We start from the raw sequence: 54,965 nt of genomic DNA, 5'->3' as shown, positions 1-54,965 counted from the left end.
CAACTGAACATGTTTACCAATACTCAAGATGCCCAAAAATGGACGAAAATACCACTCCGATTGACATCCTCCTAGTAACTTACCTGTTCACAACGTGGACAGCAAAAGTGCAGTTCAATCAGGAGTGAGCATTCACATGGGCATACACCCCTAGTACCCTTTAAAACTATAAATTCGAGTGAACACGTAGCTCGCCAGTTATTTGTTGTTGAGACTTGTCCATACTGAGTTGTTTCAAAAGCTTTGTCCGTTTTCATGAATCTACTTTGAACTTTAATATCCAACCAAATGTCTGGTTGATTTAACGGGCTGTTTTGGCAGTGTTATGAGTCAATGGTATAGTAATGAGCTGAAAAAGGGCAGAAAAACTGAATTTGGAAAAAGTATAGAGTATACAAGTATATATCGATTAGTATATAAAAAAATACTAATACCAGGCCACCAAATGCGGACTACGATTAAAAGAATTGCATTTACCGGATACCCTGCGAGTGCGGAGAATCATACATCGGTGAAACTAAGAGGCCATTGAAAATTCGCATTACCGAGCACAAGAAACACACACAGCGAGGGGAAACCAGTAAATCAGGAATAGCAGACCATGTTTGGAGTCATCAACATAACACTGGTTTAGGAGAAAATTCAAAGAAGCCGCATGTATGTTGTCCAACAAGGCAATTATTCAAGCTATGCAACATAGGGAAACCTCTAATCAAGCGGAACATGACCACTTCCCGCCAAACGGTGAGCTTCCGCTAAAACCGATGAAGCTTAGAGAGGGAGGAGGGGATAGGTGAAAGCACTTCAGTGACTCATAATAGTCAGACCTCTGAGAAATAAGTCCAGTTATCACCTGAAGACGATTGTGAATACTAACAATGGTGAATTAACTTGGTTTGGAATTTTTTAATTTGTAATTTTACTTTTTTGTTAATAATTTTTTTAATTTCAATTTCGTGTTAATATTTCATTTGTTGATTTTTTGGTTGTTACTTGTATTTCACTTCTGATTTCTGTTCTTTGGCCTAATATAATTGTTATTTTCTCAGCCAACCTTTTTATTTTTTATTTTTTTACAGATTCTTTCAGGGATTTCAAATCAATTCATATCATACTAGACAATAGAAGTCCGAACTAATGAAATGCAACATCCTAATAGTTTGAATATATTATGAAATTTGGATTTGACATGATTTTACAATTTAACAAAAAGAGTAGAATTACAATCTAAAATGAATCCTACAACGCTTTCATTACCAAAATTAAACTGAACATAAATAAAAGCGTCGTTGAATGTAACCCTAATGCTGCATTCTTCGGTTTGCATTGGCTGTCCACAAGCAGGAAGTCCACAATATCCACTAAATTATTTTTAGAGATTCTGTTGAGAGTCTCAATGTATTCATTATCAAATGTTACTGTCGGAACGCCCGTTAATTTTGGTTTCAAAGAATGAGTTCTATTTCCATAATCAACTAGCAGTTGATCACCTTTTCCTGATTCCATGCATTTTTGTATTTCATCCCAACTAATGGAATTATTAGCTGCACACTGAAAAATACAGTTATTATATGTTTATTCAGTAGAAAACAATTCTAATAATAATAATAGCTTCATTGTCCAATAGTTACCCATTTACGGAACGATAAACAGAACTATACTCATAATGAAAAAAAGATCCAGAAACAAGTGAATGAAAAACTATTGATTGTTTGAATATAGGTCATTCAGATTCATGGAGAATATATCATACTCGGGTGAGGATGAGTATTATCTGTTTTAAACGTATATGTGTATATAATACAATATAATGATAATAATAATGAAAGAACTGAAGAATAGTTGGACCAATTTTAATAATTTTTGTATTTTTGGATTTGTTTTCTTCGGGAATGGACTAATGAGTATTGAAATATGATATAATAATAATAAAAGAACCTAAAAACGGCTGGACATATTTTTATGATTTTTGTCTTCTTGGATTTGTCTTCGTCGAGAATACGATGATATAAGTATTCAAATAGGTATAATATTTCATCAATAAAAATTGTAATACTAATAAAAAAAGAACTCAAGAACAGCTGGACCAATTTTTATGATTCTTGTATTTTTGTATTTGTCTTTGTCAGGAATAAAAAATAAGTATTGAAAATTATATTCTATCAATAAAAATAATAATACTAATACTAATAATAATAAAATAACTTCAATTAAATTAATGAAAAAACTTTTGTCTAATTACCACTAGCTGATTTTATTTATACAACCGGTTTCGGGTTTGGTCCCATTATCAAGTATAGAACTCAGTTTTATACTTGATATACATTCTACTTGATACACAGTTATATACATTATCAAGTATAAAACTCAAACCCGAAACCGGTCGTATAAATAAAATCAGCTAGTGGTAATTAAACAAAAGTGTTTTTATTCATTTCATTAAAGTGATCATGAATTACCACAAAATAAACAAGTCATCAATCACATAATAATATCACTCAAGAACGGCTGGACCAATTTTTATAATTTTTGTGTTTCTGGATTTGTCTTCTTCGAGAATAGAATAATACAGTATTGCAATATTATATTTCATCAGTAGAACTAATAATATTAACAGAGGCAAAACATCAATGATAATAGTGACGTGTTGTAATAAAACGCAACTGATAGTTCACAAGTAAATCACAAGGTGCTTTACTGAAGAAAGCACTCCTACTACTGATTCCCATTTATTTTATTATATACTATAACCGTTCAGTACATTATACCCAATAATTTTCGTATCAAATTTAAAATCCTAAATTTGCTCATTCATTGACTGTTAAACGAAACGACGTTCGCCGGGTCCGCTAGTCTTCATATAAATACTGAAGGATGAAATCACGTTCTACTTTTTGTGGATTGATGTGAACCAATTTCTAATTTGATAATTTTAGGAAGCAATTTCTTCCTCTTTTATGATTATCGTCATATCAGTTTTGCTTCATGAAGATGTTACGTTGACTAAACCTTCTTTTTCAATTCGATTATAGATCCCAAAAGTAAATACTCTCATAGTTGACCTACTTTTGTCAGATATTTGTCATCAGTAGCATCAGGAGATGCCATAGCACACATCGCAAATTTTATACCATAGTCACCAAGAGCCAAATTCAAAGCACAGGCATGCACTTTATTTCCATAACATTCAGCTTCTTGATGCTGACAAGTGAAAATATATTTATCACCTTCCTTCGTAATCTGGAAAAAAGACATTCAGTTAAGAAAAAAATTGTTCATTGGAATATTTCTATTCATATTCTCTAAACAACATTTTTTATAGAGGACTCGATATTTCATACTGTTTTTTGGGTTTATAACCTTCCACAATCTGAAAAAATTAATCATAAATCAATGGAGAATCTGTCGAAGTGTAGTAAAGGGCAAACTGAAAAGTTAACACCGAAAAGTTACTGCGCGATATAAACTACAGGACGGTCCAATTAGTCAGTAACTTGTCAATTTCATAAATTTTACCTACAAATAGAAATTAATCAACTGAAAAAATTAAAGGTGGATACTTAGCTTTTTTGAGTGGTGAACGTTTCGGAAAACAAGCCTTTTCCGTTTTCAAAACCTGTATTCACTGTTTGAGGAGAGATTCCCCTAGTGAATACAGATTTTGAAAACGTAAAATACTAAAGATAATCCCGAAGAAGCCATTGTATGGCGAAACACGTGTTGCGTTTTTGTGATATCGTTTAGTGAAAATCTCACAATAAAGTGTTATTTAAATATGTTTGGAAAAGAATTGTTTTCCGGAACGTTAACATCTCGAAAAAGCTAAGTATAAATAATAAATTTTTTCAATTGACTTTTTTCAATTTGTAGGCGAAATTTATGAATATGACAAGTTGCTAACTAACTGGATTTTCCAGTAGTTTATCTTTTGCAGTATCTTTTCGGGGTTCTCTATTGATACATCTTTAATTTTTTCAGATTGTGGAAGGTTATAAACCCAAGAAACAGTACAAAATATTTTTTTTTATATTTTTCCAAGGTCGAAACAATTATAACAATACTCTGAAAGTGACAAAAACATTCAGATTTCCACTTCAATATCATTGTATAGAAAGTGCCTTTATAAATGTCTACTTCATTCTATATGATGAAGGAGAATTGAAAAACCAGAAGGTTTCTTTGATAAAATTCATCTTTTCTGAAAAAAAAATTGTTTTCGATTAATATTAAATGTAAGTTACAAAAAGGATTTGAAGCTTTATAACTTCTAAGTATTTAATTATCTGCGAGCGATTTCGACAGCTGGTCGTACTGTCATCATCTACGCTATACTCAAATTCAAGTTTTGAGTATAGCGTAGATGATGACAGTACGACCTGCTATCGAAAGTACTCACATATGTTTAAATAGAAGTTAATATATATATTTAAAAAGGGATAAATTGTAAAGATCGACAATTGGTTACCAAAAATGAAAAAACATCACATTTGCACGGTGTCACCAACTGGAGCGAACCGCACATTAGTGGTTTTAATTAGGGACCTAGCATTTCCAGGCATCATCTAACATCACCAATTGGCTGCACCGCGCTGATGAGGCTAATAGCCAGAAACACGAATCCGCGGTTTGCCCCCATTTTCTGAGTGTTCTGTCCACGAATTTATCCCTTTTGATTCATATCATATCATATTCATATATATATATATATATATATATATATATATATATATATATATATATATATATATATATATATATATATATATATATATATATATATATATATATATATATATATATATATATATATATATATATATATATATGAAATCTAGAAAGGTTACTGCAGTCAAGCTGCTGGAAAATAATTCCATGAAAATCAAAAAATAAATAGATAAGTACTCTTTGATCATTCCCATATTGATTTCAATTTAAGAGCCACCGGTATACAGCTGTTTCAGCCTATTGGGCATTGACTGCATTGACCTTTCTAGATTTCATATCATTTCTAGAAACATGTGGATTCGTTTTCCGATGGCATTTCAGGTTAGCTTCCCAAATTTCTGCTACCGCAGTTGTCGGTTGATTGGTCAAACCACCAACACTGACATAAAAACTTGGCAAGTTGACTTGGGTGTCACACCAATAGGTGGTTCCACTTATGTTTCGTTTGCGTTTACGCAGCTATTTTTATCAAGTACTTTCTTGGTTTTTTCTCATTTTGTCTTCAATCGAGGACCGCCTGCCCGGTACTGACGATGCCCAATAGGCTGAAACAGCTGTATACCGGTGGCTCTTAAATTGAAATCAATATGGGAATGATCAAAGAGTACTTATCTATTTATATATATATATATATATATATATATATATATATATATATATATATATATATATATATATATATATATATATATATATACATTTATATCTCTGTATATATATATATATATATCTCTGTATATATATATATATATATATATATATATATATATATATATATATATATCCCACAAGGAGAGAAGTTTGAAGAGTGCCTAGAAGATGACAGTACTACCAACTGTCGAAAGCGCTCGCAGATAATTAATAGGAGATATAAAGCTTCAAATCCTTTTTGTAAAATTTATTATTGAAATACTGAAAATAAAGAAAAATTAGTTGCATCATTCAAAATTGACAATCTTAGCGACTGGAGAAATGTACAGGAAAATGGATTAACGGGGTCTCTCAGTCAAAAAATCAAAACTCTGCCATGCTTTCGCTTCTAATGGGAAGCTTTTTCAGGGCAGTAAAAATGAGTAAAACACAACGAATTGAATATATAAATCGACGAAAGGAAGTTAAGCATCAATGGATTTTTTTTCGTCGATTTAATTCATTCAATTCATTGTTTTTTAATGCCCTGAAGAAGCTTCCCATTAGAAGCGAAAGCATGGCAAAGTTGAGCAGAGTTTTGATTTTTGATTTTCTGACTGAGACACCCCGTTAATATGTATATATGTATGTATGCGAAGAACAGTATTTTGGGGTTGCAGCCAGGTTTTGAGGGCGATTCAAAGGAAACTCTTTGTTTTTTGTCAAGCTTTCGGTAATGCTTACCACCTTCCTCAGTACAACTGTAATACATTCATTAACAATATGTTTTATATCACAAACAGAACTACATACTAACGCGAGATCGAGAAAGAAAATTAGTATCTCTACAAAACATGAAACATTTCTTTTTTGATGGAAGTGACTGCAACTCCAAAATACTGTTCTTCATATAGTATATTGTCACGAATTATCCTGAATATGTATATATGTATGTATGTCTTTTGGGTAGCAAGGAAGGAGGGGAGCAGGACATTACTACTCACATTTGCTTTTCCAAAAGGTATCAAGTCCACTTTCACCTTATCTTTCAGTACCTTATAACCTGGGGAGAGCTGATCTTTGAAGAAATCTACAGAATGCGGACAGAGACATTCATAGTAGACTGAGACGGTCAAATTTTTTGCCTAGAAAAACGTAAAAAATTTCAAATAGAAATTATATATTAGAAAATATCGTCGAAGTGGTCAATGCTTGGTGGTTGTCGATACGTGATTGAAATGATGTTTTTTGAATAAGCAATCATCATGACGAACAGTTGGAAATGATCAAATTAGTCATCGCTGTTATGTTACATGAGGTGATGTAATAATCGTTGAACATACTTTGTGTCCGTTCTCAAACTTATCACGGATCATTATAACCTCAACCCTCCCATAAAATAAGTATTGAATCAAGATATACTATTTTATCTCATTAATTGAAATTTTATCATATGAAAGGGTCGATATATGACTCATTCTGTTCAATACAGACGTATACACTGCACACAGATCGAAACATTATGTTCAGATCTGTTCTGACTGACAAAAAATCAACTAGCTGTATGGATGTTTTCAAATGGTTGCCTCTTTCTACAATACAAGATTAATTACAGTTGAAAATCACACATTCATATGCAAAAAAGTACAATGAATAAATGCAGAGGTTGCCTTAGATATTGAGTAATGAAGATTGTGAGAGGTTATTGTAAACCTAAGATCTTTCACACGGGGAGCTTCACGTCTCGCGCCTCCGAGAGAGAGGAAGGCTTTCAGGGTCAAAGTGCAACGAGTCCAATGGAGCTTTCAGACGAATAGCGGGAGCCGCCACGTCTCGGGAGACGTGGCTCTCATGTGTCTTGCACCTCGAGCTAGGGAGCCACGTCTCCTCCTCAAAATGCAAATTTGAGTGGAGCTTTCACAAGTTGAGTGAAAACGCATCTCCCTAGTTGACGCTTTAGACTAGTCATCCTGGCAGATTACGATGTGGAGCTATCAATCAGTGCTGTTTGCAACCGACCCACTCTGCGATGAAAGTCTCGACATGTATAAGGACCTCAAGAAGTTGTAAAAAGTTGGATGGAAGTCTGCAAGGTGGTCAACGTAGGTTTTGCAACTTTATCCATCCCCGTTTTTAGTTATTTGGAAGTATACAAAACATTCCTGATCGTTGGCGTTTCTGTTGATGGTAGAGAATATATTTGGCACCAACTCGCGTGCGATCCATTATACAACTGAGCTCAAGCAGCCAGGAACTGAAAAAGGATTCCGGTGTGGATGGGCGAAAGGTAAGAGTGATAAATGCTCTCGTATAGGAGTGAGAGACGTGAAGCTTCCCGTGTGACAAAGTCCTAAGACTTCTTTCACACGGGGGCTCCACGTCTCTCCCTCTCAAAAGAGGAGAAGGCTCTTAGCGCCAAAATGCACCGAGTCCAGTGGGGCTTTCAGAGAGCGGGAGTCGCTATGTCTTGGGAGATGAGAGCTCTCACGTCTCTTGCACCTCGAGCCGGGGAGCCACGTCTCCTCCTCCTCAAAATGCAAAAGGATGAGTGGGGAGCTATTAATTAATGCTGTCTGCAACCAACCCACTCTGTAATAAAAGTCTCGACATGTTTAAGGAACTGAATGAGGTCGTAAAAAGTTGTGTGTGAGTCTGCAAGATAACCAACGTAGGTTTCGCCACTTCATCCATTCCCGTTTTTGGTTGATTGGACGTATCCAAAATATTTCTGATCGTTGGCGTTTCTGTCTTCGAAGTTTGTATCGACGGTAGAGAAGGCATTTGGCAACAGCTATCCATTCTACGACTGAGCTCAAGGAGTCAGGAAACGAAAAAGGATTTCGGTGTGAATAGACGGTAGGTAGAAGTGATGAACGTTTCCGTATAGGAGCGAGAGACATAAAGCTCCACGTGTGAAAGATCCCTAAGACTTCTTTCACACGGGAGCTTCACATCTCTCGCTCCCAAAGAAGGGGAATACTCTTGGCGCCAAAATGCAATACCACCAATGGAGTTTTCAGACGGAATTCGAGAGCCGCCACGTCTTTTTCACCTTGAGCCTTGAAGCCCCATCTCCTCCTCAAAATACAGAAGAATGAGTGAGGGCTTCCACAAGAGAAGTGGAAACGGCTCTCCCTAGTTCATGCATACTAGTTATCAAAGCAGATTACGATGTGGAGCTATCTATCAGTGATCGTTGACATTTCTGTCGTTGAGGTTTGTGTCGACGGTAGAAAAGGTATATGGCAAGAGCTCCACTGAGCTCAAGGAGCCAGGAACTTGAAAGACTTCCGGTGTGAATGGGCGTTAAGTAGGAGTGATAAAAGCTTCCGTATAGGAGCAAAAGACGTGAAGCTCTTCGTGTGAAATAGATCTAAGGTTGTGCATGAAAGTTTTCTTGTCGTTTCATTAACACGAACCTTTGTAAATTATTTCTTTCATGGGTGTTTATAATAGAATAAGAATGCATTCGTGTAGTTTGTATTAATAAGAAGAAAAAAGCGACCAGGGTATTTGATGAAACACATATATTCATTCTCTTTGAACCGTTACATCAGTAATGGTTTATCAAACAAATAAAAAAAAATTCCAGTTTTCCATTGACAAACTTTTGAAGGATACTTCCAGAAAAGCAAATCATTCCAGGCTTATGTAATTTTTACGTAAACCATCTACTTGGATTAACACTTCGTACTGGGTCAAATTTTGCAACTAAATTTCTTAGGAGATATTCCCAATCAATCAAACTGAAATTTTGCATATACGTTTGTTCATTTAATAATGCTTTAATTATAATTGTTGAATGATACCATTCTATACTCAAACATGGCGGATCGCCCAAGATGGCACACAAATATTTCATACACTCTCATGACATCACTGTCGAATAAAAGGGTTTTCTGAAAATGATACAAAAAATAACTCTGAATCCAGTATGGCAGACTACTCGAGATGGCGGATTAGTCATTTATGCAGCCCTATGATGTGGGTATCAAATGAAAGGGTTTGTTGTAACAAATACGAAAAATAATATGTACATACAGAAATAAAAAATTGATATTAATAAAAAAAAAATTTGATATTGAAATTATATTTTTAAGTACCATCTTTTTTACAAGAACTGAAGAAAAGGAACATTGAATCGAATCGAACCTATCAATCCATAGTATTACAGAATTCAGATGATTCAAAAGGTCATCGGATAGAAACAAGGATACAATATGTAACTTGATTTTGACATAGGTTATTCTAAGAACACAGTCATGTTTTTATGTAGATAAATCTCGCGACAGCTCGTGTAATGTAATAAACCGATTGAGTTTTTAAAGTTGGCAATTTTGTTTATTATATCATTTGCTCAACAATATTCTTTCCTCGTTTCCGTTCAACTGAATGGTGAATTACTCTGAATGAAATCAAACAACTGAAGGATCAAGTTTCCTTTTACGCTCATCATGATCTGCTATAGATTTATTTTCATCAACAAATAAATGAGTCGTCAATTGATCAAGTTATTGCTCTTCACAGAATTTAGACTTTTCTCTTTCAAAGATTACGTAACAGTGCCAAAGTCTATGACCTAACCTCTTCCGAATATATGAATCGAAATCAGTATTGAAGAAGGATTTATTGAAATTGAAATAATTAGATTCTTTTCGAATTATATTTTCTGAATTTGCATATAGTGCATATTCTATAACATTATATGTACACGGAATGGCCTCAGGCCCATTTTCATGGGATCGAAATCCGTAAAATACTCACATGATTCTCAAAAACAAGCAGTGCCGACAATAATGATACAAACCACCACTTCATTTCAACACTTCAATTTTTCAAACCGTAAATTGATGGACACCACAGCTGATAAAAGTACTTTCATCTCAATCGACGTCTTTTATAGGTTTATCTAATCGTATAAATAAATCAGAATGAATCAACCGTTTTGAGCACTTCAAAACAAGGTTAAATCATATCAAATATCGAGAGGTGTAATATTATTTGGGAAACGGGCGAGTTACGTCACTGTATCTTTTGAAAATACTTACGCAACACCAGAACAAAAATTACGAGCTCACAACATGCGTTTTGCTAACCAAGTTAACGTCTTCAGAAGATCATTATGACATATAGCTTATGACTTATAGAACCTGTTTTCAATGGATTCATTTTACGCGTCACTTACGTAACTGTCCTTGATATCGACATCACGTACAATTATATACATTGTGTCCTCCTTCTAATATGACCACGCCCATATCTCTGCCATATTTTTTGAATAATATTCGAATTGAACTGATTTTCAAATAACGTAACTTATATCATACTCAATTTCAACAAAGAAGTTTCAAAATTCAATTACGCATCACAAGAAGAAACCAATAAATTTGTTATCGTCGTCACCTCATGTAGAAGATGCAGTTAGATGAAAATCTAAATGAACTGAGGCACATGTTCAATTCAAGGTTTATGAGAATTTCCACGTTTTCTAGATGTATTCGTTGAAAGGCGTGGCACAAGATTGACACACAAAGTGTACCGAAAACCGACACATACGGACAGATATCTGCATGTACTTTCGAACCACCATCTGAGTCAAAAGCAGGGAATTATCAACACCCTGACAGAACGTGCCCGTAGAATATATGAACCGATACATCTACAAGAAGAATAGGAGCATCTTGATGTGGCTTTAAGATCGAATGGATGTAACCAAGATCAACAAGGCCATGAAACTGAAGACTTCCACAAGTCGAAATATGGAGGAAACTCAAACGGTTTCTACCATACATCTCTAGGGTTAGAATCGTAGAATTTTCACACTAAAAACTTTTCAAAATTAATGTGAATTGAATCAACAACTGAGATATGAGAGATTGAAATTAGGATACACAATATTGAACTATATTTGATTCAGGTATATCATCTAAGGATATATTTGATGTTTGATAGTTCGTATTGGAACATCTGGCGTGAAATGAATCTATTGAAAAGACTTTACCAACACCAGAACATAATTACAGCCTCTCGACGCTCACCAAGTTAGCGTCCTTAAGAGATCATCATGACTGAGTTTCACTACTATTTTGGTGTTTTTATATGCTAGTGGCCTAGCTACTACCTGTTAGTAGTACCTAACCACTAACAAAAGCCTGAACTCGGAAAGTAAAAACGAGTGTGCCCCACAAGAAATATGTAATGTGATGAAGAAATTGATATTTTTCAAAACATTGTTAGCTAATTACAAAATGGAAGTAGATAAAATTTCGAATATTAGTAAGTATGTCAGGAGCTACGTGGAGTAACAAATCGTATCGACTGTATCTTTTCACAGTTTCCATCCATCCTGTTTTCAAACTATTCAAAATTGGATGAAATAATAACACATGAATATTACTACAGTTTATTCCAACACCAAACTTTTATTTTAACACCTCGATCACCAAGTGATAATCTTCAAAAGGAATCTCTTCCTCTTCCTCTTGAACATATATTTGAATGGTTTCCATCAGGTTGCTTGTTGTTATCAAATTGATGATATTACTTCTTATTCCCTTCGTGTGTCGAAATTACTAATTTTCTTCAGCTACAACAGGAGAAATTATTGAGACCAAAGAAAACAAACCTTTGGAGATAACTGTATGAGATGAAGAAATGTTTAGTTGCAGATTCAAGGCACATCTTGTTAGTCTTGCATATTGGTAATCTAACTTGTTGAAGCGTTGATCATCTCTGTTTCTTAGTAGATCCATTCAATGCAGGAGGAGTCATGAAGAATAAATGAGTTTTTTCAAGGTAATATGTCACTCAGATACACCCTATTTATCAGTGATATTTTTTCTGTTAAATGTGTGATATGGTCAAATAATGATGTCAAAAGTCTCCATATAACAAGTCCTAGTTTTTTTCGTCAAATAAGTGCCGTATCATCATCCTAACAAATTATAGGACCCTTAAAATTTCCCATCAGCGATAGACATGACGTACAATGATATTCCATACATCGTGACCTTTTATATTCGGCAAGATAAATAATTCGATAACAGTGGTAAGACCTATCCTCAGTCATCACTGCTAGGCATTAATTTACTCGATCTTGTCTTCTATAGTTCGACAGATAAAGTCATTATTCGCGTTCTCTAGCTGAGATACAAGTGAACTGTTGGTCTAGAGCTAGAGAGTCAATTTTTGAGTGACGGCTTGAAGATTTTTGCGAACTTGTTCATAACTGATATTGTACAGTAAGCTCAGGTTACATGATCTGAAAAATCACTATAATGATCAGAATGAATCAATTAAAAAAATAACTTGTAAAAAAGGGTGTAAAAATTAAATTTTATGGCTCCAATCTGGCAAACAGCTCCTAACCAAGTATTTATAACGATGAATATTCAGCACCCCACACTTTTTTTACAACAAAATGATTTTTTTTGTAAATGGATTCATTCTGATTTCAGATTTACTGAAAGTCATTAGTTAGATCAAGCCATAGGACCTATTATTATCGCTGTTGAACACAATCTTGAATCAGTTTCGAATTATTTTTTGATTTGTGTTGCTATTGAAGCGTGTTTTTCAGTTTTTTAAACCATTATTTGTTTTCCACTTTTCAGTTTGGCTTGCTATTTCAAGCCCATTTGTTTTAATATATATAAAATATATACGCATGCGCAGACAGTGTGCGTCTCACACAGAGACTGTGTGAGGAAACGATTTAATCCTGGCGAAGCTCTGTTTCGTCAGCGAAGCAAAGTACGAAAATCGCATTTACAAAATGCCAAAATTAGGTACTTTTCAGGTGCTTTTTAGGTACCGAAGTCAAAAATTAGATGCACTATAACTTACACCGCAACTCAATACTCAAAGTTGCGTCGCTAGCATTATGTAATGCTAGCAACGCAATGAAAATACTAATGGAAGAATGAATGTTGAGGAAACACTATTAGGTGCTTTTTAAATGCTAAACGGTGAGAATCGTGAAATTTTGTAATTAATGAACAAAAGCTTCCAATTTCGCTAAACAACAGATCTAAGAATCAGGTCTCTCGGAAACGAGGACGAATAAACTAAGCGTGGTAATAGAGTGCTAATCAGGTGCTTGCAAGAATTTAAGATGAGAACGACTGTAAATAAGCGGAAAAAAAATTCGGGATACCTGATTTAAGCAAAAAAAAAATAACAATATGCAATAAAGTCTTGGAATGCTCATAAACTTGTACCAAACTTTCACTCAAAAGGGAAATTTTCAAAAATTTATCTAAATGGTACAATGCAGACGGCAGCTCTTCGTCGGTAGGCACTATAGGTTCGTTGGCACTATGGGTTCGAGCAAAATTTCAGTAATTTAAAGGTCAAAGGAAAATGAGAGGGGGCCACTACAACTTTTTATAATATCTAGTCGAAGAGTACTTACTTGGAAAGTTGAGCAACTTAGATGGTATACCCAGAACTATTAGAGACTTGACCATAAGATGTTCGTAAGTTGATGAGTGTGAATCGACAAATAAATGAAACATAAACACATACAATTTTAATAAAATTTGGCTCTTCACTGGTTCAGGAACAGTTTTTCAAAAAAAATCAAAAATTATGTTTCTGTTAGTGGATACTCAAATTATACTCAATTATCAGGTGGATTGTGTGCCATTTTTAGCCACACAGTACTGTGGTGGTTTTACATATGGTTGAGATACATAGTTATACCTGAGTATCAAAATCAGATTTCACAAATTACATGGTTCTTAATATTAATAAAAGCTGTTCACTGGAGCCGTGGTAGGAGTCAACGGTGAAATTCTCCTGGATGAATTTTCAGCGGGGTCCAAAACTTCCACAATTCAAAAGGGTTTCATCAAAAATCATACGAAGCGTATCCCGATGATGGTTTGTCTTTCTTTCCAAAATAATCCGTTTCAAAAACGGTTCCTCAAAAATTTGTCTCTCCTTCAATTTACATTCCTCCGAAATAACGAAAAAAACTATTTTTCCAAGAACGATCCTTCCATAAAAACTATTCTTCCAACAAAAAAATCTATCCTCTCTAAAAACTTTCTCTTGGCTAAAGTTATTTTTTATTTACCAAAAGTCGTGGGGAGGCTATGGACTTGATCTCAACGGCGTAACCCTGTTCGGGAAGCGCGTCAGGGTGATCGTCCGATGGAGTCTTGTGGGTCTAAATAAAACTTTGGAAGAAGGAAGCCAAAACCAGACAAATTCTGCCCTTCTTCCGTAACGACCACTGCTCTCCACCATCAATCAACTCACCTCCTCACCTACTGAGTGACTCGGAGTGACTAACTTCCAGTCAGAGAATTCTTCCCCTTCCCATCTCTCTACTCGTGAAGATGGTGCAAACTGCCATTGTTGACACGTTCCACGCCACTCATCCAGACTGAATGGGTAAAAATTCCAACGCGTTCAGCTACATTCGGTCAGAAACCGAGGTGTCTACACTGCCTCTTGGCATCGTTAGCCATCTAGGACCACGCCAACACGAAAACAAACGAACGAACTTGGGTCGCCCCGAAAATTGGACCACAGCTTACTTACTATACAGCTAAAACACTCTCTTGGCGGGAACGGTTTGCGTCGATCCCCTCGCGCAGGCTTTATGCCCCGCCTCTTAGGGGAAAAGACGTCTATGGCGTGCAGTCGGGAGATCAGTATTACTTATTATACGTTTAGCCGTCATAGGCGGGTGTATAATTTTGTGCATTTTGTTTGTGATTCTTTTGAACATAGTGTTTTATTTTTGAATTTTTAACTGTAGTAAAATGAGTGACAAAAAACCATCAGGACATCATCATGTTTGTGCAGTGCGAAACTGTTATATTAAAGGTTATAACTCGAAGAAGAAATTCTATCTTTTTCCTAAGGATGCGAATCGGTAAGTTCTTACATCATATTTTTTTGCATATTTAAGTAAATAAAAAGTAAACTTTTGATTATACCGTGTTGTCGTAAAATTGTTTGGGAATATATAAGATAAATTACCGTCAAAGCTGGTCAAAGCGTCAACTTCCAAAACCTTAAATATCACCCAGCTCTCGAAATAAGTACCTGCCTCTTCTTAAAATAGATCCACGTTCAAGTGGTCGAAAGATGCCCTTATATCCAAGAAAAAGTGGTATGCATTTCTTATGCGGGGACACATTATGCAGTATGTATATTTTTTCTGGGGAATTTACAGTATGCAAAAGCGTAGTGTTCTTTTAATGGGGTATTTTTTTGTTTTTTTTTTCGGGGGGTTTTTGTATGATATTTTTTCTATGGTGTTTTCCTTGTTTTCCTACATTACTATTTTTATATATATATCAACGACTATTAATTGTAATGAAGCAAATAGGAATACAGGTTGTCCCTGACAAGAATGAACTCTACAGGGATCTCGTAAACCATTAGGGCTACAAAGTTGTTTAAGTTAGGAAAAAGTTGGGCCCCACTAAACCCTGCAGTATGATTTCGAATACTTCCGAAAATATTTTGGGAAAAACCGAATATTTGATGATGACTGCGGAGGAAGAAAACGTTGGGTTAAAAAGTGGCTATGAAACGTGAAATTTATTTTGTTTTATTGTTTTAAATTATCAGAAAAAGATAATAATGAAATTGGAATTTTCGGTTTTTCCCAAATATCTTCGGTAGTAATGAGAATTTTCCAAATTTTAAAACATCATCCGGCAGGGTTCAGTGAGGCGCAACTTTTCCTAATTTGAACATCTCTTTAGCTCTAATCGTTTATGAGATCCCTGTAGAGTTCATTCTTATCTGGGACACCCTAAATAGAGGTGTTGTTTAAAAATGTTTTTATTTATTTACAGAGCCAGAATATGGGCAATGAAAGCCAATCGCGAGGACCTGTTCGGAAAACTAATCGACTTACATCGAAGTTACTCGATATGTGAAATCCATTTTGAAGAGAGGATGTTCACTAGTCACTTTCATATACGATTAGTAACCACTGCAATTCCTACCCTATTCCCGTCTCTCGAGGGTACTTCCAGAACTGATCATTCGTATAGTGCACCGCCCTTGCAACTTCCTGCAAAAATACTACTTCTAGATGACAATGTTATAGTTCCAGGCGGGGTTCCACCTCCACTATTTGATTCAGGTATTAAAAATAGTTTCTTAATTTAAAATAAAGCTTAATGTTTTGTATACAAGGCGAAACGAAGGGTGAACCAAAAACAACTGTACAGTGCTTTCATTTTAATTGTCCCACTATTAAAAGACTAAAACCTTTTGATTTTTTAACCTTTTAAAATGAGCTAAAAATCGCATGATATCTGTACATGTCAAGTTTTGTTAAAGTTTTTGTTCCGCCCTGTATAAAAAAATCTACGAAATAAATTGTTCCTTGCTTAAGAGTACATATTCCCCTAAGTTGTTTTTTATTTGTTAAATAAAATGTATTTTTGCAGCTAACCAGACAAATGTAGTTGAAACCGAACTAAAAACCGAGGTTCAACATGAAATCGCCGTGAGTCCAATCACAGTTACTCCTCCTTTGACATCTCCAAATTCTAGCCAAACGTCAGCCAATTTATCCTTCGATACCCCAAGGAAGGTTAAATACAGACAGCACATCAAGTCCATAACTGCCGAAAACAAATATTTACGAGAAAGAGTTCAGGTACTTGAGAGTCAAAAAATTAATGACTTAGACAATATATCTTTGGAGGAATATATGTCCCTAACATTCAAATTTTGCAATCCAGACACTGCAAAATGTGTTAATATGCAAGTATCACAGGCGAATAAACATCCAAAGGGTAGACGTTATAGCAAAGAGTTAAAAATTGAATGTCTGTCAATATATTTTGCTGGTCCCCGAGTGTATAAAAAATACTTGATGGCTAAATATAGCCTTCCCTCGCCTAACAGTTTGCTAAAAGAAATCAGAGCAGTTAGGATAGGACCAGGGTTAGATAATCCCGAGTTCTTCATTTTATTAAAAAAAAAGATTGACAGTTTTCAGGCCCAAAGCAAATATTGCTTATTGTGCTTCGATGAAATGTCCATAAAAGCCAATTTATTTTATGAGCGTAATCAAGATTATATCATTGGGCTAGCAATGGGTGATACAGGGGAGAAAATTTTCAAACCAACTTTAACTGCCAGTGTATTTATGGTCAGAGGAATTTATTCCGAATGGAAACAGCCAATAGCATATTTTTTATGTAATACTTCTTGTCCTGCTAACCTATTACATAACCTATTAAATGAAGCTGTGCAAAAATTAAAAAATGTGGGATTAAATGTTTGTGCAGTTACTTGTGATATGGGTTCCAACAATATCAAATTGTCAAATATTTTAAAAATATCTCCAGAAAATACTGGTTTTTATTTAGAAAACCAGTATCTCTTTTTCATCTTTGATGTGTCACATATTATAGAAGCTATGAGAAATATGTTGATGGCATATGACTTCTATGTTAATGGTAAAAAAATTTCGTGGCAATATATTAAAGACTTCTATGAGTTAGATAAAAAATTACCTGTTGAAGCAGCACCTAAATTAACCGATTCTCATATTTATCCCACTAGTTTCCAAAAAATGAAGGTAAAACTTGCCACCCAAGTATTTAGTTACTCAGTTCATGTAGGTATGAGTTTTTATATTAGATTTGGTTCCCTTCCTGCAGAAGCAGAAATGCAAAATTGTAAGTACTCTGTCGAACATTAAAATTCAGACGCGAAAATCTTAATTATTTTGCTAGCTGAGAAAGGATCTTAATAATGACCTAGCATTCAAGAAGAATAGCTAAAGCTAAATCCTTAGGAACAACATTATTGCACAATCAACGACTTTCATAAATCACTCTTCTTTTCGTAAAGTTACAGATAACAACTCTAATATCGTAATTATTCTGACCATAATTTTATAAATCGCTCCTTGTCGGCCCACACCAGATCTTTTAATCTATAACAACGAAATTTTATTATTTTCCAAATCAGTTTGAGTAATGTATTTTTTAATAATCCTTATTAACTCCAAATACAAACCTAGTTTTATCGTAATATTAAAATTAAGATTCAAAAAATCATAATCCGATCCTGTCAGGCAGAAATTAAAAATTTTACTTAAATAAATAATCATTTTAATCAGGCCCTGACTTTTCCCCTCTGTGCGACAGAGAAAGCAATACTTCTGTCTCGCTTACTCGTAGACTGCGACTTCAAAGGTGCCGCCGAGAATGTTTCAGCTGTATAGTAAGTAAGCTGTGATTGGACATCTGATCTAAGAGACTTGTCCGAATTGATGGTAGGCAAGCAACTATACTACCATAGGTCTCTACAGAAAAACTTCTAGAATTAACAAAGTAAAGTAGCGAAAATTTAATTGCTACAAACTAATACATAGACAATCAAAATAAAGTGCTATTTGAGTGCTCACTAGATAATCATAGTAAACCTAGATTCTATAATGGCTATGGGGCTCATGGACCTGAAAACCACCATGTCTGATGTACTGAGTCTTTATGGTATTTTCTCAATATAATGGGGGCATTAGAAAAAAGTGCTGATTAGGTGCTCACTAGATATTTATAGTAAACCTTGATTCCATAATACCTATGCGGCTTCTGGACCCGATAACCACCATGACTGATGTACTGAGTTTTCATGGTATTTTCTCACTACCATGAGTCTAGGTTAGAATCTAGGTTTACTATGAATATCTAGTGAGCACTCAATTAGCACTCAATTTTGATTGTCTATGTATGAGTTCACGAGCATTCCAAGACTTTATTGTATATTGGTAATTTTTTTCTCAATTCAAGTATCCCGAATTTTTTTTTTCGCTTATTCACGGTCGTTTTCATCTTAATTTCTTGCGCCTATTACCACGCTCAGTTTATAACTGATTGAGCATTCGTCCTCGTTTTCGAGAGACCAGATCCTTAGATATGTTGTTTAGCGAAATTGGAAGCTTCTGTTTATTAATTGGAAAATTTTACGATCCTAACCGTTTAGCACTTAATTAGCACCTTATGTGTTTCCTTAACATTCATTATTTCATTATTATTTTCATTGCGTTGCTAGCATCACATACTGCTAGTAACGCAACTTTGAGTATTGAGTTGCGGTGAAAGTTACAGAGCATAATTTTTGACTTCGGTACCTAAAAAGCACCTAAAAAGTACCTAATTTTGTCATTTTGTAAATGCGATTTTCGTACTTTGCTTCGCTGGCGTTACAGAGCTTTCTGGCGATCGTGATCAGAATAATGAGATAAACTTATGAAATTATTGTATTGTCACCGATTCTTCATAAGTGTGAAAAGTTTTTGAAAAATCCGTCCGTTTAAAGTTAGTCAAAATCGAGTGCAAAGAAGTCGGTTACAAGCAAACATAAGAGTGAAAAGCTAATAAAAGCGTGTTGATTGAAAAAGGAAATCAGCCTCTACTATTTCTGTATATATTCGAATATATTGACATACTCAAAATTGGTAACTTGTTACCAATCAATTATTTCGAAAGAAAAAAAACAAAGCTTCATGGACAACCCTCTAGAGATGTCTTTTCAGAAATCACAAGGTCCAGGTTTTCAGAAATTACTAGTCCAAGTTTATTGGAGTCAAAAACTGGCTTGAAGCTGCATCAATTTTTCTCTGCTAACGTGTGAATTCGTGAATTCAATATATATTCTCACGTCGAATTGAGATTTGTCAGCTCAATTCAAAATAGTCAATTTTGAATGTGGAAGTTAGGTTTTCAAAGAAAAAACGTATATTCATGAAAATTCATTGTTACAGAGCCCTGAAGAAGAATTCAATAAAATTCGAAACGTCGGCAAGAAAACTATTAAACTATTGTTTTTTTTAGAAAAAATGTATCATATTCTCCAACCAACCTTTATCAGAAAAATTATTGGATACCTGAACTATTCAACTGAGAAACATAATCTTCAAAAAGTTTATTTACTGCAGTTGAACTGGAAACCTCCGAAAATAAATTTAAACATAAAATTGCTATTTATTGCACCAATAACATTTAGTGTCATCCCAGATGAAGTTTACGAAACTCTCGAAGGAATTTCTGGCGATAGTGCTGAGTATTTCTTGAAAATTGTTGTCCAATACTACTGTCGGCACGTGAGCCAGTTTTGGTTTCAAAGAATACGTTTTTTTGCCATTTGCAGCAAGCAACTCATCGGCTTTTCCGGATTTTAAACAGTTTTGTATGTCATCCCAACTGATATTGTTATCTTCTGCACACTGAAAAAAAAAATAATGATAACAAGGTATATTGAATATTGCGATTCAAGTACTGTTGAGGAGTGAATTAACTCATGACAAAAAATGAAAACCAAGATTCTGCAACTCTTCCTTCTACATCCTATTATGTTCATCATTCTGCTGATAGTAACTGCCAGGATGGATAATGTTGACTGAGGTGAAATACGAACACTAGACAGTCTCAGGGTTGAAGCAAAATTTGAAATGCAGGATATAGTACGCCCATAAAGTAACGCATAACTTAATCATTACCGGAATTAACTCTATTTTTGAAAATTTCTGAAACAGATCGATTGTTGAATTTGATTTACTATCACTCTCAAGGATAGTTCCTTGTCCCTATACTAATTTGTAGATTTGTAGATTTTGATGACAGTATAGCTGGTTATTATTGCAAGACGTAAAGGAGGATCCAATACAACTGTTGGTGTGATTTTATTTGTTCACGTTATTCACAAACAAGTGAGTCTTGTAACCCTGTTGAGTTTGTTTCTTCTTTGAACAACAAAGACGCATATCTTATCATGGTTGTAAGGACTATAGGGTATAGCCAGAATATATCCTGTCCAGTTCAGATGGCTTTCCACAAGTATGTCTGCCTTGTGTAACTTCCACCTCCATATTCCATTTTAATATGTCGAGATTTAGTATCACTCCCTGATATTTAACCTTCTCTGATAGTTGCATCTCTTCACTTGGTAGCTGTAGAGGTCGATTTTCCTTATCTTGATGGTCTTGATGAGTGCTACTACAGTCATTTTGAATGAGTTTATATAGAACTCATTGTTCTTTGTGTATTTTGTCATTAAATTCGAATCCTGCTGCACGCGGATTCATGAGGGGAAAATGGTGATAAATACCCACCCCACAAACTCAATATTCAATACTGAAACCTCCGATGTGAAATCAATCCGAAAGGAGGAGTGTTTCGAAACACAAGAACTGCACACTCTTATTGACGAGTGTTTCACCAATCAAGTTGACGTCATCAGGAGATGAATTATACTGTTTCTTCATTCTCAAACTAGTCTATATATCTAACAAGATGAACTTTCAGAGACACATCAAAGATTTCAAAATAGGGTTTTTGTCAATATTCACAGTTCTTATGCCATACTTTGCTATTTCCAGACTTTCGAAAGCATTGAACATCTATGGTAGTTCACCATTCTCCTAACCTAGCTCAGCCCAATCTAACATTAGTTGAAGTGACCAAACAGTTTTGGAGGTTACTTTTACGTTCAACTTCTCAAAAATTCCTTCTTTTTCCTTAGTTTATTTAGGTTTATACGGAAGGACAATCAACTTTGAAACAACGTATTTTTGAAAATTTCTACAACTTTTTGTTGTGGACAAAGATGTGATTTATCTGCTATTTCTCTGAAAGTTCTGGTATTTTTTCTATAGTCATCAATTTCTGCACCATGGTTACTTCCAGTCACCAAGACATTTCTGAACAGTAGCTCGTTTTTTTCGGATGTCATCGGCATGTCATTAGCCTCATTAGCCTCGTGTCCTGGGTAAGCAATGTTAATAATTCCCCTAGCCACCTAGGGAGCATCATTGCTATTCGCAATCCGTCAGCCATATAATGTTGCAGAATTATCCCAGCTTCAACTAGGTAAATTCTCTTGAGAAAAATATCTGATCCAAGCTGGAATCGAACTCACGACCTTCTGGTCGTGACTCGGGCGCACTACTAACGGGCTCGCTGTTGTTTACAATTTACTATACAGTGAGGACGTGAAAAGTCCTCCCCCCCTTAACTTTTGAACAGAACAAACTATCGAAGTCTAGTAGAATTCAGGTAAAATGTTACTACTTTTACTACTCTTTGTCATAAGAATGACTGTTATCACGTGGCCTAGTGTCAAGAGACCACCATCAACTTTTTTTTGTTTTGAATGCTTGCGAGTATCTATCCAACACTGCTGTATTCGTGAAAATCGGCCGAGCCGTTTCAAACTGACAAGCGAGCGTTTGAATTTTTTTTCAAATATGTTGAAAATAAATTAAACACCTAAATAACTTTCAATTGCAACAAAATTCACAGTAACAATTTCAACTATTTTAACAAGTGCTCGAAATGTTCACCGTTCACTTCTTGACAGAAAAAAAGTCTGTTTTGGAATTCATTTGGAACGTTAGAAAATGTTTCCGGGGTAATACTGTAACACACATCTGTTATTCGATCCATAAGTTCCTGGTGTGACTATGGCTGCGTGACGCATACCTTAGATTCTATGTACCCCCACAGAAAAAAGTCCATGGGTGTCATATCGGGTGACCTAGTTGACCATTCAATGTGGCCACTTTGGCTTATCCACCGTCCCGAAAAAATCTCGTTAAGCCATTTCCGGACAGGTCTGTAGTAGTGACAGGGTGCATCATCTTGTTGAAAGGTGACATCCATGGTAAATTCATTTGGTTTTTGCCCCAACTACTTCTTGAATACTGTGATGAATTCGATTTAGAAGTATATTCGAATACAGTTGCCTAGTTACATTTTCTGCCATAAATATTGGACCTATGATATGGTGACCCAAAATACTAGCCAATACGTTGATCTCTGGAGTTTCAGTATGACACTCTCGAAAAACGTGCGGATTTATGTCTGACCAATAACACACAGTCTGTCTATTTACTGTTCCATTTTGAAAAAACGTACTTTCATCAATAAAACAAAAAGAGTTAATGTAACCGGGATTTTGGGTTATGCGGTCAGACATGACCTCAGAAACTATCCGGATCGTATTCTGTTAATTGATGCAGTATTTTTATTTTAAATGAGTGAAATTTATGTTTTCAAAGATATTTTTGCACAGTGGTCGTAAATACGCCACAATCCGTGGCTACCGTTTTTGTTGTTTGTTACGGATTATTAACAACAGCTGTCAGAAAGTCGATTTGATGTTTTTATGAAACTTCTAGCTTCAGCGTGAATTGAAATTGCTTCGGTTTTTCTTCAATAGGATGGGGACGAGTCATTTGAAAATTATAAAGAGAAGCTGAAACCTATGAAAACTGTTTGAAGTATCGATATGATTTACATCAATATCAGACTGACATTGAAATGAATCGCTATTTGGAGTCTCCAGCAAAGTAACTAATGTGTAGAAAACTGTATAAAAACCACATTTTAAAATACCAATAATATGCGCACCTGTTTTACCACAAAAAAAAAAACATGTTTTAACCAGAATCAGTAACGGAGTTGAAATCTGTTGAAATTAATAGTTGAAATAATTCGTTTGTTAAATATTTGAAGCGAATTTCAATCGCTTGTCAGAATGAAGCAGCTTCGCTGATTTTCACAATCACAGCTATGTTGGATAGAGAATCAAAAGGCCTTCAAAACCAGCAGCCACGTGATCTCCATTTACATTAAAAAAAAGTTGATGGTGCCCTGTAGACACTAGGCCACGTGACCACAATATTTTTATACCAAAGTTATTGGGGGAGGACTTTTTACGTCTTCAGTGTATAAACCCAATGTTCAGGGAGTTGGAACAAAGTCCTTTACATAAGATTTCTTGTGTCAAAATTCGTGAATACATCAGCCCCACTCAGTGGGAACTAATAAAACGCCTCTATCGCTTACAATTCAAATCTGCTTATGAACAGATTTGTGTTGGAAGAGGAGAGTGGGTTTTTCATTGTCGTGCCTTCATGCTGCCTTCAGGAACAGTTGTCAAACTGAAATCAATTCTGTTTCTTACATATTTTCGTTAGTGGTATGTGCTCTTCGATCACTTCTCCATGGAGACGATCAACCCTTAGAAGATTCCTTAAATATTCAATGGTTTTTCGTATAGGAAAACTTGGAAACGAAGATACATCAAATGCTACTGAAATCCTTTCATCTCGCAATAATGAATTCACGGTTGGGCGGCTCAAACGTAAAAATTTTGACACTTTTCGAGAATAATTTTTACTCCTGAAATCATCTTCAGCAATGGATTTCTTGGTGATTCATTATAGGGACCGATTCCGAGTGAATCAAATGAACTTTAAATGTTCAAGCCAGTCTCGATATACCTACAGAGTAGGTTGAATGGACTGACGCATATCATAAAACAACTACCCCCTGGCTAATACCACGAAGGGCGTTGGATTATATCTGACAAGCGTCAGTGTAGGAATTTTCTGCATATGCAATTGGCAATACAACTGAAAGAGTCGACCTTCAATTTTGGAACGGGCTCCCTTGCAGACCGATTTTGGGCTCATTAGCCCCTCGTCAGTGCAAGACGCCTGTCGGATATAATCCCATGCCCTTCGTGGTATTAGCCAGGTAAGTAGTTGTTTTCTGATAAGCGTAAGTCCATTCAACCTACTGTGTAGGTATATCGAGACTGGCTTGAACGTTTAAAGTTAATTTCTTTAGATTTAGATAATTATATACAGAAGACCAGTAACTCATCAACAATATCGACATATAATTTTTGAATACTTTGAATTCAAAATAATTACTGTTCATGATGAATTTATTCACAGACTCAAATCATTCTTTGATTTCGAAACTATAGGAAGATATTGAAATATTCAAATGTTCCTTATATTCTCTTGATAGTAAAAAATAATTCACTGAGACAGATGGTTAATAAATTGGTTTATAGTTTCGGAACATGTTTAACAAGAAATATTCAATTATATGACATGCTATTTATTACCTTTTTCGAAAATTCGTCAGCAGTAGCATCCGGAGATGCCATCGAACACATTACGAATCTTATTCCTTGATCTCCTTGGGCCAAATCTAGAGCACAAGAATGTACCTTACTTCCGTAACACTCAGCCGGCCCATGTTGACATGTGAAACTCAATTTTCCATCTTCCTCCGTGATCTAAAATATATTCCATATGAATTGAATAACAATAATTACGGTTTTTGTAAAGTAAAACATTTTGCGTCTAATATTGAAAAAAAAAATATCGAATGTTGTACTGTTCATTTTGAATACAAAATTCATTTAGATTGATCTTGAATCGCCTTTTGAGCATAAATGACAAAGCTGATTTGTCTTTTTTATTTTGTATTATCTTAATAGCAACGGTGTGATCTGTTTATTCAGTTTGTAAAACGTGTACTATTCCATTTTACCACTTTTAATTTTATATTGTTTGCGAGAGAATCTGACCACAAAAGAAACCTTTTTGCCTATTTTCAATTGTAGATTGTAACATACCAATTATTTAAAATTTCTATTTTCACAGATCCGGAATTTCTCTGAGCAGACTACAGTTTATTTATGTTACGGTTGAGTATACAAGTTGATGTCAACAAGTGCTCATCTTCTTTCGTTCAGTCATAGAGTTGTTTTTCATAGTGATCAACGTAAAGTGAGAAGTCAGGTACAGACAGAGGTATTTATTTTCAGTAATGTCATACTTAGAATCGGTGTGTATGTCTGAAGGGACTAACGGATGTAACAGGTGGTTACATTGCCAGAACTTCAAACCGATTCAAAATATTACTTTGTTTCATATGGATTTGAATCGATTTGAGAACTTTGTTGACATCAAGTTCCTTTTTAAATTTTCAGAAACCAATTACTATGAAACAAGAACACTTCATCTCAACCAGCAAAAAGAGATCAAATTTATAGTCATTCTTATAACATAATTCGGAAATAATGGGATCATAACCAAACACACAACTGATATAACCTGATTGTCAAAAGAACTGCTATTGATAAGTCAGAAAATTCAAATGTTATTTTTTTGACAGGATACAGATCTACCCATCTTTCATGGTTTTCACTTCAAACAAGCAAAATATCGTACTCATGAAACTAGGTATAGAAGAAAAGGAACAATTACTCTTCATTTCAGTTCAGAGTTAATGTATCTGGGCCTGAATGGTATTCTTTTCTGTTGAAAAAACGTGTGATTCAGATCTCCACAGAATGTTGATTCGGTATCTGCTACTGATTTTTTACGAACCATTCATGCAGGAACTGTTTCATTGAAACAGTTCCTGCATGACATATTCCTCACGTTGGTGGCAGATATTGACGACAATCATTCCTATTACCAACTGATATATCAGACAGACAATATAGCTTTTCGTAGTACTACCATAGCCAGCAGTAGCTCAATAATACATAAACCCAGAGGAATGAGGTTTCATGCAAAATTTCATAAATCATGTACTTTAGATGAAGACAGTGGACGATGTATTTGTAGAAAAGAGTTCATTGTATGATTAATTTGACAACTGACATCATAACCAAGGCAAGAAAAACCTGAAAGGATCCCCACTTTTCAACAATAAGACAGAATACTAATGATTGTTCATCAAAAAAGGATCCTTCTTATCCATTCAAGTAACATAAACTGACATCAACACGTAAATTGAGCTGAAATTGGAGGAACTGAAAATCACAAAAAGTTGCATTTGATTCTGTCCGTCACTTTATAATGTGCATTGAAACCCGGTATAGAAAAAAATATTTTCGTCAACAATTATTTTCTAATAGGAGGTTCTTCCGTCCATCATCCTTTCCTCCTTATTTAACACTTTTCACTTCAATAATCAACATTTTTCTTATGAAAAACTTTACTTCAGGAATATGGACTGCATCAGTCGTACCAACCATATCATTAACCTTAAAAACGTAAAATACAGTGATATGTAACCAAAAAGCAGCTCCGTAAATTTTTAATATTTTTATAAGAAAAATATTGATTATTGAAGTGAAAAGTGTTAAAGAAGGAGGAATAAGGTGTAAAGGTGACCTAGTGAATAAATGCTTGTGTTTTTAAATAGTTTATTTAATGAAAAAGAAGGCTGAAAAGTTGCCCTTTTCTGAACTTTGAAGGGCCATAACTTTTTAAATAAGGGAGAGCGCCGCTTTTTTCGTAATCTACGCATCAAAATACGTAAGTACAGTCAAAAATTTTTTCAAAATCGCCGGGTGTCCAGATAACGAAAATTTACCGATTGACATATAATATGACAAGAATAACACGTTTTTCATTGAAATTAATGTTTCAACGTACTACAAAAAGATTTTCTTGCTTCTGAGTATTCTAAATAATTTTAACACAAACTAGAATCGACTTTCAAGGAACTAAAATTGAACCACCCAATTTCCAAATTTTTAAAATAAATTTTACCTGAATTCATCGAATGAACTTTCACTTTGAAGTAATTCTGCCATTTTCTTCCTATTTTTTTGGTGAATCGCCGATCTGGAGCGCTTATAAACAAATATTCAATTTTCAGGAGAGTATAATCTATCAACTGGGATTAATAATCTTGAAGATCAAATAACGTTGAAGCAACCATTTTTGAAAATTGTTCAAAAATAGAAAAACGACTTCATACTCATAATACTCATACCTCTTTCGCCCCACTTCAAAAATGAATACTTCGTTTATTGATAAAACACTTTGTTGTGAGATTTTCACTAAACAATTTTACAAAAACGCAACACGTGTTTCGCCACACAATGGCTTTTTCAGGCGTGTCTCTACTGTAAACAGTAAAGTGTTTTTTGAATACGTTAGCAATGAATTTCAATCAAAAATTGGCCAATTCCATTATATAAATACTTCAAAAAATGAGTAGGCATACTTGGAGACTGGCTTTGTGATTGCGTTTGGGGTTGCGTTCATAAACTTACCTGAGGCGAGTATGCACAATGTAGCAGTGAATGATCACATGATTGAGAAACAGTTGCTAAGTAATACTCTGAGTACCCCTAAATACGTGTATGAAAGATTCAGAGAACTCTGAGTGAATTCAGTTACACAGCCTAGCTAGTCCAAATAACACACTCTTTTCTGTGTTTCTGCTCATTGATCTTCTTTCAATAATGTTCGTTGATTTGTATACATTAGTGAAGATGAGCGAGTGTAAACATTACGTCATTCTATTGTACCGTGGGGCATTATAGTGATCCAAAAAAATGTTCATTAAATATAAAATGAAATGTCTTCCCCCTTCCCGCCACGTCTGTATATCTGTCTGGCTGTCTCTGCTGAATGGATTTTCATACGGTTTCCACCACTGAATGGTGTGATCTAAGAGAAAGGTTTACGTGTATGATTTATAAGTGTTTCATGTGAATTCATTGATATATGACATCATCATGCATGAGGAGTTGAGTCGGATGTGCATCAGTGGTGGTTCAGTGCACCAATTTCAAAGTTTCAAATAATAACTTTCATTGAAAACGCAGACTGAACCTTTTGAGATGAAACAAAACAATCCATTGCATATTGGTTCTTCTTTGTATGTGTATAGAAAAGTTCTGTATGGACACATTATATTGCCCTTTTACATCATACAATTCAAACTGATATTTTGGCAGTTATTAAAATTTGAATTATCGGGTGATAAAATAGATTCAAATTCAAGAAAAGTCCTGTATGGACACATTATATTGCCCTTTTACATCATACAATTCAAACTGATATTTTGGCAGTTATTAAAATTTGAATTATCGGGTGACAAAATAAATTCAAACGGTCTCACAAATAGATGTGATATACGTGATGAAAAAGATTGTGATTGTGTTGCTTTGGTTTATATAGTGGATGACTTTCAACATTTAAGTCGCATTTTTGTTTTCTGGTGTCGGATACAATCGATGGTTGTGAACATTTTCTTGACTGAGTGAATTTTGTCGAAGGTTATTATTATTAGTTCAATTGTGGGCTATATTATGATTATAGAAAAATCATTATGATATAGTGAACAAGTGTTTACTCACATTTGCCTTTCCAAAAGGTACCAAGTCGAGGTTCATGATGGATTCAAGTTCGTCGTAAGATGGATTGAACTGTTCTTTGAAAAACTGTACGGAAAATGGGCAGAGGCCCTCATAGTATACCGATACGTTCACAGTGTTTGCCTGAAACAACGAAATGTTAAAAACTGCGTCTAATTAAAAAAAACCTGGCTTTTAAGCAGATGTTAAAAATCCATTTTCATCCTGGTTCAATGAAAATCCACAGTCGCAAAATATTCCATCACAAGAAAGCAGCAGATCAACCATGATTGAAAATATAATCAAATTGAACAAATTGTTGACTGTATCCAAAAATTTTCAAATATTTTTTTTCCAGTCCAGCCCACTACTTCCAAAACATATATTCCTCTGTTGTTTATAGCTGAGTTGAAATGTGCCCCCATATAAACGACACCACTCAAAAATTAAGAGCCAGCAGTAACCAAGAAGTTATTTCTTGACGTTCGATTTCTAACATATAATCTACTTTAGGCTAAAGTCAATACACGACCACATACATTTCTGAATTGTATATTACAATCAAGCCTAACTCACATTCGGAAATATTATTCACGAAATGACAATGATATTTCAAAACTACTCACATAATTTCCAGTAACAAACAATGCTGACAAAGTAAATAGAAACCACAACATATTTAAACGCCCCAAATTATTCTGAAGTATAAAAAAGAAAGTCAAATAACAGATCTGATGATGCAATTGTACAACAATTACCTCAGGGTTGAACTGTGCCTCAGGTACTAGATATTTTATAGCTCCGTCTGGCCAATGAAACGATTCGGAGATAATCTTTCCACGCAAGCATTTCAGAATATATTGAAGTATATCAGATAAAATATGGAAATAATACAAATCATCTCGAAATTACTTCAGAGACGAATAACAACATTACCTTATTTGATCATACTAGTCTAATACACAAATTGAAATTCGTGTTGAATATCTTCATCAAATATGAGCGTTAATCCATTGGATTCAGAATGACATATACAAAAATGGTTTTTGATGATTTCACAGCAGAGAGAAAATTGCAATTATTTTTTAACCACTCAAAATGAGCAATGAAAGTATTCAGATATCTTGCTGTTTATTTCTGCAATAAATGAGTGTATCCAAATTATTTTTTTTTTAATTATTATAGAAATTAAGTCAAACCATCAATTATTGGTATCGAAGGTAAGTAACAGACACACTTAAGTATAAAAAAGAGTGTTATTATTATGCCTCAATCGAAAAATACAAGTTGACTACACGCTACAGTATGTCTATATACAAAGATCTGGCCTTATTCACTTATTCAGCTTCTGGCAAGTCTTCTGGCAACTCCTTGTCTATATACTATATACAGGACCTTCGATTAACTGTAAAAAAATTGAATCCAAATCAAATCTGCTGGAGTTAACCATATACCAGCAGACCATAATATGTAATGAAAGCATGTCCTGAATGGTTGGAATCTCCACTTCTATTCATTCATAATCTAGCGATGGAAAACGAAGAGTATCCAATGATTTGAAAGTCAGTCATATGTGTAGGGGAGACCGGGGTTGGTTGGTACATTCGTAAAATTTCGGAATCCGTTCAGCGTTGCTCGAATCTATCGAAAGGTGTTTGAATACGCGCCAGTTGAAGACAGTTATCGTTGATGTATGGGCGTTTTTTTTTTACTTGGTGCACGTGGTTTTGTCACCCGTAAGTAAATATTTATGAGTTTGAAATATTTGTAATATCAGTTTTATTGCTGTTTCGATAACAACAGAGTATATATATATATATATATATATATATATATATGTTATGTGGTTCACACTGAATTTATATTTTTAAAAACAAACTTTATTGAATATAATATTTACAATAAAGTATAAAATGTTACAAAATATGATTCAAGATTTCGACGAACTTGGATAGTCGCGAAGTGATTCAAGAATTTGATTAAATAATGATTCAAGACATCGACGAACTTGGATAGTCGCGAAAGTGTTCAAGAATTTGATTAAATAATGATTCAAGACATCGACGAACTTGGATAGTCGCGAAAGTGTTCAAGAATTTGATTAAATAATGATTCAAGACATCGACGAACTTGGATAGTCGCGAAAGTGTTCAAGAATGAGGCGTCCTCTTGTTTTCCCATATTTATAGGATCAGGAACTGCTGATGTAGATATGCGTTTCTTCGAATGTTCTAGAAAAACCTTGGAAATGTGCTGAATATGCTGAGTCATTTCCTGGGTAACTGCGTAGTGGCTGATGCAATGTTTGTTTATTATGGTGCAATCCTTGGACAAAGGGTGCATTGATTTTTCTAATATAACAACTTCCCCCTTGAAAAGAAAGTTGATGCGGTGCTGCAACTTTCAGTCAAGCAAATGTTTTATTTGAGCTTAACTCAATTTCTTCCTCAATGGGTTCCTCTAGGTGGATACTGGGTCTTCTTCCTGGAGCTGGGAGTAGTCTTCGTAATGAAGCGAAAGTTCTTCTGGGTCCAGGTGGTTGATCATCATTGCTTGATGTCATTATACCAATTTGCATAGAACGTCTTTTTCTACATTTACAAAATATGTAAAGTACTATTATTATTACAATTATTACAATTGTGAAAATAGTAAACCATGAAACATGTCGGTTTACGAATGGTTCATTTATAATTTGGTCCAACTGATCTGAATATTGATCTAATTTATGTTGAGCAATATTGAGATTGTCTACATTCAATTTACTCAATTTCAAAGGTTTTAAGTGTGGTAAACTTTCTTTTTCTGGTACATCTTTGCAACATTGATATGGTATCAAAATTGGATGACTTTTATAAGTTACATTTTGTTCATTTGCAAGTATTTTTGAATACACTCTTGTGTTTCCAATGAAAGCATTACAATTATCTTGAAGTTTCAAGATTGAATTGGTTTTTATAATTCGTGTTTCAACCTCACGTTTTTGGCAATTTATTGTTACAGCTAAGGGATCTGATAATGCAATTAGCCAAGTATTACTTTGGATTTCATAAACATTATAATCTTTTGCAAATAAAAGTGAAATTGAACACATTCTAGGGAGTTCTGAAAGTGGTCTCAAAATTTGAGCTTCGCACATTGCGTTACTATCAATTGGGTACGAAATTACATTTTGACATATGTCAATATTATAATTTAAGTTTTTACATGAATTTAGATTTTCAAATGCAGCATACAGCATTGAATCATCATCTTTTGCTATAAATTTCTTGTTTGTGGGTAAAATGTGATGTAACCCTGTTCGATTATCCAAAATTGGAATGGGATACAATCTATAAACGGTATATAATTCAGGTTCTACTAGTGGTATTTTTAAAATAAAGACAAGTCTTGAATCTGCTTGAAAAGCTTGTAATTCAATTATGTCAAGATATTTTGATATTGAAGAAAGTCTTGTTGGTAAAGGTAAATTGTTTCTTTGTATTGTTTGAGCAATTTCCTGAAGGGACGAAACTAAATCGTTTGGCTTTATAATTGATGTGTGAATGATATGAAGTCTGGCAAAAGTAATTGCATTCAGCATATCATTTAAATAATCTTCTAGAAATACATAACTTTCTAAAAGTTGTTCGCAAATTTGGATGGCTTTCAACCTTGCGTTTATTAAAGATACTCTGTCGGATAGCGTATATATCCATGCTTCAATTTGAATTATATCTTCATTAAATGCTTGTTCATCAACCTGTAATTGTCGTATTGTAGTATTAAATTCTTTAATTACAGAGGTTGTGACTGAAATTTGGTTTTTTAATAAATTTTCAATTTGGTGTTCATCTTTATAAATCTTGTTAATACATTCATTAAAATATTCGCCGTCACTGGCGTCAAGGTTGCCGGTTATTGCTTTCCATACGGAACCTATTCCATTTAAAAGTCCTCGTTTATATCGCTTATTATTCTTATTGTAATCATTCGCGTCTATTTGCGTCTCTTCATATTTCAATTCTACTGAATCAGCTACTTTATTTAAAAGGCTAATATGTGTGCTTATCTCTGAACTGAAAGTTTTCATTCTTAAATTGTTTGTTTCAAGTAGGTGAATGAGATTACTTAAAATGTTTCGATTATGGGCAATGGCTTGTTTTACAGGTGCCATGTCTTTTACAACTAATAAAGTCCATTTTTCATTTGATATTTTCATGCTTCCGGTTTCATGGTAATAAATACCTATAGTGTTGTTCACAGGTACTAGCATATACTGGGCGTTGATTATTTGAATCGTTAGTGCCAGTAGAAGAATCATTCTTGATCTGAAACAAAACTTGGTTTCAGTCTATCGAAATTGACTTTTGTTGTTTGGTTAGTTTCAGGATTTCTCAGTAATGCTGAGTTTTTGAAAATTTCTATTACTTCAAAAGGTCCGTTGAATTTATTTTCTAACTTATTTTTGATTTGGGACTCTTTTACGTATACTTTATCACCTATATTGTACGTTTTTGGTTCATGATGTAAGTTACTATCAAATCTTACTTTAGCTTTTTCTTTCTTTCGTTCAGTATTTGTGCGTGCTACTTTGTAATAATATTCCATACGATTGTTAAGATCTCTGACATACTTCGTCAAAAGGTCTTTTTGATTATATAAGGTTTCTGGGGGTCTACCAGATGTGTGTCCGAATATTAATTCGTAAGGACTAAATCCGTGGGTTTTATTAATACTGTTGTTATAACATATAACAGCATAGGGTATAATAGAAAATGGGTGGTCTTTGGGGTTTTCTGCTAGATTTACTCTTATCATTTCCATTAGGGTGGCATGGAATCTTTCAAGTGAACCATTTGATTGTGGATGGTCAACACTGGAAAATGTTAATTTAATATTATAGAGTAAACATATGTCTTTCAATAGGTAATTGTTAAATTCTTTTCCTGAATCGGCATGGATTCTTAGTGGTGTTCCATAATGTTGGAAATATAGTAATAATGTGTTTACGACTGATTTCGCTGTTTTATCAGATATAGGGTATGCTTGAGTGAATTTTGTAAGTTCATCTCGAATTATAAGGAGATAATTCTTTGTTGGAATTTCTAAAATATCTATATTTATTCTTTCAAAAGCTGTTTTGGGGGTTTCCGTGATTACTAACGGATTTTCTAAGTTTTTCCTGCAGATTTTTGTTTTTTGACATACCTCACAGGCTTTAATAAAATTTTCAACATCTTTTGTTATACCGTTCCAGTTGTATTTTTGTTTTATTCTTCGTAAAGTTTCATTTATTCCACGGTGTAAATTGTTTTTACCGTTATGAAACTGGTCTAATATTATTGGAATCTGATCTTTGTCAGGGGTCGTTACAATGTTTTGACATATTTGGAATTTTATGTCATCTTTATCAGCTAAAATATAGGATAACATTTCTTGTATTGGTAATCCTACATTTGTTTCAAGTTGGTATACTTTGTTTGGTACAAATAAATTTTGGTCTTTATATAGAGAGCTAAACAAATATTCTATTGCTCCGTCATGATCAAAAGGTAATGGGATCAAATAATATTTTCGATCTTTCACTGTTTTGCTGGACACAACATTGATTTTGTTGTAGAAGAAATCGGGATATTCTTCAAAAATGTCTTCAAGTATTTTGTCGTGAATTTCTGTAAGTTTATTTCTTTGCAGAAAGACAATTATATCTTTATGTTTTTTGTCTAAAAATTGGTCATTGGTAAAAATGAATTTAGAATAGTCAATTAGTGATTTTGATTCATAAAGTTTTGTAAAGTTTTTCAATTCTTCAAAAATTGTTTCTTGACCTATTTCAGTTTCAGTATCTGAAATTTCTTCATTTTCATTTTGATTTTCATTTTCGATTGCGAAAATTTTTGAATGAAATTTTGCGCATTCTTTGAAATAATTTACTTTAATTCTAGACAAAGCGTCTGCATTTTTGTGTATTTTTCCGGGTCTATATATTACATTGAATTGGTATTCTTCTAATTTTAATCGCCATCTGGCTAATCGGCTGCCAGGGTCTTTAATTGAAAATAACCATGTTAAAGGGCGATGGTCTACTATAAAATTAAATTTTCTTCCATAAAGGTAGGGACGAAAATGTTTAACTGCCCATACCATAGCTAATAATTCTCTTTCTATGGTAGAGTATTTTGTCTCGGCTGGACATAATGTTCTAGATGCATAGGCTATAGGTAAATCTTTTCCTATGGGTCCTTGAGATAATACTGCTCCTATTGCAAAGGAAGATGCGTCTGTTGTTAAAATAAAGGGTTCGTCAAAATTAGGGTATATTAGAATTGGGGTTGACGTTAATGCTTTTTTCAATTCTTGAAATGCAATTTTACATTCATTGTCGAAATTAAATTTCACATCTTTTTGTAATAAATGTGTCATTGGTTTAGATATTTTGGAAAAATTTGGGATAAATTTTCGATAATAACCTGCTAAACCTAAGAATTGTTTTATTTCTTTAACGTTTATAGGCTCTGGAAAGTCTATTATGCAATTCACCTTTTCTGGGTTTGGTTTTACTCCATTTTTTGTTATAAGGTGTCCTAAGTATGCAATTTCTTGTCTTAAAAATTCGCATTTGTCGGGTTGTATTTTTAAATTAGCTTTTCTTAAGCGTTTGAATACTAGTTTTAAATTTTGCAAGTGGTCGTCAATTGTTGGGGAATAAATTATTATGTCGTCCATGTAGACTAGACATCTTTCGTTTCTAAGTCCAGTTAATATATGGTCTAAAATTCGTTGAAGGGTGGAGGGTGAGTTTTTCATCCCGAATGGCATTCTCAGGAATTCGTAGAGGCCATTTTCTACAGAAAATGCAGTTTTTTCTATGTCTTTAGGATCCATTTCAATTTGGTGGAATCCTGATGCTAAGTCAAGTGTTGTAAAGTATTGACACTTTCCTAATTGATCTAAAAGGTCTGAGATATTAGGTAGAGGATATTTATCGTCTACTGTGATTTCATTTAATTTCCTGTAATCAATTACAACACGCCATTTCTGTTTTCCAGATGCGTCAAGTTTTTTAGGTACTATCCAAACTGGGGCTGACCAAGGTGAGACTGATGGTCGTATTATGTTTTGTTCTAGTAATTTTGAAATTTGTGTTTTCACTTCATTTTTATGAATATGTGGATACCTATATGATTTTGTTGAGATTGGTTGTGCATTCTCTTTTAGTTTTACAGAATGTTTTATTTCACTCGTGAATGTTAAAGGATCTCCTTCTATATAGAATATGTCTGAGAATTCTAAACAAAGGTTCTCAATGAGTTCTTTTTCTTCTTCATTTAAATGTTCTAAGCGAAGTAAACTTTTTATTTCTGTTGAACGAGTTGGAAAAATTTCACTAAAATCATTTTGAATTTCATTTTCATTAAATTTTTCAAATTGTAAGTCTGGGAAATCAATGGATTTTTCAATTGCGTTTCCATTTACAACTGTTACTAAAAATTCTCCTTTTTCATTTATTTTTACAAGGGCGTTTGGAAGTCTTACTTTTTCTTTTTCAGCAGCTAACAGTATAGCTTCTGTATTTCTAAGTTTCGATTTTAATTTGAAAACTTTTTCTACTCTTGGTTCAATTTTTATATTATTGATGGGAATTTCATCTTCTAAGTATTTGTAATAGTCGTATTTACTTTCGAAAAAATAATTATCAGGGTCATACTCAAAAATATCATTTATTTCAGCCATTGATGTTTCAGGGTTGAGAGTGACTTTATTTTGATTTTGTTTCTCTTCCGGTTTTTGGTCATCAATCATTTCTGTTGCTTTCATTAGCGGGATTGTGCCATAATTTAATTTTAATTGTTGTTCTTTTATATCTACAACTCCTTCAAAATGTTCTAAAAAATCACATCCTAAAATTCCGTCAAAATCGATATCTAAATCGTGAATATAAACTTTGTGTTCAACTCTATTTTTTCCAAATGGTAATAATACGGATTCATTGATTGTTACTTTTCCTTCAGTTACTCCTGTTATTTGAATGTTTTCTTTAAATCGTTTTGAATAATTTTCTACAGTTTTCTTTTTGAAAATTGATATTCCTGCTCCGGTATCAATTAGTATTTTAAAATTGTTTAGACTGTTTATATAATAAAGATTGCTTAGGATCGGACTTATACGAATAATTGTTCTTTGTTCATTGTTCGAACGGGACTGATATTCGTTTTGATGACTGCCGCAAATTTCTCGGTTATCGGCTGTGCTACGCATGATGGGTCTATTAATAACTTGTCTGTATACTGGGTTTGTCGTAATTGGGGCTTGATATTGTCTGAATGACTGTTGGTAGTTCGTATACATGGGTTCTCTATATGAGGGTTGGCTATAGGAGGGTTGTCTAAAGACAGGGTATTGTGAAAATCCTCATAGAATTGTTCTTCTTCATATTGATTTTGAAAATAATTGTTTTCATCATAAAATGAATTATTTTCCGAACTGTATTCGTCTTGGTTGTCATTATAAAAATATTCGTTTTGGTCATACTCATTATCATAATTATAGTCATTGTAATCAAGATAATGGGTTCTCATGTTATTATTTATTGGATTTTGGGGATTTTTCTGAATTACTGTTGGCCTATTTTGTGATTGACCGTAATTCTGTTGTCTGAATTGATTCGTTTGATTAGGTTGTGTACGTTGTTGTACTGAAAAGTTGGGTCTTGGAATATATGATTGTTGATAGTTTTGAGGTCTTTGAAAACCTTGTTGAAAGCTTTGACTTTGATTTCCAATGGGTCTTATTGGATTTTGACTTTGCGTATAATTTCTTTGGAAATTATTTTGGGTGTTTGTCATTTGTCTTGGTTTGTTTTGACTTTGATTTGAGGGTAAACGTGTATTCAATCTTTGATTTTCAAAATATGAGAGCTGTATCTCACGTTTTATTCTGATTGATGCTTCTAACATCGTTGTTGGATTACTTGCTCGTATTATGTGACCTAGTTTGGGTTCTAGTCCTGTCAATAAAGTATTCAATATCATTGACTCGATTAGTACTGATTGTGCTAATTTTTGTTCGTGAGTCAAGTTTGAAGCTTGAATGCAAGATAACATTTTTGCATTATGACTTTGTAGTCTTGAGAAAAATGTCAGTGCATTTTCTCCATTTCCTTGTTTTATTCTCTGTAGATCTTGAATTAGTGACGTTAGATCTCGCGTATCACCAAAGTGAGAATTTAATAAACCTCTGATCTCTTGATAAGTTCCTGGGTTTCTGGAATTTATCAATTGAGCAGCTTTTCCTCTTAATTTATTTCTAATGTGAATTGTGAGTAAAGTTTTTTGTTGATCTACGGCCATACGTTCGGCATGATCGCAAGCATTTATGAAATTTCCTAGCGAAATTGAATCACCATCGTATTCGGGAACAATTGAAAATATTTCAGAAAGTTTGTAGGGTTCAATTGGATCATTATTTTCTGCCATTTTTAAATTATTATTCAAAATTTGAACAAGGGTTAATCAAAATTTCAACTCAATTGTGATGATAATTCAAAGTGTACTCACGCTTTTCCTTATCCTAGTTTCTTATGCTATTCTTCTTTGTTTTTTCTTTTTCGTTGTGGCTTCTGGTTGCTTGGTGTGGCGGGATGAAATCCTACTTCATGAGCTCTGGCTACAGCAAGATGAGCAGCGTTCGACGACTTACGCGTGTTTCCTGGAGTGATTTCTTCACAACGGATGAGCAACGGCGACGACTTATGCGGGTTTCTTGATGCTGAAGAGACCGTCCTGTCCACTGGGGTTGGTGCTTGTTCTTCTTCTTGTCGAAAGTCTGGAGACTACCGCTGTTTGGATGTCAGCGTTTCTCAAGATCCTACCGACTGCGCCAATTTGTTATGTGGTTCACACTGAATTTATATTTTTAAAAACAAACTTTATTGAATATAATATTTACAATAAAGTATAAAATGTTACAAAATATGATTCAAGATTTCGACGAACTTGGATAGTCGCGAAGTGATTCAAGAATTTGATTAAATAATGATTCAAGACATCGACGAACTTGGATAGTCGCGAAAGTGTTCAAGAATTTGATTAAATAATGATTCAAGACATCGACGAACTTGGATAGTCGCGAAAGTGTTCAAGAATTTGATTAAATAATGATTCAAGACATCGACGAACTTGGATAGTCGCGAAAGTGTTCAAGAATGAGGCGTCCTCTTGTTTTCCCATATTTATAGGATCAGGAACTGCTGATGTAGATATGCGTTTCTTCGAATGTTCTAGAAAAACCTTGGAAATGTGCTGAATATGCTGAGTCATTTCCTGGGTAACTGCGTAGTGGCTGATGCAATGTTTGTTTATTATGGTGCAATCCTTGGACAAAGGGTGCATTGATTTTTCTAATATAACATATATATATATATATATATATATATGGTAGTGCGGTGGTAGTGCGCCCGACTGGTTCGATTCCTGCCTCGACCAGATATTTTTCTCGAGAGAATTTATCTGGTTGAAGCTGGGATGATTCTGCAACCGTGTTAGGAATCACACGTTGAAAGGTAAGACCTCGTTAGTCCTTAGCTCGCACAAGTTTCTCAACTTCTGAGAGTTGTCGTTCGTATGGAGGCGATAGCTGATTACCAAAAAAACAGATTTTAAACAGATTTTACAGATTACAAAATGCATTGGGGATGGTTGGTGCAAACTGCAAGAGGCTGGTTGGTACAGTGTACCAAGCAATCCCGGGGGCTAGCTTTATGTTTTTTTTTGTTTTGCTACTGGCTGGCTTTTTTAGGAAACCTTCATTCAAATGGGTACGTTTAATAGAAAATCGGAAAGAGGCAAAATACCCCCGGATACTATGCTAAGGGCGTAAAATTGAAAGGGCAATCTCTAAGATCTGCTGCTAGTGACTTCGACATTCCATTGAGAAGATATTGCTTCAAGTTTAAACTAAAGGAACTGCAATCAGAAAGAGAAATGTCTTCAACAGTTGTTGGATACTTTAAAAATAGACAGGTATTTTTTTTTTAATATACTTGATGATCTAGTTTCTAGTAAAGTTTCTGGTTTTAGATTTTCACCGAGCTTCAAGAGTCCAATCTCACAGATTACATAAAAAATCTGCCGATATTTTCTATGATCTTACGCCCAAAGAAGTAAAAAGATTAGCTTATGCAACTTTTTTGCACCTGACGGTTCCAAATAGCTGGAAGAAAAATGAGATGGCAGGCCCCGACTGGTTTACATCATTTTTAAAGCGAAATGCTGGATTGACTATCAGGACACCTGAAGCCACCAGTTTGTCTAGAGCTACGAGCTTCAATAAAACAAATGTAGACAGATTTTTCAGCATTCTAGAAATTGTTATTAGAACGTAAAACTTTAGTCCTGTAAACATCTGGAATATGGACGAAACAGGGATTACTACAGTTCAGAGACCTGACCGAATTGTGGGTAGACGTGGTGTCAAACAAGTGGGAAGAGTTACTTTATCAGAACGCGGTACTCTTGTAACTTTGGCGTGTGATGTTTCTGCTGCTGGAAATACTGTGCCACCTTTCTTCATATTTCCTCGTGTTCATTTTAAGCCCCATTTTCTCAGAGATGCCCTGCCTGGAAGCGATGGAAGTGCCAATCTATCAGGCTGGATGAAAGAAGTTCATTTTAATAAATAAAATAAAATAAAATAAAATAAAATAAAATAAAATGAAATGAAATGAAATGAAATGAAATGGAATGGAATGGAATGGAATGGAATTGGAATGGAATGGAATGGAATGGAATTGGAATGGAATGGAATGGAATGGAATGGAATGGAATGGAATGGAATGGAATGGAATGGAATGGAATGGAATGGAATGGAATGGAATGGAATGGAATGGAATGGAATGGAATGGAATGGAATGGAATGGAATGGAATGGAATGGAATGGAATGGAATGGAATGGAATGGAATGGAATGGAATGGAATGGAATGGAATGGAATGGAATGGAATGGAATGGAATGGAATGGAATGGAATGGAATGGAATGGAATGGAATGGAATGGAATGGAATGGAATGGAATGGAATGGAATGGAATGGAATGGAATGGAATGGAATGGAATGGAATGGAATGGAATGGAATGGAATGGAATGGAATGGAATGGAATGGAATGGAATGGAATGGAATGGAATGAATGGAATGGAATGGAATGGAATGGAATGGAATGGAATGGAATGGAATGGAATGGAATGGAATGGAATGGAATGGAATGGAATGGAATGGAATGGAATGGAATGGAATGGAATGGAATGGAATGGAATGGAATGGAATGGAATGGAATGGAATGGAATGGAATGGAATGGAATGGAATGGAATGGAATGGAATGGAATGGAATGGAATGGAATGGAATGGAATGGAATGGAATGGAATGGAATGGAATGGAATGGAATGGAATGGAATGGAATGGAATGGAATGGAATGGAATGGAATGGAATGGAATGGAATGGAATGGAATGGAATGGAATGGAATGGAATGGAATGGAATGGAATGGAATGGAATGGAATGGAATGGAATGGAATGGAATGGAATAGAATGTAATAGAATGGAATGGAATGGAATGGAATGGAATGGAATGGAATGGAATGGAATGGAATGGAATGGAATGGAATGGAATGGAATGGAATGGAATGGAATGGAATGGAATGGAATGGAATGGAATGGAATGGAATGGAATGGAATGGAATGGAATGGAATGAAATGAAATGAAATAAAATTGAATAACATAAAATGAGATGAAATAAAATGAAATAAAATAAAATGAAACAAAATAAAACAAAACAAAATAAAACCAAATAAAATAAAATAAAACAAAATAAAACAAAACAAAATAAAACCAAATAAAATGAAATTGAAATTGAAATGAAATGAAATGAAATGAAATGAAATGAAATGAAATGAAATGAAATGAAATGAAATGAAATGAAATGAAATGAAATGAAATGAAATGAAATGAAATGAAATGAAATGAAATGAAATGAAATGAAATGAAATGAAATGAAATGAAATGAAATGAAATGAAATGAAATGAAATGAAATGAAATGAAATGAAATGAAATGAAATGAAATGAAATGAAATGAAATGAAATGAAATGAAATGAAATGAAATGAAATGAAATGAAATGAAATGAAATGAAATGAAATGAAATGAAATGAAATGAAATGAAAAGAAATGAAATGAAATGAAATGATATAATATAATATAAAATTAAATAAAATAAAATGAATTGAATTGAATTGAATCGAATCGAATCGAATCGAATCGAATCGAATCGAATCGAATTGAATTCAATAAAATGCAATAAAATAAAATAAAATAAAATAAACATGGGTTGGACGATAGGAAGTAAAAATTGATCGACTGGTCTTGCGGTTCGAACCACTGGTTGACACAGCGGACGATCGACTAAGTGGAGCAAACCACCCACGCCAACCCACCAGGCTACCGTCCTATCATCCAAATAATGGTAATTGAACGAGTCGTTGTACTATTCAGATCAAAATTTCTAGGAAGTAACTAGTTTCGGTAATAGCATAGCATAGTTGGTAGATGTACAATTACTTCCACTGATATTCATGATGTGAGTTTTCTGTCGATCTCATACATGGCGTCTTCGTTGCGAAAGTGATCATAGCCACTTCTTGAAAAAATTTTGGCCCAAAAGTTCCGTTCATGACCTTGTCTAGTACCTATTACGAGATTAGTGTTTGATCAAAATAGTCTTTTCGAATTATGGATGCAACGTTTTTTGCTACAATGTCAACTAGCACTAGTTCCAGACTGTTGTCATCATATCTTTCATCTCGAAAGCTTCTTGTTACCAGTTGAATATTGGGTTATAAAATCGTATTCATTGAAATTATCAAAATGATATTCAGCAGCTCACTAACACTTCACGATGTGAAATACCCTCGACGAAAGATAACTTTATTCTCCCCAAATCATAAGAAATCAATTTTGACTTTGTAAACACTTATGATTTTCGATCTTTTCATCTTTTTTTTTTAGGATAATAATCATTTCAATTTCAGAAAAGTTCTAAAAATCGATAAAACCAATTGTTCATTCGTGTTCTCATTTTTTATAATAGATTAGATTCAAGTATTGCCTAACCTAGCACTTGGCTATACTGATGACAGCTCATGAGCAGATTACAAGTAATCTGAGTTTTACAATAGAAAATTGAATATTGATGAAAAAAATCGCAAAATTGGCACATTGATGTTAATAATGTCATAATTTTCAGATATCTATCATGTTTTGTAATGTTCATATTCAAAGCTAACTGTGAAGACAAGAGTGACATTATCATTGAAAATATGTTTATTTCATATACTCCTCAAATTGAACTGAGGTATCCTCCATTCCCCGGAGTTGAATGCCCTGAGATAGAATCTTCCCCACAAGGTTACTTCGTGCAGAAGCTAGAATCCCTTTCGCTGTGGCGATGGTCTTAGTATTCGCAAAGTCTATGTTGTGTCCTGTCTCGTGATGATGTTTGGACAGGGCTGAGGGTGGGTCTGACTTTCTAACAGCAAGTTGATGTTTGTATACTCCACTTCATACGTCTGTTGGTCTGGCTTACATATTATGTTCTATCGCAATCGGAGTATGGAATTTCATGTAAATGACAATTTTGTCCTTGTTGGAACGGAGGGATGTGGAAATTTGATTGTTGGTGGTGAATATCATTATATTGCCCTGTTTTTTTTTAAGAATTCAGCCGGTTTGTCAGTTACATCTTCAATATAGGGAAGGAAAGCTTTATTTTGGATCTTTAATATTCTATGGAGAAGTTTGTTGAGGACGGATGGATCTGTCAATTTGATGGTCTGTGAATCCATTTGGAAGGAGAGCTGATTTGAGTTGATCCAGCTCTTGTGGTTTGTTTTGGAGATCTTTAAGGTTGATAGATCTGTGGATGGAGTTGATTTGTGATGGGTGATGAATGTTCAATCTGGGGAGTAGGCAGATTGAGACCTCATAGAGGACTCATGACGAGACCTGGGGAGTAGGCAAAACTCATGTACGTCCTTAGATGTTAACCTACTTGGTCAAGTCAGGTAGAGTTTGACTGACGAATTTGATAATTTACTCCGAAACACACAGAAAATTATTTCAATAATGATTCATGCCTCCAAGCAATGCTTCCTGTGAATCTTGGCGGGCTACGGCTACGTTCGACTTCTTCCTTAGCTTTACCAGCTTTTTTGTCTTCATTCAATAGTGTTTCTGATCTTATCGATTTCATCCTTCCTTCCATATTTATTAATATCAAAGATGTTTTTTATGCTGAAGGTGAATCACTTTGGTATGCCACAACTAATATTACTTCTCCTACAGATAAAAATAAAATACATACTGCATGGGACCGACATATTCTGAACATTATAACTGATAAACTTCTGAAATCTACAAGTGTATAAGATGAGGCTCGTCTGAAAGCAGCAATGGTCAAGGATATCGGGTATTTGGCTGAATTCAGATTCAGATTCAGATTTCAGATTTCAGATTCAGATTTTCAGATTTCAGATTTATTCATCTTCAAAAACATTTACATCACAAATTCAATACAATATTACCTTTTCAAAGCAGAAATAGTCACCTAAGCACAGTATGGCTTGTTTTGTGCTCTATTCCTACTTCGTCATGGTATACATACTAGTTTTTATATAAGTTTTCCGACAGATCACAACAATACATTTGTGTTAGTATTTAAACAATTGATGATTAGTGTCTACAGGTTGACATATATTATTGGAGATTGGATATTCCGTTAGTAGTTATTTGTTTCGAAAAACTGAGGAAAGACAAGTATTTACATGTTTTGCGATAAGTATATCACTAAGGAACTATTTGTTTCAATAAATTTCTCAACGAGCATTTTGTAATTTCTAAAAATTCGTGTTTGCTTTATATCTAGAAGTATTGCATTATATAGCTTGGGTCCAAAGTAGAAAAGTGTTCTTTGGGTATGGCTTTTTCTGAATAGAGGTATATTAATATTTTGATTTTTTGTTGCTGAACAAAGACAGGTTGGAATACATCCAGATGAGGCAGTGATAGGCATATAAACTACTGATATTCAATAATTTGGTATCATTGTACAACTGCTTTGTATCGAATCGTCTATGTTTCTTGAATATTATTTTAATAATTGTTTTTTGAGTGACTTGTACGTTGCCCAATATATTAGTAAACATTCAGCCCCATGCTGCTATGCAGTATCTTATGATTGATTTTGCTAGAGATTTATATATCAGCATCAGATTTGATCTTGACAGAATATCTCTCAGGCTATATATTTTGTGAGTGAGTTGTCTAAGTCTTTTCACAACAAATGAAGCATGTACATCCCATCTCAGATGCTGATCCAAGAATAAACCGAGATATTTGAATTGGGATACTTTTTCTATGGTTGGACATTTACAGAGTACTTTGTCACAATTTGACATGTGGATGCTTAGTTTCTGATTATCTGGCTGATGACTGCTTATAAGAGAAAAAGTCATAAACTTTGTTTTCGAAATGTTTAAACTAAGAAGATTATCGCCTAACCAGGTTTGTAAACTATTTAAGCCTTCTTCTTTATCTCTGTAAACATCTTTCCATGTTTTGCCTCTATACACTATGGCTGTATCATCAGCATATGATATGAGACGACCTTTGAAATTGGTAATATCAGCAATATTATTTAGATATATCAAAAAAGAGTATAGGGCTCAAGACCGTTCCCTGTGGAACTCACATTGAAACATCACGATTCACACTCTTTTCTTTACCCACTTTCACACATTGAGTTCTGTGGAACAAATAATTCTTCAGAACATCAAAGGCGGGTCCACGAATACCATAGTCATATAGTTTATCTGTGAAACTGTATGTGAAACTGTATCAAAGGCTTTGGCCAAGTCCAAGAATACCGCTAAACATTTCTCCGAATTTTCCAAGGCCTTTGTTGTTTCTTTGAAGAAATCTAATATTGCTGATTCAGTGCTACTCTTATTGATGAAGCCAAATTGTTTATCAGTTATAACTTTATTTCTCTCAAAAAATTCAACCAGTGGATTTTTTAAAATATGCTCAAATATTTTGGCAAAATTGTTTATCACGGATATTGGTCGATAGTTACCTAACTCTGTTTTATCTCCAGATTTAAAAACGGGGCTCACTATGGATTCTTTCATTTGTGTTGGTAGTGTGCCTCCCTCAAATATCAAGTTGATTATATGAACTAATGGTTTTAATAAGTAGCGATGGTATTGCTTTATGAATTGTGTTTTTAGTCCGTCTGGTCCAGGAGCACAATTGTTTTTCAATTTAGTGATAACTGTTGTGATTTCATTTTCGTTTGTTGGTGTAAGGTAAATTGTTGGGCCAACAGATTTGTCTTTCAGAAAACCCGGTGGTGGAGTTGATGTTTTATCGATTTTTTCAGACATACCAATACCAATATTCGTAAAATATTCATCGAAAGCTTCTGATTTGTCCTTGTTGTTTGTTAGTAATTTGTCATTTTTTTTATATCACCTATGTTTTTTTGTTTACTTGGTTTATTACTTACTTCATTTATCATTTCCCATGTTCTCTTATAGCTACCAGTGTTTTCAGTTAGCTTATTCTTATAAAATTCATTTTTAGTTAGTATTATTAACTTATTCAATTCGTTTCGGAACTGCTTAAATTCGTTTTTCAAGACGTGGCTGGAATTTTTGTTCAATTTTGATTTGAGTGTGTCTCTATGTTTTATGGACCTGTGTGATCCAGGGTTTTATTTTATATGATTTTTTCATACTCGTTTTGATTTTAGAAGTGCAGTTGTTTATGTGTTCTTTCAATTTGTTAATAAAATTATCATAGAATTATCATAGGATAGCTGGACTACATGGTTATTCAAAACATCAGGCCAGTTTTCATTATTCAGAAGGTTTTCCAGTTTTTTATTATCAGTTTTGTTCCAAAATTCTGGGTCGCTGGGCGACTCAACTTTTTGGTTAGTATCATGAGTGTTTGTTGACATTGTTAAGGTTGTAGAGAAGTGATCGGTTATGTTTGTTTTAATAACGACGGGAAATACTTTTATGTTTTCAGCTATTTTCTGTTTTCTAAGAAATATATGGTCTATAATTGTTGTAGAATCGTCTGTAATTCGCGTGGGTTCATTGATGTACGAAATATAGCCATTTTCTGTTAGTATGTTCATGTAGTAATTTACGTCATTATTATTTTCATCAAGGAGATTAATGTTGATATCTCCTAAAAAAAATTTCTATATTTCGCTTGTTCAACTCTGAAAAATAATCTGTCAAATCATTTAAATATGTGCGAATATTGGTCGAGGGTGGTCGGTAAGATGCTGTAATTCCTATCGTTAAATTAAACAATGTTAGCATAATTCGTGGTAGTGTTGTTTCGATAATTTCAAATGTAGTTACATTGAATGAGAGAGTATCTTTAACGAAAATGATAAGAGCATCGCTTTGGTTGAATTTCGACCCATTGTAATGTATAGAATAATTTTTTATATGAAAATCGCTCACCTCATTCAGATTCCAGCATTCAGAGAAAACTATTATGTCGATATTATTGTATGCTTCCTCTAGATATATCAGGAGTTCATCAAAATGCTTTTTAATACTTCTAATATTGCAGTGGAATATTCCAATTATCTCTGTCAGCTTTATGGTTGTGTATTCATTTATATATTCGTTTATTGTTGAGAAAGTCTTAGTATTGATATCTTCTTGTTTATCTAAAATATCTAAAAATTCTAACATCGTATTTCGTAAACAAAATAATTAAAAAAAAGGTAAATGTAGCTCTTCTAGTAGATAAATTACAAATAATCTTACAACAAAAAAATACTGCTTGGTAAGTCAACAGAAAAATTTTTCAAGATCATTGGCACATTTGACAACTGTGATTTTATTTTTGTGGTTCACATATATTTTTCCTGCTTCTGTCGAGGTATTCCGCATAGAAAACTTTTCAATGGCTCTTGACATGAGTTCAACTCGAAGTTTGGTTAGATCTTCTCTAATTACCATCCCAGTTCCTTTTAGTAGTTTTTTATTGTGGTAGATTTCTTGTCTGAGCTGATATGTTTTGAGTTTCATCAGAATGCCTCGTGGTTTGTTACTTTTGTTCGGTTTTCCTAATCGGTAGCATATATCAATATCTTCATCACAGATTTTCATAGTGAGTTTGTGAGTCGGCAGTTCGATCATTTCATGTCTGATGTTTTCATTGTGCTTCTCTGGATAGTTAAAAATTATTAGGTTGTTCATTTTAGTTTCTTGCTCCATGTGATCCATGGTATCTCTGAGACAATTATTGTCATTTTTCAGTTTATCCAGAGATACATTCTGTATATTTATTTCGGTTTCATATCCTAGTTCAGCCTGCTTCATCTTGATATTTAGTTGTTCAATTTTTTGTTCCATCTCAGCAAGTTTATTTGTTATTGTTTTTGTGATAGCATCTGATACACATGTTGATAAGGTTTTTGTAAACTCTGGGTCTTTCATACATTGTTTGAATGCTAAATTTACAGCATTTTGAATTTCATCTCGGATTTCTCTTGTAATTACCATATTTTTCAAGTTTCCATATCACTATATTGGAGAATAGTATATGATAGAGCAAGCGGTATATCTCCTTTTATTGAATGGAATACTAGGAGCACACTGAAACACGTCTACTCACTGTCGGACATTCAATATATAAAAACTTTGCTTTAACTATTGCATCTTTTGGAAGACTATTAGACGTTGGATACTACAGAATAGCAGTGAGACTTAGGATGGGTTCATCTATAACATATGTGTGCCTCATACTTGTGTTTGCGATAGTATAGTTGATGAGAAAAATAAACATGGTTTGAGATGCAGAAGAAGTGCATCTTGACATCTAACGACATGTTGAAACAAGCTATGGTATCAGCGGAAGTTCCTGCGATTCCGGAACCCTAAAGTTCCATTCGAGATGATGATGAATGACCAGATGGCATGTCTCTCATGCCATGGAAATACGGTAAACCTGTGGTATAGGACTTCGCTTGCGTTGGCACGGTCGCGGCTTCCCATCTAGCCGGAAGTTCGAAGTTCGCAGCATTGTCTGGCGAAAAATTGAAACGAAAAAAATACCAAACTTTTGGTAACAACTATCTGTTCCATCCAGTAGCGGTTGAAACTTTTGGTGTTTATGGCCTGGAGTCTCTGTTATTCGTTCATGAACTCGTAAGAAGAATGGGCCGAGCAACGCAAGATCACCGTTCTACCTGATTTCTGATAGTAAGAATTAGTATTGCTAATCAACGTGGTCATGCTGCTTCGGCCCTTGGAACTATTCTTCCTTCACATAATTTTGATGAGATCATGCATTGCCCTTATTTCAGTACGAAACTATAATATTTTCGAAAAAAGCCGAAATATAAGGATATTCATCAGTATCCTATCAAGATTGATTCGCAAGTAATTGATCCATCTACTTCTTTTTCAGTGCGGTCAAGTCAATGGACTGAGGTCATTTTTGCCCACCAAATATGAGTTGCAGTCCTCGTGATTTGGTTTCCCTTCAGTAAAAGAGATTCATGTAGCAAAAGCCGAATCAATCCCTCTACGAAACTCTTCATTACTTAGAAGGATCGATTGCAGCTTGAGAAATGGTTCTCATGCAGAGTCTGTGAAATATGTTCTTACTTACGAATCTTGAGAAAAAAATTGGATTAGATGATTTAGGAAACACTTTCTACATTAACAGCATTTTACGAGTGTTGTTCATGACGGTAAATTTCAAGAACAAGGTTTTAATGATGAACGAGAATGTTTCCTACCCAATCACCAAACTCAAACACTCATTCATGCAGCTGCAGTTTCGTAAGAGTGTATCATCTTTTCCTTCAAACGATTTCTTGGAGTCTTTGAAGTCCACTAGATACTCGTAAGGACAACGAGAGGATTGTTCTCTATTCTTGGGGTTCTTCTTGAATACTCTTTGTGAGAAAAACAATTACAGAAGCAATACTCCCGACCGCTCTGGATTGAATGATTCCGTACAGTCTATCTCGACTTGTGTTTGTGAATATTTTGGTCGAAAAATGCTCACTTGATTACTTTGTAGTAAATGTTCAAGAGGTAGCAAAACGTATGTGAATTTCTGGATCTTCAACAAGCGTTTCCTAATATGACTATTAACCAGTCCGTGCAAAGCTTATTGGTAAATCATCTGGAAATGGAAATTCCAACAGGTGCTGATGATCTTCAAACATGACTCCACCTCTGACGGTCTGACGGAAGCACCAAACTCTTACGAAGGTTCGAAATAGATCAACACTTCAGCTTACAGACCACTATTATAATCTTCATGCAGTCATTGTTGTGAATTGATTTGTAGTGGAATTAGAAAAAATTAAACATTGAAAAATAGAATCAAAATAATGGAAACAAAAAGTTAAGGCAAAATTTTCACTACAGAAAAAAAGCGTCAAAGAGATCGTTGCCGAAAATGACCTTCATCTCTCGAACGACCAATTGCCTTAACGAAAAAAAAACTGGCATCTAACACACAATATACCTTTTCTTTTCTCCTCAATGAAGATAATAACTTTCAACAATTCCACAAAATTGAGAATAATTCTGAACTTTCTTTTATAATTTGATATCAATACTACAATTTATTTTAATTTATTTTTACTTAATGTACTCTTCTGTTGTACTTGAATTGTTCGAAGAAAATGTTTGACTGGTTCCATCCGTAGTAACAGGGTTACCTCAATCTAGATGATGTTTTTCTTCGGTAGTTATCTTTAATCACACTTTCAGTTAGGTGTTTTATGGTCACATTTCTACTTTCACTAAATTCAAAATTCTAATTTTCGTGGTTTAATTTTACACTGCTTTTTGATTGGAAAAATACCGTTCAAGTGCTTGAAAAGTGTAATAAGACTCCGTTCCATCAGAAAAAACAATTAAACATTGGTTTGCTGACTTCAACTGTGGTCGTAGAAACACTGATGATGCAGAACGCAGTGGACATCTAAAAGTGAAATTGCGTGAGTTAGCTAACATGGTGAAGGTATCAAAAGAACGTGTTTACTTCATATTGCATGAGCATTTGACTATGAGAAAACTCTGTTCGAAGTGAGTGCCGCGTGAGCTCATTATTGACCAAAAACAACAACGTCTGATTGATTCTGAGCAGTGTTTGGCCTCATTTAAAGATAACAAATCGAAGTTTTTGCGTAGATATTTGACAATAGATGAAACATAGATCTATCCCTTTTTTTCGAAATCAAAATGATCGTCATCTGAATGGATAGCAACTGATGAACCTGGTCTAATGCGTCCGAAAGCACAACAATTGGCTGGAAAGATTACGGTCTCGGTGTATGTTGGGATGTGCGCGGTATAGTATCCATCGACTTTCTTGAGAAGGAAAATACCATCAACAATGCATATTATACAGCGTTATATACGACCGCAAATGGAAAAAAAATTGTTTCATCAAGATAACGCACCGTGTCACAAGTCAATAAAAACAATGGCAAACCTATATGAATTGAACTTCGAATTGCTCCCACAACCACCGTATTCGTCAGATTTGGCTTTCAGCGATTACTAGCTATTCGCAAACCTCAAAAAATGCTCTCCTCTTAGAGATGTCGCTCAAATGAAGAGGTTCCTGCCGAAACTGAGGCATATTTTGTGTCAAAAAAAAATTGTTCTACAAAAGTGGTATTGAAATATTGGAGCGACGCTGGAATGATTGTGTGGCTCTTGATGGAGATTGAGTTAATGAATACTGCTGATTTTGAATAAAAAAACGCGTTTTCTCTCTTAGGCCTGGGACTTTTCAGGCCAAGTGTTATAGTATTTCATGCATATCCTGTAATTTGGCTTACATTGGTGAGACTTCTCGTAACTCTCACATATGAAAACATTGTTGCCAAGATTGTGATTCTATATAATTTCATCATCATGGTTCCTCATCTGTTCAGTTTAATTTCCATACGTCACTGCAAGAGACAGTGCCTACTATTTTGAAATTATAGTATGAAAGATTATTTTCTGAAATGGTTCACAATAGTGAAAGTCAAAATTCTTGAAACAATAAATCGGTAACACAAAATTTTAGCAAAATTTTCAATTGCATTTCAATTTTCAATAACTTTCCAAATACAAAAATCGAATTCACAAATGACAATTTTTTTCTATCTCTACATTTCTTCTGGGAATCATATTTATAATAAATTTATTAATAGCAAAATTATATTTATATCTATTTTCTCAGGTGACATCATAGATTACTCAACATTTATCACATTTCCCTCTGAAGAAAAGGAAGAAAAGTCAATGACAACATTCAATTTGCCTCTGAATCTTTCCGTTCGAGAGAATTTTTTCGAATGAATTACTTTCATTCGGGAAAACCTATGGATTTCCTTATACCTCGAATACGTTGGTTTTTCATCTCCATCCAGAGTTTTCTCCCTTTTGAAAGAATCCAAGCATTGTGACAAACTCAGTTGGCCAGTTCTTTGTTGTATGGGGAGAGAATAATCCCAGAAAGGATCAAAGGTTACTGATCAGTGGCCACCTGTGTGCACTTTATAGTGGATTTTTATTGATCAACGGAATTGGCTACAATCATAGAGTTGTTCATATTCAAATATCTTAGCCAGGACTTTCGGGTTTCTCCGCTGTCGCTCAATTTTTCGCCAATCTCCATTATGATCGATTGAGGTGTCTCAGTAATTTTATGAAGGTCCTCATGTGAACCTCCTGGAAGATATCGAAGGAATTCCTGAGCGTCTTTAATTCCTCGATAACTTCTGCGAACGCCTTGCTCAAACCACCTTTCATATCACAAATACTAGTTTTGATATCTTCCATGAATGTATTATTTTTCAAATATTCCAGCAAACATGTAGTTGCATTATACTGTTCATGAAACATGTATTTCCAATATTTTTCAACCTAATAAACCCAAGAGTTTTGACTGATCTGATGTTGAAACTGTCGATACTACGTTCACCACTGCTGTCTTCATCTGAGTAATCACTGATACGATGACTCACCTCTTCGTTGGATCGGTGGGATGAGGAATTCAAAGCTGAACGGCGAGGAGTCCGGTTCTGACTTAGTGAACAACAGGTGTACTCATCAAAATCGTTTAAAATTATTTGTTTATTAGTGAAATAAACCATTCAAAAATTTTACAGATTTCACACGTCTTCACAAAATTGAAGACCACTTGGAGACCCGTAAGTCCATTGTTTTTTCTTAATTGAATTCACCTACAAAACAAAAACATAGTAAATTGCTGTCAATCCAAGGACGAATACTGTTTGTTATCATCGCCCAAGGAAGCAGCACACAGGTCTGTACTAGACTTCGATGAAACCTGCTTTCAATTATGGATGAAAATTCATCGGCGGGTACTTCTGACTACAGGAGTACCAATAACTCTACAAGATTGTTTTCCATTGTTTTGAACCAACCAAACATGCCGAAGTTCCCCACTAAAAAACAAGCAATTCTATTCAATGCCCTAGATAACTGAAAGTTAGAAGACTACCTTCTTGCTTTAGGAGGAAAAGTGACCCGAAGGTTATCCTTCTTTTCCTCAAGAATCTCAAACAACGGAGTATGCATATATCTGTCCACCGAAGAAAAAGTTGAAGAATTCATGAACAACGCTAACGGAAAAAAATTTATCGACCAAGAAATCCATACAGCTCGAAGACTAATCACCCCCAACAAAAAGCTAATAATTTCAAATGTGTGCCCTTCTATTCCCATATTTTCTTGGAGCAGGAATTACGCAAGTTAAATATGAACCTGGTATCACCAATTTCCTTTTTGAGAATAGGAGTTTCTAATCTCGAATACAAACACATTCTTAGCTTTCGAAGACAAACGTACGTTACTTCTATAGACCATTCCAAAATCCCCCAATCACTTTGAAATTACACCCTACCGATATACCTCTCCTTGGATCATCAGCTATGCCAACTGCCCAAATTAAACCGAAGACCCTCAACACCTAAAGGACACTACGACAGAAAACCCAGCCGTCGTTGTACAGAAAGTCACAGTCAACACCGATAGCAATCTCCAAGAAACTGTTAATGAAAATCCTTCATCAAATAATCCAACTGAGAGAACTATATCTGAGATAACAACTCCACCGGCCCTTGAAGTCAATAAAAATCCAACATTTTTGAAACCTAATACAGATCAGAGTAGGAAAAAAGTCAGGACTGGTGACAATAACCCACCAAAGGAAGGCCTTTTACACCCAGCCAAACCAATGTTTGAGGACAACACAATAAAACACGCGTTAACATATATGACGAGATTATCTTCTCTTCTTTGAAAACGTCCACGGCTCGCCTGATCCTTTTAAGTGTGGAACAATCCTATACTTCTGATATTCAAGGACTTCTTTCTCTACTACACAAGATTTATCCATTCCTAACGGAAAGGAGGATAAAATCAAGATATACCAAAATACAGAACAAAATCAAGGAACAATTAGAACTGGAGTCGATTAGCGACATAGAAGATAGTGATACGTCCCAGGAGACATATTAGTCCGGTCTTACCACTTTCCTCTC

At 34.4% G+C, this 54,965-nt stretch overlaps 3 protein-coding genes across 3 annotated transcripts; 1 reads left to right on the top strand and 2 right to left on the bottom strand.

Moving 5' to 3' along the window:
• Nucleotides 1-1,150: 1,150 nt before the first annotated feature.
• Nucleotides 1,151-10,277, bottom strand: LOC111513338 (gamma-interferon-inducible lysosomal thiol reductase-like protein). The gene is made up of 4 exons (XM_023169539.2): nt 10,120-10,277; nt 6,360-6,500; nt 3,067-3,240; nt 1,151-1,551 (listed from the first exon to the last, which is right to left on the bottom strand). Exons 1-4 carry the CDS (start codon nt 10,171-10,173, stop codon nt 1,240-1,242), a joined length of 681 nt encoding a protein of 226 aa, XP_023025307.2. The 5' UTR covers nt 10,174-10,277; the 3' UTR covers nt 1,151-1,239.
• A 5,726-nt stretch (nt 10,278-16,003) lies between these two features.
• Nucleotides 16,004-20,240, top strand: LOC141485623 (uncharacterized). Its single transcript, XM_074182655.1, has 3 exons — nt 16,004-16,468; nt 16,779-17,920; nt 20,184-20,240. Exons 1-3 carry the CDS (start codon nt 16,156-16,158, stop codon nt 20,238-20,240), a joined length of 1,512 nt encoding a protein of 503 aa, XP_074038756.1. The 5' UTR covers nt 16,004-16,155.
• A 19-nt stretch (nt 20,241-20,259) lies between these two features.
• On the bottom strand, nt 20,260-30,100 carry LOC111513337 (GILT-like protein 1). The gene is made up of 4 exons (XM_023169538.2): nt 29,943-30,100; nt 29,320-29,460; nt 25,270-25,443; nt 20,260-20,575 (listed from the first exon to the last, which is right to left on the bottom strand). Exons 1-4 carry the CDS (start codon nt 29,991-29,993, stop codon nt 20,330-20,332), a joined length of 612 nt encoding a protein of 203 aa, XP_023025306.1. The 5' UTR covers nt 29,994-30,100; the 3' UTR covers nt 20,260-20,329.
• Between the last annotated feature and the right edge of the window lie 24,865 nt (nt 30,101-54,965).

Source organism: Leptinotarsa decemlineata, unplaced genomic scaffold, assembly GCF_025532065.1.
Source record: "Leptinotarsa decemlineata unplaced genomic scaffold, Ldec_3_MD MMD2_tig00026328_RagTag_RagTag, whole genome shotgun sequence".
In the NCBI taxonomy this organism is placed as follows: Eukaryota; Metazoa; Arthropoda; class Insecta; order Coleoptera; family Chrysomelidae; genus Leptinotarsa; species Leptinotarsa decemlineata.
Note: the sequence above shows the minus strand (reverse complement) of the source record. Positions and strands in the feature narration are given on the sequence as shown.

What these genes read in the sequence shown, in the direction of transcription:
- LOC111513338 (XM_023169539.2), bottom strand. Translation starts at nt 10,173, where the DNA reads ATGAAGTGGTGGTTTGTATCATTATTGTCGGCACTGCTTGTTTTTGAG. An exon ending in TACCTTTTGGAAAAGCAAAT is followed by an intron (nt 3,241 to 6,359) that starts GTGAGTAGTAAT and finishes TCTTTTTTCCAG; the next exon opens with ATTACGAAGGAAGGTGATAA. An exon ending in ATGACAAATATCTGACAAAA is followed by an intron (nt 1,552 to 3,066) that starts GTAGGTCAACTA and finishes TGTATTTTTCAG; the next exon opens with TGTGCAGCTAATAATTCCAT.
- LOC141485623 (XM_074182655.1), top strand. Translation starts at nt 16,156, where the DNA reads ATGTTTTTATTTATTTACAGAGCCAGAATATGGGCAATGAAAGCCAAT. An exon ending in ACCTCCACTATTTGATTCAG is followed by an intron (nt 16,469 to 16,778) that starts GTATTAAAAATA and finishes GTATTTTTGCAG; the next exon opens with CTAACCAGACAAATGTAGTT. An exon ending in CTAGTTTCCAAAAAATGAAG is followed by an intron (nt 17,921 to 20,183) that starts GTAAAACTTGCC and finishes TGTTTTTTTTAG; the next exon opens with AAAAAATGTATCATATTCTC.
- LOC111513337 (XM_023169538.2), bottom strand. Translation starts at nt 29,993, where the DNA reads ATGTTGTGGTTTCTATTTACTTTGTCAGCATTGTTTGTTACTGGAAAT. An exon ending in TGTTTGTTACTGGAAATTAT is followed by an intron (nt 29,461 to 29,942) that starts GTGAGTAGTTTT and finishes TCGTTGTTTCAG; the next exon opens with GCAAACACTGTGAACGTATC. An exon ending in TACCTTTTGGAAAGGCAAAT is followed by an intron (nt 25,444 to 29,319) that starts GTGAGTAAACAC and finishes AATATATTTTAG; the next exon opens with ATCACGGAGGAAGATGGAAA.